We start from the raw sequence: 72089 nt of genomic DNA on the forward strand, positions 1-72089 counted from the left end.
TTCTAACTCTTCTTACATTCTTTGTATGAAATACAACAGGTTTACTCATGCAAAATTTCTAATTATTAATTCTCTAATATCTTTAGTATTCATCCCTCTACATATCCATTTCATTAATATGGTTCTTCAAGTTCCTCTCCTTATCAGTCGAGCCGATGGCGGCCTTGACAGTCGAGTGTGCTTACGCACCCTGTCGGTCCTCTCTTTTGGGGCCCCTCCCCCAAAAGAGAGTTGCTCGTCTTAGTGACTTATTTGAGAGGGGCCACGTTACCTAAAAGAAGCTTCAATTAGTCCAGGGGCAAGCTTCGATTCGAGCTATAGTAATGAGATTTCGTCGATGATGAGAGAAATTTCATAGAAGACAGCAGTAGCTACAGATACTATTATTAATCAAAAGAGTCAAAATGTAATCTGTGTCTATGTAGCAATTCGTCAAAGAGCTTCTTCCGTGGCTCAGGTTGTGGATCATTATCAAGTGAATGAAATTCAGGCAGCGGATAGAACTTTGGAACAGGTAGTTCGATATTATTTGGAGAAATCCCATACATTGGATCAATTCGTAACAGATGCACCTTCTGTAAATATAATTGGGATTCTTACTCTGGGTTTTCATAATCAACATGATTGTCGTGAGTTGAGACGTTTATTAAAAGATCTGGACATCAGAATTAATCAAATAATTCCTGAGAACCCACCACACCAGGAAGTTTACACAGGGAAGCTGCTTATCGTGTTTGGATATACACATATATAATGCCTTCCCTCTGCCCTCCACATAGGCATAGATCCTCATATATCTGTGCCTATAATCTCTACCCTAAAGCATATTTATATGGGTGCTTATGCATCTATCTAATCAATGAAAATGTTACCTTAGGAATCAGGTTCCCAGAATGACTGCTCATTGCATAACATACCATGCCTACAAACAACCTAAATCTTATATCGTGATGCAGTGATGTATGCAGCTGAGGCATCCTAACAGACCGAGAGATTTGAACCTTGTTCCTACATGACCCGATCGATCTGATCGGGTACTATCCATCTATTCTTTTCTTTGTTCAATTGTTTGACAACATGAAACTATGAAACCAAAAGCTCTGCCCTCCCTCTCCGTTGGATAGATAGAAGGGCAGAGAAGGCTCCGGGTCACTATCGTAAGGCTGCTTACTAGACCTCAAAGTACTCTCGGAAGGGGTTAGGCGGAAACACACTATGGAAGCGAACACACATTGGTCGGGACCGTTGGGAAAACGGATAGTGAATCAGTGATCCAATTAGTAATGCCGAAGCCAGACCTAGCTGACCACACCTGGGGTAGGCGGTCACACACCATGTAGGCAAGAACACACATTGGTTGGGAACCCGCCAGGCCACACTCGGGCTAAGCGAACACACCATGTAGGCGAACATACCGAATCAAGATCTGCCGGCTAACACACGGGCTAGGCGAAGAAACCAAGTTTCGAACACACCGGGGCAAGACCTGCCAGACTAGACCCCTATGACCCAAACCCCTTAAAAGGTTTAAGGTAGTGGAGAATAGCCTGCTAAGTTGTGGAGAATAGCTTTGTACCTTCCTCACCTCAGTGGAGCCCTACCCCTATATAAGGTTCCTTACCCCTTATAAGCTAGGTAGAGCTTACCCTTATAAGCTAGGTAGAGCATTTCGGGAATAAAACGAATAAATGAGTTTATTATGATATTCATAACTTTAGAACATATATTGGCTCACATCTCTTTTTCTCTCATTTTGGTTGTCACTCTCATTTATTGGGGAACCTTAGTTTATCGAATTGAAGGACTAAGTAGTTCGGGAGGAAAGGGCATGATAGTTACTTTTCTTTGTACAACGGGATTATTAATTAATCGTTGGCTTTATTCAGGACATTTACCGTTGAGTAATTTGTATGAATCATTCATGTTCCTTTCCTGGAGTTCATCCGTGTTCCATATACTTCTAGAAGTACGGAGTCGAGATGATCGGTGGTTAGGTGCAATCACCGCGCCAAGTGCTATGATTTTAGTTTCTAAGAATGAATATTATTATTTCCTCTCTCAACAATTTTTCCAACTTTCAAAGTTTCCTGTTACATTTGTTACTTTCTTGATTCTTTCATGTCATATTTCATTTTTACATATATTTTTACCCTTGATGATGACTCTTATGAAATTAATGTAATTACTTTTGTAAGAATATTATTTTCATAAATTTACTTTGAAGAGAATGAACGTAAAGGAGATCTTTCTTGAAATATTGAATATGTATCAACGTTAATATTGATACAAATATAACTAGTACCAATGGTGAGGTTATGATCATCAATTCAAGTAGAAATTATTATGGAATGAAGAAAACCAATATCACATGGAAACTTTCTATGTTATCTACATTCTATTTACTCGTGGTGAGAGGCCAGAGGCCATTGGGATTTGAGGATTGCATGTAGTTATAACATGCACCTTAGTTATACCTTGTGAGTTACCTCATATGGCCTACCCTCATGGAAATGTGTAATTTATTTATCATGTATTAACCTCACCTTAAAACAGTTACACATGTATAAGATTAATTAACAATAATAATATATATATTCATACACATTTACATATGCACAACAAATAGCTTAATTTTCCAACAAGTTTTAAATTATATTATCATGTTCACAACATCATATTCAAATGGATGTATTATCCACAAATTAGGTTTTTAATTTAATTCACTTCAAATTACATATTCATATGGTTATCCATATCCACTCGAGAGGTCATTAATAGATATGTATAATTAGATTACCTCAACAATACAAATAGTATATATCCACCATCAAATCATGTCACTTGTTCATACAACTAATCAAGTTATCCAATTACATTAAGTAATTATTAATATGTTAATGATTCATATATATTCATGATGTGTAGAATTATTAGATGACTATATAATTCAAAAGTGTACCAAATATCAATCTAGTCAAAGCACATCAATCAATCTAGAATGCACTGAATTATTATTGTAAATTATAGTGAAAAGAAAGGCCTTACAATACTAAAAAATGTTCATAATTTGATGAAGGAACACTTTTGATACTCTCATAATATGATTATTTAATAAAAAATAGCATGAAAGTATAAAAACATATATATTAGTCATTTTTAAAGAAGATTAAGGTTAAATTATTCCAAATTTAATCAAAATATTATTTATGGAAATAACAATATGAATATCGATAATGAAAATGGGATCATTTATGATATGCACATGATATGAAAAGGTTAAATGCATTTAAAAGAAAACATCAAAATTAGAATTTATATCATTGTTAAGGTATATATCCTTAAAATGATATAATATACTTGGCTTAAACATTTCTTGAATATTTTTCAAATCAATTCTTTTATCAACAACTACAAATAATTATCGCAAGTGGTATTTATCTTTGTGTAAGAGAAATTATCTCTATAAAATGTTATAATTTATAATTGATATTAAATTTTTTGGAAATTGTTAAGTAATGTGGGTGTCTAATAAAATGTGTATATATAGAATGTTAAAAATTTAATATGCTATATTAATGATAACATATTTATTCCCTAAGGCGCTTCCCTCTGGGAAGAACTCTCGTAGTTGCGATTCTACACCATTATTGACCGCCATATCTATTGTTAAGCAAATTAACAATGTTCTACCATTGATCCATTAATGAAAAAGTTATTATAGACTATGTGTAAATTCGCTTATTTTAATGCAACGGATCGAAAAGATTTCAAATAACATAAACAATTAAACCATTGAAAACATATTAAAACACATCAACACAACATAATTTAATAAAGGAGTTCACCAGACTTCCTGGCTATGTCTCTTGGTCCTTTCACTTCCAGCGTTGACCTCTTTATTTTTTCTTCAAAATATTGTTATAGGCATGAGCTCAAAAACAGGGTCTCAAATGAGAAAATAGACATGACCACTGCGTCCAGCTCAAAATTTTGAGTCAATTAAGTATAAACTCAACCATATTTGGCCACAGTGAACTCCAGACCCCCTGGAAAGTCAAAAAGCACCTTTGCTAGTAGAAAATCCAACTTTCTGTTGCATAAAACCACCTCTACCTATGAAATAATGCCTTTGCAACTGAATTCTACCTTGGAATCCGCACTGATGGTTTCGTCCTTGTTTGGTTCGGCACCTGCATATAAAAATTTTGGTGGCTTGGTTAACAAGCTCCACCATATGGCAAGTTGGCTAGTAGACTTATGTGAAAGCCCTGTTATATAATGGTTTTGGGAACGTTAGCAGTTCAAACCTCAGCTCGACACTTCCGCCGTAACCTTTGCTTTACATTAATATCTATATGATATATATTCTGCAGTGCATGTGGGATTTTTGATATAGTTTGTTGTGTGATATGGTTCGGACATGCGATGAAAACCCGCGGTTTATTCAACATTAAACGCCAAGGGACCAATGGTCATGGGATTGACCTTGACCTTCCGGCCCTTTTTCTAGCGAATCCAACCCGAAACCTTAAATATATTATCTTTTCCATAATGAACAAGCGACTCCATAGCTCATCTAATGAGTGGAATCCAGAAAAAAATTAGGAATTTGGGAGGTCAGGGGTTTGATCCTCCCTAACCCCAAATTTGAGATTCGCATGCCAATACTGGGTAGATCCGGGCTGCCACATGTCAGCAATGGATTGGCCCATTTCAACCAATCAAAAACTACCACGTCACATTCCTTGCTGATGTCATCAAAACCATGTGGTACATTCATGGGACGACACGTGTCCTACTGACGTACGCATTGAATTGTTGACTGTTGACCAGTTTGACTTTGACTTTTTGACTTTTTCTCCTAGTTTTCCTGGAGCTTTGATTGGCCTTATTTTCTTCATCCAAAATTGGATTTTCACACCATTGGAATAGTCTCATCGAGTACTTTGACTTGGTACAACTTTCAACTGAGTTTGAAGACTCTGATTTGGAGGCAAAACTGGATCCATTTTGGATCACTCCTCCCCATTAGAAGCTTTTGGACCACCAAAAGTTGGTTTTAGTTATCGAGTAGATGAGGATAAAGTTCCTTCACCTTTCCAATCTCTATCCATCATGCTTTAATTGGATTTGTACGTTTGAGTCCAACTCAAAGATACTCGACATTTCCCCATCGCAAAGCTCTTATCCTCCTGTCAAGAACTGTGTCCTCCTGTAGCTCATTGAGATACTCGGGCAAAAGGTCTTCGATGGAAGGTAGCTGACCTTGCTCTTCAGGATCTTCAATCAATGAAGGTTGCTACAATCTCATGTTTTCAACATTTACGACAGAATAGATCTGCATATAAGCTGGTAGATATATGCAGAAAGCATTTTCATGAATTTTATCAAGTATTTTGAAAGGACCATATCTATTTGGTTTCAAATTTTTACCTTCCCCTTGCAGTCTTTCTTTGCTGATGTACAACCATACTTTATCACCAACTTGAAAAATATGATCAACTCGATGCTTGTCATGCCACACTTTATACTTTGCTTGGATTCTTTCCAGTCGTTCCTGTATTGCCTGGTGAATTTCCTAGATTTGTTCAATGAACTTGGTTTCTTTGTCCACATCACTGTGTCCATAAACTGCTATGTCTTTAACAAAGACAAAATCCAAGGGAGACTTTGGTGTAAAACCAAAATGAGTCTCAAAAGGAGATCTCTGAGTAGAAAAATGTTTTGCATGGTTGTAAGCATGTTTCACATAACACAAATGATCATCCCAAATTTTGGGATGCTTGCTGCAATATCCTCGAAGCAACTATATCACTGTCATGTTGACCACTTATGTCTTACCATCTATTTATGGATGAAATTTCGTGCTCTTCTTTAACTTTGTGTCCATTAAATCCCATATACTTGACCAAAATTTTCCGACAAATCGAGAATATCGATCTGATACAATAGAGGTGGGTAACCCAAAATGAACCCATACATTTTGAAAGAAAAACTTTGCAGTTTGTTCAGCTGTGACCTGTTTATTACATGGCGTAAAAATACACATTTTTCTAAACCTATCCACAACTATATACAAATAATCATGACTCTTTCTAGACTTTGGCAATCCCCCAACAAAATCCATGGGAACACTTTCCCAACAACGAGAAGGAATTGGCAATGGAGTATACAAGCTTAATTTTCTATTACTTGGCTTGCTTGTAGCACACATAGTACATCCTTTAATATATCTAGAAACTATGTCATTCATCCGTGGCTAATAGAAAAATCTTTGTAATTGCAACTATTTTACTTACACCAAAATGACCTGATATGAGAGAAGTATGTGCTTCTCGAATTATGTTAACTCTTTCAGTTTGTGGAATGCATAATTTTCCCAAATGATATAAGAGTTTGTCCTTTATGTAATAATCCAATTCTTCTACCTGCTTGCCATGACTTAAAGTTGCATATACATCCTTAAAATCTATGTCTTGAGCATATTGTTTTATGTAACTCTCATGAATTACTGAATTATGCTTAAGTATTTTGGATGCATTTATGATTGGTATTTATAACATATATGCAATCTTATTATGTATGCCCTTCTTATATCCGATAACAAGATGAAATTGCTGTAAGAGACCCATCCACCTGTAATGTCGTGATTGTTGCAATTTAGTTTGTGAGGTAAATATTGAAGTGATTGATGATCTATGTGAATGATTGTTTCTTTACCCATTATGTAATGTTTCCACTTTTTAACACTTTGAACTAATGCATATAGTTCTTTATAATATGTATGATAGTTAACTACTGCTGATGTGAATGTCTCGGAATGAATTCATATAGGCTTTCCGTGCTGCATCGACATTGCCCCCATGGCATATTCACTTGCATCTGTCTCGATCTCAAATGGATGCTAAAGATCTGGTAGTGCTAGTACTGACACTGTACTGATCCTTTCTTTCAATGTGTCAAAGGATTTTTTCTATTTTCCTCTCCACTGAAACACTTGTTTCACAATTATCAAAGCATGTAAAGGAGATGCAATCAAATAAAAGTTAGCAATAAACTTTCTCCAATATTGCTCTGCCCCTAAGAAACTTCTAACTTCTATAGCGGTATTGGGCATAGGCCAATTTACAATGAATTTGACCTTAAAGGGGTCTATTTTCAATTCACCACCCTCTACAATATAACCCAAATAATTCAAATATGTTCTGCCAAATTCACATTTTGACAGTTTTTCATAGAGATTTTCTCTTTTCAAAACATCTAAAATCTGCTTTACATGCTTAACATGTTCATCCCATGTTCTACTGAAAACAAGAATATCATCTGAATAGACTATTATGAAATCATCAATGAATGGTCTAAATACATCATTCATGACTCACATGAATGTGGCTGGAGTGTTAGTTAAGCCAAAAGGAATAACCATCCATTCATAGAGTCATTGCTTCATTTTGAAAGCAATCTTCCACACATCCTATTCTGCAACTCTGATATGATGGTAGCCGTTTCGCAAGTCCAATTTAGAGAAGTAAACGACATATTTTCGCTGATCTAACAAATCATCAATACGAGGAAGAGGATAATAATTCTTTATTGTGATTTTATTCAATTCTCTAAAATCAATGCACATTCACCACGAACCGTCTTTCTTTTGCACTAACACAATAGGTGATCTGAACGGTGATGTGTTTGGTTGAATAAACCCTTGATCGAGCAACTCTTGTACCTACTTCCTGATTTCTGCATTCTCTAGAGCTGATAAGATGTACATTCCAATGCTGGGTAGTGGAGCATCTTGCTGCAAATAATTCTCATGTTCTATCTCTCGCTTGGGTGGAAGCCTTTTGCGATCTTGAAATAGAATATCATAATTGGAAACAACTTTAACTAGATCTACTTTATGTTTAGGATTACAGCCTTAGAATGCATCAGATTTATCAATATCCTTTGCATTTATAATCATAAGTAAAAATAGTTTACATTCATTTACATTTCTTTTCATTTATCCATAATTTATTAGAGAGAAGTTATCTTTGAGTTTATGAGCCCTTACAATATATTCAATTCCATCCTTAGTGAGTTGATACTTATTTTTCAGTTCAATAGAAGGTAGCATTTATATCGTACAAGTATGGACTTCCTAACACAATTCCACATATGTCCAATGGGACTATGTCTAACTCAACCTCATCTACAAACTTTGACCCAATAACAAAATGAAATTTACATTGTTTCGTAACTTGTAGCTTAGTTTTATCACACACCCAACCAAATGGATATGGATTTTTATGAAATTTTGTTTCTAGACCCAACCTCTTTATAATTTCTTCAGAAATCAAATTAACTTGTGACCCACTATCAAATAAAGTATCAAATTTAGTATGCTTGGAAATGACTCTTATGTGAAATATCTCATCTCTTTTCCTCTCATCATTATCATTATCAACAGAATTTGAAGAAGTAGTTGTATATGCTTTAGAATCTTTACCTTTTATACCTGTACTTGTAACCGTTCTCTCGTTACTTGAATATGATCGCAAGTCCTTTTGAATAACAACAACATTCTTTCACTCTTTATCTCCAAACTTCCTAGGATCCAATTCCGGATGCAGTGACTAGCAATGTGCCTCATCGTGTCCTTACCTCTTACAATGAGTTTGTAAAGGTTTGTCCTTCTTCATGGTGTTTTCTTTCTTCTCTTTCCACTTTAGTTTCTTCTTGCCTTTATTCTTGCCTTCAATAGGTTTGGATGATTTCCCAACATCTTGGGTTACATTTTTACCTCTAGCTTCTATATGATTTGCTTGAAAAGATACATCATCTAAGCTAGTTAGATTAAACATAAGCATGGTATGCCTGAAATAACTATTAAGACCACCTATGTATTTTGACAATGTTTTTGGTGAGTCCAATGAAATGCCTAGTTTTAATGATCTCTTACAGAATTCTTGAGGATAACTTTGAAAACTTTGACCTTTTAATTGACATAGTGTTTGCCAACTTATCATTGCTTGTGGCATATAAGCCAATGGATAAAATTTATTTCTAATGGCAGAAAGAAATTCATTCCAAGTTGAAATAATTTTACCATGCTTTTGGAGATCTGCTTGTGTCTTGCCTTCCCACCATACAAGTGTGGTTCCTCCAAGTTGAAGGCTAGCAAGCTAAATCTTCTTTCTTTCTAAATCAACTTTTTGCACCCCACAATATACATCAATTTGTCTTATCCAATTATCAAGCTTTTTAGCATTAAGTTCTCCATCATAAATTGGAAAATCAAAGTTTACATCTAATTTGATCAAAGAGGACTTCTTTTTCTTCTTCTTAGAAGGACTAGACTTATGAGAAGAAGAGGATGATGATGAAGATGTTGATGATGGAGGAGATGGAGGAGGATTTTATCCCTTTCCCTTATCTTCTTTATCTGGAGGAATAAAAAGAAAAGGTTCCTCTGCTCCTTTGTCTGGTTTAGCTGATGAAGTGCCTTCACCTTTACCCTTTTTAAACTCATTATACATCTCTTCCACCACGGCACGTATTGTCATGAAACTATCAAAGAATTGGGATTCTGACCTAAGTAGAGTTTCGTCTGCCATCCTTCTTTGTGAAAAAACTCTTCCAATCTCCGAATTCCCCTCAACAAGCTCTCCTTCACCTCGTTTGAGCCTCAACCTAGTAAGCATTCAAATCCTCACACAAACTTGTCAAACCTTAGAAACCTTACTTCTCTGATACCACTTTATACATTAATGAAAAAGGTATCATAGACTATGTGTGATTTCTCTTATGTTACTTAATGTAATGGATTGAAAATATTGCGAATAACATAAACAATTAAACCACTGAAAACATATTCAAACACATCAACACAAAAAAATTTAATAAAGGAGTTCACCAAACTTCTTGGCTATGTCTCCTGGTCCTTTCACTTCTAGTGTTCACCTCTTTATTTTGTATTCAAAATTTTGTTATAGGCATGAGCTCAAGAATAGTCTCAGATGAGAAAATGGATGTGACCACTGCATCCAGCTCGAAGTTTCAAGTTAATTGAGTATAAACTTGACCTTTTTTTACCACAGTGACCTCCAGACCCCCTCGAAAATCAAAAATCACCTCTGCCTGTAGCAAAACCACCTTTCTGCTGCACAAAACCACCTCTACCTATGAAATACCACCTTTGCAACTGAAGTCCGCCATGGAATCCGCGTCGGTGGTTTCGTCCTAGTTTGGTTGGGCACCTGCATATAAAAATTTAGGTGTCCTAGTTAACAAGCTCCACTGTATGGCAAGTTGACTAGTGGACTTATGTGAAAGCGTTGTTATATAATTGTTTCGGGCAGGTCGATGGTTAAAACCTCCACCCAACCCTTCTACCTTAACCATTGCTTTACATTAATATCTATATGATATATATTCTGCGTCACATGTGGGGTTTGTGATATTGTCTGTTGTATGAAATGGTTCAGACTTGTGGTGAAATCCCGCGGTTTATTCAACATTAAATGCCAAGGGACTGGCGGTCATGCAGTTGACCCTGACCGTTCGTCCCTTTTCCTGCGGATCCAACCCGAAACCTTAAATACAATATGTTTTTCATAATGAACAAGCGACTCCATAGCTCATCTGCTTAGAAGAGTCCGGTGAGAACTTAGGAATTCGGGAGGTCAGGGGTTCGATCCTCCTTGAGCCCCAAATTTTGGGATTCGCATGCCAATATTGGGAAAATCCAAGCTACCATGTGTCAGCACCGGATTGGCCTATTGCAACTAATAAAAAATTGCCATGTCACCTTCCTTGCTGATGTCATCAAAACCATTTGGCGCATTCCCGGGATGACACGTGTCTTGATAACGTAAGCGTTGACTTGTTGACCATTGACTTTGACTTTTGACTTTTTGTCCTAGTTTGCCTGAAAATTTGACTGGGCTTAAATTCTTCATCAGAACTCGTATTTTCACGTCGTTCACATCATTGGAATCATCTTGTCGCGCACCTCGACTTGATCCCACTTTCAACTGAGTTTGAAGAATTTTATCCAAAGGCAAAACTGGATCCATTTTGGATCAACCATTAGAATAAAACTGTTAATAGTTATAGTTAAAAAATTAAATTAAATTAAACATAAAAAATAAATAAAATAGATTTTAATTAATAAATCATAAAACAATTATAATAGTTAAATAATAAACAATTATATTAGTTACACTTTAAGGCATATCTCCTCCCCGGCATCCTTGATGAATATCTCGCTTTGTAGCAAGAAGTGCGACTGTGGATTAGCTTAATTAAGTGTACGTATTACCTACCATTACTGAATGTATTCTAAGGATTAGTTTTATGATGTTTTTTTTATTTTGTTGTTGAGGGTATGGTGATTGGCGAGTTCCTGACAGGTTATTAGTTCAGGGTAGAGAATATCAATAGTACTTAGCATTATTATAATGTGGAATCATCTCTTATGAACTTTCTTGAGTGCCTGCAAGTCATTCTAATTATGAAATAAATATTATGGCCTACTGCAGAAATAAATGGTCTTGTCAAAATGGTTTAAATTTTATTTTCGTTTAACACCTTGATCGAAATAGTTCCTTTCAAACAACATGGTGGCATAAATAGATATCAACTTCTGGTATCCTTGTTTCGGAAACATGGACTTTCATCTTTTAACTTCTCAATTTATTAACTTCACAAAACATATATCCAATTCCATTTAAGGTTTTTTTTTTGCAACTAATGAAATGTTTCCCTAAAGGTTTTTTTTCCATAATTAATGAAATGGTCCCCTAAAGGATCTACAACTAGTTTTTTTTTGTAAGCTGAGGTATGATTCTATTAATATAAAAATAAGAAAACTATGTACATATAAATGCTGCCACCCGCCCCGAAGGGAAACCAGGTGGCCTTCAAAAATAGCTCATGTCCATCCAAAAGGAAGTAAATGTTCAGGTTGTCTAACTCAAAAGAAAAACCTGCTATTCGACCCTAACATACTATGCAAAGCTGTAAAGACTTAACTTGATTCGAAGCCCTCTAGGATAGCAAAACTACAAAAAAGAGTGTTATAAGAACCTCTATAAGCTACTGCTTCATGGCCTCTGGCTGGATATCAGGTTCTACCTTAACGATGCCACCATCTTTGATCAGCTGGACCAGCTTGTCGATCTTCCTGTCCTGCAACAACTAGTTATTTAGTTTCTCCTAAATAATCAATTGATTCTTATTTTATGGAAGTTTCAATCTGTTGTGTTGCAAATTTAAAATCTCAATTCATATATAACTGAATGATTTCAAAAGTTTAAAATGTATGTCACGACCTTTCCTCGAAATTTGGTAGTGATTTTTGGAATTACAAATTTGAGTTTTAAAATTAGCCTAGGGATTTGTTGGAATTACAAATTTGTGAGCTACAAATTTGAGTAGTAAAATTAGACTAGAATTTGGTATGCGTTTGTTGGAATTATGAATTGAGTGTTGAATGATTTTTTCAATAGTTTGAATCTAAATATGTAGTTGAAAACTGATTTTAAATAACAAAAAAAAATCAAGATTTGATTTTAAATAACAAAAATCAATATTTTTTTCAGGATCACCTCTATGGTAGATATTATAGTGATGTTGATGATTTTTCAACAGTCAATGGAAGAGGGTATCCTCACAAGATTATTTTTGAAGGTGGATTTTCAACTGAGATTGAAAAGGCTGTAGCAAGTTGCATTTCACATCCCTTGCCAGGAGTGGTTCAATCTCTAAGGTTACGAACTCCAATTTTATCTTTGGAGCAAGCTTTCATATGACCAAGATTTTTGAACAACCTCAACCCATTATTAGATAAATTGAATCCCTATTAACAATATTTCCTTCCTAAATTCCGGTTATGAATCTGAAGCTAATCTATTATTTTTCTTTAACATGTTGGCTGCAAAAATTATTGTAATATTTTTTTGTATCATAACATGAAATCTTTCTCTAATATATAGAAGTATCAAGTGTTTATTTTTTTGAGAATGTGTTATATTGGAACATAAGATATTATCAGGATTCAGCCATAAAATATCTACAAATGCTATAGAAAAACATTATAAAAGGTCATACACTTTTTTCTTCTAATCAAGACCCAAATGTTTCTAACAAAATTATGTTACAAAAATTTCAATGATATTTATTGTTACTACTACTATGTTGATGAGAGAGTGAGCTTGGTGAGTGTTCTTGTAATGGGGATAGCGCCAGAGGAAAAAGAAACAACAAAGAGTGTTTATAATGTTGCTTTAGCGTAGGAAATTACAAATGAGATTAACCAATATACTGGGAGAACTTGGAGAAGAGTAAGAACGAAGCACTGGATTTAAATTTATATATTTTGTTTACTATTTTCCAACATGTTGAAGACAAACTAGTTTATGAAAATGTGCCAAGAAAAAATATCTGGATTGAGAGTGGTTTTCGTATATGCAAAATTTATTGATTCTTTTTCAGGTTCTTGGTTCATTTTTTGTTCTTGGTTTTCTGAAGGCTACTTTACCATGAAGATGAGTCCTATTATTTGGGTTTCACAACCTAAAGTTTATACCTTACAAATATCCCTCTTTTCAATGCTTCTCCTTCTTGTACCTGAATCTTTCAATAATTTTATTTTATTTAGCATTGTATTATGTCCTGGCCACAAGAACTGAAGAGAAAACTTGGACCCTTTACCTGCCTGCATGGCTCAATTTTTTTCCATTTTAAATGTATTTGAAGGGAGAATATCATTCTTATTACGAAATCAATATTCTGGTCTATTGCATAAATAAATCTTGTCGTCAAAATGGTTTATATTTTATTTTCGTTTAACACGTTCATTGAAATAGTGTCTTACTTGGAAATATTTGTTACATTACATTAGTAAATTGATATATTAGGTTGGTTGGTTGTTGTAATTTGTTTGGAGATTTTCTTAATACGAAATTCCTTGTTTGCAATTTTTTGGATCTTATGAGCATTATTTATGTGGCTTGTAATTTGGATTTGATTGCAAGACACGAATCATTTTTGTATAATATGTACACCATGTATTCTCTACCAATTTATTTGTTGGTATCAGAGCCTACACTAGCATAATTCCCTTATAGGAAAGCCAGGAAAATGATAAAGGCATGAGAGTTAAATCTTTGTACGTAGGTTAGTTGTAGAGTGTGTGAAAAATTATTTTTGTTGTGAATTTTATTTGCCCGTGTAGATCTATGTGCTTGTGTGGCTGGTGCATGTGAGAAAGACCACTTGGAGAATGAGAAATTCATTGTATGCTGAATTTGTTGTATGCACTAGAGAAAAGAGCCAGTAGTGATTGCTCCTTGATCTCTTGTGTGATGGAACTACTGATAAGTCACAATCATTTCCATTGGAAAAAATCACACTGATACACAGAGGACGATGTGACGGGAAGGGTCATATACAGTGATCTGCATAATCGTGCTCCTCTGCCATCAAATATACTGTTATGGTTGATATTTCATTTTCTTTGTGTTGCTCGGAGAAAGTGCGGTGGCACCATCAATTGCACCCTCTCCTCTCTGTATAGATGCTCCACAAATTAAATGGTGGAAATGGTAGCGAGATAATATGGGTGATGAAGCTACAAATTTGCATCTCTGAATCACCTGACTTTGGGCTTCATAGAGATCTGGGATGGCCATCGAATGCCTTATATCACACACAATAGGTAGCATTGTTGTGACCATAAACAATCATTTGTGTTTGTTCTATTCGATGAAATTTGTATGTCAGCTAAAGACATGGTAGACTTGGTGCTAGAAAAGAAGTGTGGTAGTCGTGAAGAAATGATAAATTCCCCCAGTTTTTCATCTATTTTTCTCTCCATCGACATCTGTGTTTCACGAAAGAGTGATTTTTTGTCTGCTAATTGTGTTGCATGGAGCATTGATAGTGCTTTTCTCTCATTACTTGGCATCCAATAAAAAAGATTGATTCTTTGGCAACATTGTGAGTTTATAATGATTCACAGCATCAATATTTTATGAATCATAAAAATTATTATAAAAATTATCAAACTATTATGTTTCTTGAATGAGTATAGTCATTATTTGTTGTGTGTAACTTGTTTCACAGTAAAGGAAAAATATTGTTGGAAACTTTACAGATTGATATTATGTCAACTCATAAGTTGAAGTATCTAAAAGCTGAAATCGTTCAAAGTAGAGCTGCTGAGACTGTCCACGCCATTGAAAGTGGAGTTGCTAACACTGCCAAGGCCACTGAAGTGGTTGTGAGTTTTGCCGCCATCGAAGGTATTTATGTTTCTTTAAGGCTCAACATTGTAATGATCATTAAAGAAGTGGGTGAAAAGGTGGAATCGAAAAAAATGGAAATTGGTTTTGTGGTCATTGTATTCGTTAGTTTTGTTTTTGTGAAATGTAAAAGGCGTAGAACCAATTATTGAAAATTGAAATATAATTAAATTAGTGGTTCTCGATGCTCTTCTGTGACAAGAGAACATATGCCTAATTTAATTGTGTGAATCTATTATATGTTGATGGAACTTATTGTGCTTCATCTTTCAAGAGCATCAGTTACAAGTTATGCTATGAGATCCTTGTATGTATAAAGCTTGGTTGCATAACTGACTGCTGAATATGCCCATTAATCAAACAACTCACTTATATAACTATCAAGCAGTGTAGCTAGTTACACTTTAATAGATGGGAGATTTTCCATAGGGTGGTCCGGTATCAATATTTTCCTTTGTAAAATTGAGAAACATCTATTATAGAAAGTTCATCAAAGATGGTCAAAGGGGTTATGTCTTAAAGAGTCGAATGGGAAGCTCTAATATTGTGGAGGTTAAAAGTGCATTGTCCGAGAGACTTCAGAGTTGGTATAAGTGTCGGGGAAGACGAGTCATACTGATGTGGCATGTGAATGGTAATTTTTGATTTTTTCTATTAATTTTTGTGATGATGTAAATGTAAGCATTAAATGGGGATCTTTGAAATAATTTTTACAATAGTAAATTGATAGATTAGGTTGGTTGGTTTGTTGGAATTTGTTGAGGTATTTTCTCAACAAGCAATTCCTTGTTTGGAGTCTGTTGGATCTAATGAGCACTATTTATGTGGCTTGTAATTTGGATTTGATTGCAATATACCAAAAAAAATTGTGTGTAATATGTCCACCATGTATGGTCTACGAATTTCTTTGTATCTTGCAATCGACACAGGGGTATATTATGAAAATTTGGTTGCAACAATAAACATGTAGAGCCTAACCATGTGTCCCATGTTTTAGATTTTGTTTGAAATCCAAGGCAAACAATAGTTTCCTAGATAGTTACCAAAATCAACAACCAAGTCATCACGATAGTCACCCATTTAAATGCATTGCAAGAATATTTATCAATACGAGTCAACCAGAGAGGATGTCACTCGAAGTAATTTATCTCTTTTTTTTTTTTATCAAGTGAGAGTAGGATCTTCTATTAATCTAGAAAAATTACATAATTTACATATAGTAGCACTAAAAACTGTCGAGCCAGAAAAAACTTGCCGTGCAACAAATGACTACTATGCAACAAAAAAGCTGGGTTGCCTTAGTTTACAGGGCCCAACATACTGAGGGCCCATTAAAATATTCCAAGTGATCCATCATAACCTCTGGAAGTCTCGAAGACCCAAATACCCTGTGATCCAGCCTTCAAAGAATCAACGGTCAAGAGGTCATTTTAGGCCGCCTACGTGCATTCCCTTTAACTCCACAACTGGACCTGAAAAGATACATAGGCCATCCCACTAAACAATTTTGGGTCCAAACGAGGCAATAACTAGCAAGTGATTTATCCACCCGAAATCCACAAGATCATAAATATCCAAAAATTCCTCGACAACAAGTCCGTGCTTTAACATCCATTACGGACCCGAAGCAGAAATAAGTCACTACTTTAAAGGATTTCAGGTTCGTTTGGAGAATTAACGGTCATGCATATTACCACCCGAAATCCATAGTATTACTGCGATATCATCAACGTGCCCATACATTAACTGTGCCTACGGACCCAAAGAGATAATGAGCCATCATTCTATGAATTTCGAGTGCATTCATAGAGTTGGCCTTAATGTAGTTTCCAACCCGAAACCATAGTATTATTGAGTTTAGTTCACATTTTAGGCAGGTGCCTATCATCCTGCTCACTATTACCATTTGTTTCTTCCATTTGTTACCTTCCATCAGTCTTCCCTTTGCTTATTTCTCATGCTCAGATTGTACACTCTGTCTATGGTAGCCTGTCTGTGACCGTCTTCTCGCAATCTTCCTAGGGGAGTCGACATCCAGTCATATATTTTATTAATTTTGGTACAGAGAACAACTTAATTTGCCAAAATATCCACTACCCTGTTGACTGCTCAGCGCACATGAACAAAACTAAGGGTTCTTAGGGCTCTTAGGTGGGATTGGATACGTTGATAGAATTGCAATAACCACCAGTGTTTTGACACCTTTTCTAATGTTGAGCCATTGCATATTTTCTTGACCGAATTAATTATCAACTTAGAGTTAGCTTCAATGATGGTATTATGTAAATTTGGATCAATCAAGATTTCTAGGCATTACTTAAGGGCCACGAGTTCTGCGATATTATTAGTAGCCTTCCCTAAATGACTATGAAAGATGACTTTTATATATCCTTTCTCATCTCTTGTCACTCCACCGTATCCACCGATCCCAGGGTTTCGTTTAGACGCTTCATCTATATTGCATTTCATAAAACCATATGGAGGAGGTTTCCAAATGTCCTTATCTGTTGTTTTACGACTTACAACCTTGCTTATGCCTTGGGTGATAGGCACCTATAGGCCCAACTGTAAAAGGATTTGTGCATCCTGGTTTTAAGGTTGGATCTTAGGGGGGTTCTTTAGAAGTGTTCCTACAGTCTCCTAGAGATTTCTAATGATTTGAGCTATGATGCTCTGGGATGAGCCAATTTTGTTCTTGAATATCCTATTGTTGCGTTCTTTCTAGACATCCCAGATTAGAAAGCCTTTAACCAAAGCCCACACTTTGTTGACTATTTCATTTTCAGAGAAGTTTCTCATCCAATTCTTCAAAGTGCCAGTAATCCTGCAATTATCTTTATCCGTTTGTCTGAAGATTGAAGCCACCCAATTCCACAAGGTGGAGGTGAATGGGCGGAGGTGGAGAATGTGTTCCATTATTTCTTCTTGTATTTCACATTACTAGCATCTAGATGGACCAGCAAAACCTCTTTCCCGAATGTTTTCCCAAGTCGGATTTTTTTTTTGGTGCACCAACCACATGAATAGTTTGATTTTCATCCAGCTCTGGTTTTGCCAAAGGTCCTTGCATACCTTATCTAGGTTTGGAAAGTCAAGCCCTAGGGATATTCTCTTGGCTTCTTTGAGGTTGAAGTTGCCTTCGTTATTTTTTCCCCATCTCAGTTGGTCTGATGATGTTGAAGTCAAAATCCTTCTTTGTTCTAAGATAACTATAAGAGCTTCTGCCTGGGATTTCAAAGGGGTATCTTCACTATATACTAGGTTCTTCCATATTGTACATTTTCCTTTGCTCCTCTCCTGATCCAAGAAATCATTTACCCTGAGTAAGCCTTTGTTGTCAGTGTCATTCTTAAGGTTGGCTAGTTCTCCTCTTAACATGTTAGGTTCCTGTTGCTAGTTGTCCTCCTAGAACCAAGCTAGGTCTCCATCTTCGATCTCCTAGAAACTATGTTTCTGAACAATGGCTCTATTCTCCCAAGCTTTGATCCAAATGTGGGAGCCTTTGATAAGCCCAAACATTCGAATGTGATCCCTTTCTTGCCAAGTATTTTCATACTTCTATTTCCAAACCTTGGTCTAAGGGGATACCGATTCCTTAAGCCATCTCCACCATAGTTTTGCCCCCAAAAATTTTCTTAGAGTTTCAAGGTCATCAAGTCCCAAGCCTCCATGTGTCTTAGGTTTACAAATCTTATCCCAAGCTACCAAAGCCCATTTCTTTTTCTCTTCCCCTTTGCCCCAAAGAAAGTCTCTTTGTATATTTCTAATTTGTTGCACAACCCCTTTAGGAGGAGGAAGGGAAGAAAGCATGAAGATCATAATAGTTTGTAGGACTACTTTTGTTAAAGCTAGCCATCCTACTAAATTCAAAGACCTGATTGTCCATTTCCGAATTTTGTCCAGGAGTTTATTAGTAACTGGCTCCCAAACTACCTTGCTTAGAGGTTTCTCCATTAGAGGAATTCTCAAATATTTGGAGGGTAGTTGTTCTCTTTGAAAGCCAAGAATTCTAGTGAGGTTTCTCTGAATAGCGATGTCAGTATTAAAAAAGAAAATCTTTGATTTGGTAAGGCTTACCTCTGTACCCACAACCATAGCAAAGTCATTCAGGATTTGCTTGAAAGCTTTAGCTTCCTTGACCGTGGATGTACCCTGCAACATGGTATCGTCTACAAATTTTTTATGAGTCAAGGCATCCCCACTCTGGGTGAGTTTAAGACCCTAGATTTGTACTTCTACTTTGGCAGATTTGATCGCATTACCTAAACCTTCCATCATGAGAATGAAGAGGAAAGGGGAGAGCGGATCTCCTTGTCTGAGGCCTCTCGAAGGCCTAAAGGTTCTGGATGGTGAGCCATTAAGTAGGATGGAAAAACTAGAGGTGGTTACAAGGGCCATTACCCATCTTATCCAATTATGGTCAAAGCCATATGCTGATAGTACTTCCCTGATGTATGCCAAGCTTAGCTTATCATAAGCCTTCGCTAGATCAAGTTGTATGATCATACTTTCCTGCTTATTGATCTTGAGAGAGTGTACCACCTCGTGAGCTTGAATGATGTTATTCAAAATTTTCCTTCCTTCCACATATCGAGTTTGCTTCTCAGACAAAACAATTGGAAAAAGAGGCTTACCCCTATTTACAATGATTTTGGAAATAATTTTGTACACCACATTGCATAATGTTGTGGGTCTAAATCTATTTGGTGTCATAGCTTTTTCCTGCTTTGGAATCAACATTATGAAAGAGGCATTAAGCGCCCTCAAAACAATTTTATTGTGCCTAGAGTCCTCCACCACATCAAGGATGTCTTGCTTCACTATTTCCAAAAATGCTTTAAAGAAGTCTACCTTGAACCCATCCAGGCCTAGAGCTTTCCCATTTTGCATCTCTTTTATGACTTCACTGACTTCCTCTTCAGTCACTCGCCTATTAAGATTGTAATTGTCTTCTCTTGTCACAAGCTTAGGAATGTGCTTTGTGAAGTCATTGATGAATTGTGATATGTCTATGAGAGGCTCCTCTACTATTATTTGGAAATGTTTTACCAGAGCTGATTCTATTTCTTTGTTGGTGGTGAGTTTTTTTCCTTGAGTGTCTCTAAGTTTTGAGATCCTGTTATGAGACCTATGATCCATGGTAGACTTATGAAAAAAATTTGTGTTTCTTTCTCCTTCTGTTATCGATTGTACCCTTGATTTTTGTCTCTAGAATATCTCCTCTTACTTGCATACGTCTTCCCATTCCTGTTGTAGAGATTCAGTTTGTATGCTCCTTTCCTTGTTAAAGCCATCCAAGATGAGGACCTAGTTAATACCCTATAGTTTCTGTTCAACTGCATTTTTGGCTTTGAAGATATTGCGAAACTCATTTTTGTTCCAATCTTTAAGCATAAGTTTAATATGTTTCAATCTCTGATACAAAAGGAATATCTTAGTACCTTGAACATGCATATCTTTTGTCCACCATTTTCCAATACTATTGATGATGTCAAGATTGGTTAGCCAAATGTTTTCAAACCTAAAAGGTCTGTTTCTCGGAGTGCCTATAAAGGAGGATTCAAGTTGGATAGGCTAGTGATTTGAGCCTCCAAAAGGGAGGCTTATAGTTGACAAGTCAAGGCCTGTGAGGATGAGGTCCTCAAAGATTATGAATCTATCTAGTTTAGAGGCCACTTGAGAAGCCCCTCCCCTCTTATTATTCCAAGTGAAGGTACCATTTCCTGTCTCCATATCCACCAGCCTCATGTCATTTAAGAAGCTCTGAAAGGCTATGGGCTCTCTGCTTAGTGTTCTGGTCCCACCTTTTCCTTCAAGAAGAGATCTGATCATACTAAAGTCCCCTCCCATAATCCATGGGATAACCAGATATCTTTCTCTGAGCTCCTTCAGTGAGGTAGGAAACATGAGTTTGTCTTAAAGTTTTTGAGGACCATAGACATTTGTGATCAAATATACTTCCTTATCACCCAAAGGTTGGATCACCATCAACAGGTAGTTCCTGGAAGCTTCAGCATCTAGGATTCCAAATTTCTTGGGGTTCCAAAGTGTGAGAATCCCTCCTGCTGTGTTATCTGCTTTAAATTCTAGATATTCATACTTGATCAACCATTTTCTATGCATCTATCGTATTTTATCTATTGAACATTTTGTTTCCTGGATAAACACCATATCTGGTTTTTCCTCTTTTATTCTGTTGCTAAGAATTCTTTGTTTCCTTTTACTTCCTAGACCCCTAATGTTCCATGTTGTAAGCTTCATTAAGAAATGTTTGTAAATGAGTAACTAGTAACGTCTTTCATATTACCTGAGTTGATCATGAGTTTTCCACACTCTATCAGCAGCTCATTCTGTCTTTTTCTTCCTCTTTTCCTGCTTGGATTCTTGGGACCGTGTCCCAATGTTGCCTCCATTTTATTTAACCCTTTGCTTTCCTAACTATCATGGTTTCTTTTGACCCCAGAACCCTTTGCTTGATATCTCCAAATCAACCCCTTTGTCTTTTCCCTGCTCCAGGAACTTTTCTAGATCGAGATTCTCCCTTTCAAGAATTTCCTGAAGATCATGGTCCTCTGTTCCAACTTTGCATGGGGTCATCTTATGGTCCTTGTCAAGTTCCATAGTTCTTGTAAGATCCTCCTTTTACTTGCTATTTTCTAGTCTATCCTCCATGCTTTCATCCTTTTCCTTCTCTACAAGATTATCCTCCAATACCTGGTTCGTTCCATTGTTCCCCTCCTACTCTTCTAATATCTTGAACCTGTTATGACCTGGTTGCTTCTCCTCACTGATTATCTTCTGGTTCTTTTTCCCTCCTTTCCCTCTGCCACTGACCTTGGTATAGCCTTTCGCATCTTCGGTTGTGGTGGCTTTAATATTGCTCTCCATTTTGTTTAAAGGGCAGTCTCTGAAGAGGTGCCCATGTTCATGACATTTGCAACATTGAAATGGGACATTTTCGTAGTCCACCGCCTGCACCCATTCTTCATCATATACTTCTAGAATGATTTCATCCGAAAGTGCTCTAGAAAGGTCCATTTATACACATCTAAAAAATGACCTAATTTATTGCCTATAGCTTTTAAGGATTTTGGTAGGCAATAATCTAAAGGTAGGGAGTAGAGTCTTATCCATACCAGCACTGATGTAAATTTTTCTTGTTCCGGGACAAAGTTCATCACCCATGGTCGCATCTATAGGCCTGTAGCAGCATAGAAGTATGGTCGTCCTTCGAACACTCTATGTTTATCCTCTAAATTTGTGAATACTACTGCGAAGAAAACCTTGGACCCAAGGTCAAGAGTTATTTCTCCTTTGGGTTTCCAATGGTTTTTTATCCATGCATGCAAATCCCTTTCCGTTGGCCATATCTCCATAAATTTGCATATTACTGCATAAGTCATCATATGGTCCCTGTGCACCTGTAGCGTTGGATCAATTAACACCACCTGGGGTGTAATGGTTGACCTAGGTTTGCAGCTTCCTGTTAGATTCTTATGGTCAGGTCTCTAACTACCTCCTCCCATTCTCTTCTCTCCTCTGACTCCCTCCTGATTTTCTTCTTGCCCCCGTGGTTGCATGTTTTTCTGTTTTTCCATAATGATGCTCCCAGTTTCTACTTCCATTGGCTTCTTGGAGTGGTTCGAGACTGCATGACTGTAGGAGGGAGTGGAACTCCCCCACTCTCACCCCTCCATGTTGCCCAACACTGATATGCTGCTTGAAACCCTAGATCTACGCGTTTCCACCGCATTCGCGTTTCCCCCACAGTTTTTCCAGAGTCGGTTCCTAATTTCAATTGATAGAGCAAAACACATGTAATCATTCAGTCACAATGAACACAATTCTTTTACTAGGAACCCTGAAGTAATTTATCTCTCATTATTATTTATTTATTATTATTTTTTTTAATTGTAGCTCTCAAAATGATCCAATTGCTCTCATCAAATTTTGTTAATGTAGGAAAATATATTCTTCAATGTCAATGGAAATTGTGAAAATTATCAACTCCTCTCGGTGAGTTCGTGGTTGCAGTTTAAGATTTTATCATTAAAAAAAATAAAATCTTGTTTTCCAAAAAAATAAAATTTCAAGATATTAATATTTAGTGAAAAAGAATAATATTATAAAAATAATAAAAAAAAAGCAAATTATTTATAGCAATAGTATTATTTTTTAATCTCTCTCTCTCTCTCTCTCTCTCTCTCTCTCTCTCTTGTATCTCTGTCTCTCTCTCTTGTATCTTTGTCTCTCTCTCTCTAACACACACACACACACACACACATATGCTTAATCTAATTGATAAACAAAATGACTCTTTCCCAACCTCTTTTCTTTGTTAGTTAGACCCAAAATTCTGTAGAAATTTTTAAGGATCATAAGTTTGAGTTGTTTAATATGCAAATTTCTAGTTCCAAGGGGGTTTTTAGGGTGTTGAATCCATTCATGTGTTCAAAAGTGAATTTTAAATAACAATAAATCATGTTATGCATGTCTTTTTTGGAATAGGGCTTCCAAAATTTTAATTTAATTATCAATTATTATTAGGTAGATGGTAGTAATTTAAGCTCCACTGAATATTTTAAGATATTATTAATTATAGTTACATATCAAAGGTTGAGATTTATTTCAAAAGTAGTTTAAATGTTATGGCCCAATTATTAATTATTGATAATTAAATTAAAATTATGGAGACTCTATTCGAAAATAGACACCCTTGTGGGCACAATTAATTAGCTACAAGTTATGGCTTGGTTATTGTTGGGGTAGTTTTGGTAAACTTGACTTAGTCATACAATCAATTTACCGTTGGAAATTTTGGGTGGATTTGAGTTATAATAACCATGGTTTTTCCCATCACAAACTTATGTAATATAGCCTATTTAAAGGCATGAAGAATCCATTGATGATAATTCAATTAGCTCCTATATTTAAAATATTGTGCTCATGCTTTATTGTTTATGTATTTATGATGTATTTGTTTATTTCTCTAGCTTACTTTTACTATTAACAATTATTTATCGACCTAGATTCATTTAGCTTTAGATTTATCAAGCATCTAGGAAGAGATTTGATCCTCTTTGCACTTCATAGATCCAATGTTAATATGGATCTAAACTTCATACATTATTTTTGAAATTCCATTTTCTACTTTTAGTAGTAATAAATAAAATCCCCATAGGTGTAAAAGAGGTTTTTTTTTATCTACTTAAATTTAAATTCTGAAATTACCCACATTAATTTTTGAAGGCATATTTTTTTGTTTTGTAATTATAAGGTGAAAACACTACTCTCATAATGATATCTCTCTAGATTCTATAAATTGTAATGATATCTATCAGTATTCTATAATATTTAATTTCCTAATACTTAATTATCCTCCACCCAAAAAAACATAAGCTTGAAAGAAATATAAGATAATTTACATATGTATTGTATATGTAGGATAAGTACATGGATAGACAAGGTTATTTAACCACATTCCTAGTTGCAAAGATGACAAAAATTCATAACCTAGAAGAAACCCAAAGAGGCTTAATGTGTGTAATGTAGATGTAAGATACCTTTCCATTTCCTGAACTCACTTCAGTTATCCCAAGGTTCTTTCCAAATGCCTTATGCATCAACAAACATAGAAAATCTTCGTACCAATGGAATCGAGTTAAGATATGTGCACATCAAGCTACAAGTATATTTTTTTTTAATTAAGCCAACTATTCTTTTTTTAATATAGCATTATGTAAAAAAAATCTTAATGCTATCACTATTTTGCTTTCTCTATACTCAAATATGGGGAAGATGTTGTCACTTTAGCTTTATATAATGTTACATTAAAAATAATTAAAAAATGAAGTCATCTTAATTAAAAATAATAGTAATATAAGTCAATTCATGTGCACATATACTATCAATTGCAACACATGTTGCAAAGGAAATGTCGTAAGGAAATAGCATAAGAAATAACATCATAGAAGAAAGAAGTCAAAATTTTATGCAATATTTTTTCTTTACTAGCGTTTCCTTTTTATCATATGTTATGTTTCAGGGAGATTCCAACTAGGCTAATATTCCAGAATATGTTCAAACTGAAGGTAATTCACAACACTTCACTCCAAAGGATTTATTAAAATTCTCCTCATTAAGATTCTGGAAGCTTTATAAGTAAATGATTTAAATCAAACATTTCATAACAAAGTAATCCCATATCATCTTAATTCATAGTGCAGTGGATGATAGTTTTTTTTTTTTCATTAGATATTGGTCTAATTTTATTAGGAAAAATTAATAGAAATACTTTAGTAGTAATGGGAACATTAATAATCTCCTTCATCATTTGTTATATGATGTTCCTGATTTAGGTACTTGTTGCTTCTTATCCTTATTTCACTCATCTAAAAGTCCAAACTATAGAAAATTGTATTAGTTTGTTGTTTTTTTGGACCATTGCATTTTATCTAACTCAATAATTTCCATAGCCTCAACTGGGTGTCCATCATTATCTTTCCATAGCGACTCAATGCCTTCAAATGCATTTCATAAATTTGGTTTAATAAATGTTGGTGGAAAACCAATATATTTCACTTTGTAGAAAGGAGTTTACATTTGTTGGCATAAAATTGTATTACTCTTACCATGTGATGATGTCATCTAAATCTTGAATATTTCTCACCACTTATGAAATTCCACATTATAATTGTTATTTGACCATGATTATATTGGAATCATAATCCTTGTCCGTGAGAATATCCTTTAAGAAGTCGATGATAAGTGGCATAATTTGTTCCTCACAATTGTGAAAGTAAAGGACAAATTCATTCACATTATGTTTGAAAAAGTTATACTAAGAGTCTTGATTCATGAAATTTTTTATCCTCTCATTTTGTTGTTTTAATTTGTGTCATCTCAAAAAAATATTTCTCCAATAACCTATGTTATTGTTATCTTAACAGCGACATTTCCAAATTTGTAGTTTCAATCGTAAATTTCATGTCTCCGTTCCACTTTTTCTATAAAAGGCAAAGATTCCTAAAAACAATATATGAATCTTCGTTATGAAAGATATGAGGTTAAAGATGAAATTAAAAAAAATTGTCGAAGTTCTCTGAGATGGGCAACATTGTCCCTAGCAAGAGTCCATTTTTATCACCTATGGTGTTAATTAGGAAGGGTGGTTCATTCACATTGATGATTGAGTTTTGAGAGCTTAGCTAAAGGACTATCAAGAACATATATCCTATTCCAAGGATTGGTGAGTTTTTACAGTTGCGTGATGCCATTATATTCACCAAGATAACTCCAACACAAAACTAACGAAATTATGTTTTGAAGTAAATAATGTTATAAATTAATTATTCAAACAGAAAAGTAGTATTTTATGGGAAAATTTCCTTTGTGATTAATTGCTCATCATTTTTGAAAATAAAATTGTTGAAAAGTGTTGGTATGTTCACTTTCAGCAAGTACACTATTGCGCATGTCGATTGTGTTGCCAAAATTAATCCCAAGGAACCTCTTCAAAATGTTTGTGTTTTAAGTTATGGATTCTCTACAACTAATTTACTTCCAGATTTTTTTTTCTAATCATCTCTTTTCCATTTTAAATTATTTCCATGTACATATCCACGATGAGAAATATTAAGGACTATAACTGTCCATATTTACTAAGAAGCTACATATATCGTCTAGAAAACGCCAAAGTAAATTTTATGCCATCATTGCATCAAGAAATCCCCCCGACCAGCCAATGCAAATATGGAAAGAACATGCTAAACTATCATTTCATCAAAACAACCTTCCTTCAGCCCAAACAATGTACTTCAAGTACATGAGACATAAATCCTACATGCAGCTTTTCATAATATTTTCTAGGTCAATCAGTTGATGTAAGCATTAAATAACTATGTGCATTACCCCAAAGCTCCCTCCATTTGAATAATTTTGCCTTTTTGAAACAACCTCCACTATGTAATTCTCATGGGAAAGAAGTCAATAAATCTCTCTGCATCATTTGGTCTTCCTCTCCTTTGGAAATGGCTCAAGCCTCCACACTCCCCAAAAAATAGAAGTTCTCAAAGAAATTTTTTAATCCAAACTATAATATCACTAGGTGATCCATTATGATGTAACCTAATTCCCCATTAAAAGAGCTATTTCTAAATTTTTTTTCAATAAATTCAGTTAGGAGCAGAGATTGAACATAGAGTCTGGTGGTTTACATCCATCTTCAATGTTTCTCAAACCCTTAATCTCCCTAATGAAATAATAATAAAAAAATGTTATGAATTGTTCTCAAAAATTATATTAGTCACTACACAAACAAGAAAGCATGGCTTGACAGGCCATGAATTAAGTATTGCATCGCTATCTAGGAAGGTATAGATATCACAATATTGGAGAGGGAGAAATCAAAGGTAACATGTGAGGATGATCTGGCAACTCGTTTTTTATCATCCTCATCCATGTGTGTGCCAAGCTATGCTTCTTGGGCTTCACGAGCAGACATAGACGGTTTCCATGTGAGGAAGGATAAATTTGAGGTGAGAGGTATGGAATGTGCTTCTTTTAGACGATCCATTGAAAAAACTCTTAAAGGCCTTCCTGGGATTAAATATGAAATTGTGGTTCTTATTCAAAACGCAATTTTAGTATTCTATAGGCTAGCCTTCATTGATGTAAGACTAATTTTCCTTCTCAACCTAGCAGACAATAACTTACCTTTGCAAATAAATATTCCTTATTTTTTACTATGAGAAGACTACAATACCCATATTTCCAAAGTCAATGGTCTACTCATATTAATTTTGTAGTAATACAGAATCAAGATCTAGTAAGGAACTAGGACCACAATAGATTTCCCCTACCATTTTCACAGAATCATGTATAGGGGCAACCGTTTTACATTGCTTCATAGTTCATATTCCATCTTCATAATTTTCATATGTAGGAAATAAGATGTTTCCATCTGTAGCAAGTAAGATTAAGAAAATAGTTCAATAGTATATGATTCAATGGCCAATCCTGCTAAATTGGGGCCTTGTCATGATCCCATTCCCTTGAGTCTTAAATTTTCATAGAAAAGGTTGTACTCCTAGTTTGAATGTGATGCAATAAAATTCCATTAAAGAAGCAACAGAAGATGCTGAGTTTGAGGTAAAACTAATTGAGGATGGCACAAAGGATATTATCATGGAAGTATGTCGTATAAGAATCAAGGGAGCAGTATTGATGCAACATAGTAAGCCCATTTGTTACCATTCTGAAACTTTTAATTGTGCAGTAGTTAAATATCCTACACATGACAAAGAATTGTATGCTTTGGTGAAAAGTGTGAAAAAATTGAAACACTAGTTGATGGGAAAGTAAACCATAATTCACACAGATCATAAACCATTACAATACTTGCAATCACAAACCAAGCTACAATAAGTGAGGCATTTAATATGGATGGGTTTCTTGAAGCAATTCCACTTAGTAATAAGGTATAAGAAATGAATCTATACCAAAGTTTTTGATATGCTATCTAGACCAATTTTTAGTGCATCGGTTATTCTTAAGCATAATTATATCATGCATGAGAGCTGTGTTGAACAATATGATTTAGATGACTATTTTAAATATGTATATGCAAATTTTTGTCAAGGCAACTAAGTAGAGGAATTAGATTACCATGTTCATGATCAATTGTTGTATCATCCTCGCAGGATATGCATTCCACAAGGTGAAATGTTCAACATCATAATGGAAGCGCACACATCTGTTATTGCTAGCCATTTTGGTGTAGGCAAGACAGTGGCACAATTATAAAGGTATTGTTATTGTCCTCGTATGAATGAAAGTTTGTCACAATATGTAAGAGGATGTTTTCTATGTGCTACTAGTAAGCCTCGAAATAGAAAGTTAGCACTATATACTCCAGTTCTAGTTCCTTCCCATCCTTGGGAAAGAATTTCTATGGACTTTGTAGGAGGGTTACCTATGTTTAAAAAAATCATAATTACCTTTATGTTGTGGTGGATCATTTCAGCAATATGTGTAATTTGATGCCTTGTAAGAAGCGAGTTATAGCTTAACAGACTACACAAATGTTGTTTCAAAATTTATGGGTGCATTTTGGATTGCCCAAATCTATTATTTCTGATCGAGATTCTCAATTTTTCTGGAAATTTTGGTCAATCTAATGGGGACTCATGGACACAAAGTTGAAAAAGCTCACAACATTTCATCCACAAATCGATGGTCAGATAGAAGTGATGAACATAACAGTAGTACATCTTCTTTGTGGTTATTGTAGCAAACATCCTAAGCTTTGGGATGAACACTTACACTACATTCAACATGCTTACAATCGGGCAAAGAATTCATCGACTCAAACATCTCCATTTGAGGCATGCTTTGGATACTTACCAAAATCACCTTTAGATTTTATGTTTGGGAAAGATGTTCCTATTTATGGACATAGTCACATTGATAAGGCCAAGATATTCATTGAACAAGTTCAATTGGTGCATAAGATGTTTCAAGGACACTTAGAAAAGAGTCAAGCCATGTATAAGATGAGGCATGATAAGCATCACGTTGACCACATTTTTAGGTTGGAGATGAAATTTGGATTTATATTAGCAAGGAGGGCTTCAAGGAGAAGGTAAAAAATTGAAACCAATAAGATATGGAGCTTTTAAGAGTTTAGAAAAGATTAGTAATAATGTATTCTGGTTGGATTTCCTCCACATATGCAAATGTATGCAGTTGTTAATGTTGAGAGTTTTATATTATATGAGACTCCTTTTATTGAAGATCAAGGAGAGAATACTCAAATTCCTTCAATAGAAGATTTCTCTCTCGAATTTCTTAAACAATTGTAGCAGGATAGTATCCTTGATAGAAAAAAAGAACTTCAAGAGGAGGGAATGTGGAGAACCTTTGTGTGGGGATCAAAGGTAAAAGTCTAAGCAAAACCAAATGGATTGAGATTGGAAGGGTGATAGAATTGTACCCTCATATTTTTTTGACTGAAAATAGTTTTTTGGAGGTCCAAAAGCTTCTAGTGGGGAGTGATCTAAGGGATCAATAAAGTGCTCAAAATTCAAAGTGCTCGAAACTGGTGTCAAAGCGTAGATATCATCGACCTGAATCCAATGCAACTTGAATCACTCAAATCAATATTGTATGCTCCAAATATCGTGTTCTGATTAGTTTCCAAAACATGCAAATTTTTTGCAGGTTGGATGCAAGACTACTGATTGGGTAGTTTTTATAATGACTCAGTAGGCTTACTGTGTAGGTTGATAGGTATTCCCAGACCATTGGCAGGCTGCTAAGTGACCTCATGTGATTAGTTCAAATTAGAAAGTTCTAATTAGTGGTTGGAGTTTTTAAGTGGACCAATAGTGGGATGCCATGCGGCCCAACCATGGGCTAATCTGTGGCACCCCGACATAGTATAAAAATTTGGTATCAGTTGGTCGGAGGCCCAACTGGGTTTGAACACGGGACCCCTAACAAGCAATAAAATTCTCTACTGCAATGCCAAGGGTGTTACTTAATAGACTATAACATCAAAATCCTATTTAAAATTTAAGTAGTTTGAACTTCGGGGAGGGGGGCAGGGTAGAGCGACCAAGGGCTTGGGCTTAGCCCCAACCGACAGTCTAAACGTTTGTACCATACGAACGAAGGTAATCGTAGTGGAGAACTTGGCAGGATGGGTGCGGAGAATATGGGGGCCAACCGCCGATTATATGCAACATGGAACCGAATGCCAATGGACCGAGGTGTTATGCTGACAGGGGCAGGTGGTCAACCCCAGCACCCAAGTGCATGGCTCCATGTCGCTGAAATATTTTGTCGATAGGCCTTATCACACATTTAAAAGAAGTAACAAATTACATCTGAACTGATGGGAATCTCACCGGTGCTGGGAGAAATTGGTGCTCAATGGGCGCTAGAATGATGGACTTCATAGAACAATTAGTAGAGCAGTCTAGTTTGTAGAGGAGTTAGCAGAAAAACTTATCTAAAGCATAATGTCTTTAGTTTTTGGCCAAATTGAGCCCAACAAGAGCTGATCTTGAGTTTTTTTACTGTTCTAGAGCATTGTAAATCCAGATAAACACAAATTTCAACACTTAATGAAAGGGACCCAACATTGGAAGCTGGACCAAAAGATATAGCCCACGAGAGGGGTGAACTCCTTTATCATTGTGTTGTTTTGTGCTTCTGATGTGGTATATTTGTCTATATTTTTATATTGTTAACTGTGTTTTAAAACCATTATTTTATGTGTTTTTGCAAAGTGATTCATCGCCTAAAAGACATAAAAATTTACTTGAAATTTTCCTATCATCTTCAAGTTTGTATAAAAGATAAATGACACCTTGGTAGAGAACTTGCTAACACAACGAAGAAAGTTGTTTTGAGATTATCGTAGAGGTTTTCAATGTTATCCTTATAAGTTAGTTTTCAAAACTATCTTGATAAGCTAAGAGATGAAAATCCCAATTTAAATCCTTTAAGAAGAAAACAATTTTTACTCTAATGCTTTGACTTTCTCTCAATTGTCATGAATGAAAAAGTTTAGAGTTAATGTTAAAGGTATATTATGAAATTCAAGATCAACATCATTTAATAGGTCTTGATATACCAATTAAGTAAAAATAAAAATATAAATAGTAATTTCAACCCAATAAATACAAATCATTAAGTTGTAGTTTCACCACTTAATTATACAATTGCAAATTATGAAATATTGAAAACTATAAAAATTAAATAACTTTATTACAACTCATTTTTTTAATTAAATCTACTAACTATATAAATTTTATATATAATTTAAAATATCACAACACAATGAGAAAATATACTCGCATCTATATATATAAAAACTTAAACCTTCATTGCTAAAAGTAAATCTTTATATTCACATATGCGTCTTTATATTCAAATAAAAAATTGATTAAATGTGTTCAAGAAAAGTTTGTGTTGTTCAGTCGCATACACGAGATCTAGTTTTTACCTATTTATATGTGCTTGTGCTAGGGTGAGGTAGTGTTTGTGTTAGGGGAAGTGATGCTATGGTATTTTTTATCGTTTAAAAGATAGATAAAAGTAAGATTAAATATAAGAAAGCCGCTAGTTGAATGTTTGCAATATTTCATATGTGGAAGTGGCTATCGATGTCTGACGGTTAAGCCCCACACGAACATAAAAATATCTCGTGGACCGTGGTTCTTAGCATGCAAGTTCGACTTCCAACCCTGTCCGATGTTTAAAATTAGCAGCTTACGTTAACATTGGCCATCTCCCTCCAATCAACGTACTTTCATACTGTAATTTATCAAGTTTGATGAAATGACAGTAAGCACAAAAGCCCCGACATTTGGAGCAGAGGCGAGCAGCACCATTGTTGTTGTTTACTTGAGAAGACAAACGTGAGTAGTACTCCGCTGCGTTCAGGGCGGGGCGCCCAAGCCATCTGTATCAAAGTATGGAGAAAAGTTTATGTGATAGGGGCACCGGGTAATATAACTAGATCCAATTTCACGTGGAGAGAGAGAGTTCTGAGCAATGTAGAAAAAATTACTACATAAACCAATGCAATGGGATAAACTCATTAATAATTGAGTGAAAAATTTTAAGACCATATATTTTAAATAACTCATTAATTATGAAAATAGTTTCAAACACTATAAAGGTAAACAAATATAGAAAATAGTAAAATATTTTTATTTTTTTATTATATAATTATTTTAGAAATAAAAATTATTTATATATATTAATTTTTAATTAAAAAATTTGCTTCAAATTCATAAATGATTTTTAATCAATATTATATAATTTTATCTAATATTAATAAAAAATAGTAAAAAAATATTAATAGTAAATTAAAATGATTATCAAATTATTAAGTACAAAAATAAAGTTATTTTTATATTTATATTTTTTTAAGGAATATATTAATTTTTCTTTTAAGAACAATTATGTTGAATTGAGGCTTCTGTGATGCATAATATTTAGAAGTAGAACTTAGGCGTAAATCACATAAAGAGAGACATTTGTTGACGCGTTTCGAACCAACGAGTGTGGCTCATCGTCAACCAACGAGTGTGGCTCATCTTCACGACAAGTTGAAAAAACAGATCTACCCTATGAATGTTAAATAGTGTGAGCAGAGCTTCCAACCGCTATCTTGGTCAATGGCTAACTTTGACTTAGGTATAGTAGTTAAAAAGTCAAAATGATAATTTAAAGGGAGTTAGTTAAATTATAGATGTTGATTAAATTAATTAATAAAATCTTGACTTGTATTGGAATTAGTTAGATTAAATACCTCACTTTTATATATATATATATATAGTGTGATGAAATGATAGTAACGACAAAACGGTGGAAGCTATAAGAAGGCCCCGGCGTTTGAAAGGGTGGCTCAGAGCAGAAGCAACGACCACCAGTGTTCTTAGTGTTCGTGTTTCTTTGAGAAGACAAAGGTGAGTCGTGGCTGTCAAAATGAGGAATCAAATTAGTATTTTGAGCTGCATGCTGCTGATTGGAATACTCAGTTGCGTTCATGGCGGCGCGCCAAAGCCATTTGAATCAAAATATGGAGAGAAGTTTATGGGACGGAAGATAGTCGAGGCACCGGGCAATATAACTAGATCCACGTTTCCTGGGGAGAAGGATCAGAGGAACGGAGCGAAAATAGTTCAACAGTAAGTAAATCGCTCACTGCGACATTACGTTCCGTTTTGTTAATCTCTCTGTTGTTGTTTTTTTTAATTATTTGATGTTGGAGGCTGAATTGACACGAGAATGCTTCACATGTGTGTTCAAACGGAAGCGGAAGCATTATTAACAGTACAAGAGAAGAAGAGGAGCTGACCGTGTTGTCATGTGCAACGGGTAATCCCATCGACGACTGTTGGCGGTGCGACCCCAATTGGCAGCGCAACAGAAAACGGCTGTCAGATTGCGGCATTGGATTTGGCAAGGATGCCATCGGAGGCAAGAACGGCAAGTTTTATGTCGTTACGGATGCCGGTGATGATGCCGTGAATCCATCCCATGGCACACTGCGTCATGCCGTGATTCAGACGGAGCCGTTGTGGATCATCTTAGAGAATGTCATGCTCATCCAGCTCAAGGAAGAGCTGGTTATTAACAGCTTCAAAACAATCGATGGACGAGGCGCCAACGTTCACCATAAAAGATGTGACAAATGTGACAAACATCATCATTCATGGCATCAACATTCATGAGTGTAAGCGTCTACGAAACGCTATGGTAAACACATTTCCTCTGAATAGAAAAATAAATCATGGCGATGGGATTTCCATCTCGACAGCGAGGCACATATGGGTGGACCATTGCTCTATGTCTAACTGCGAAGATGGCCTCGTTGACGCAGTCAAGTCATCCACCTATATCACCATTTCCAACAATTACTTCACTCGCCACAACAAGGTAAGCGACCTCACATAGTCATTCGTTCATTAATTGCAATTCACTCTATTTTATTCCTTCTCTTCTACCTTCACAATGGCCTGCTTCTCTCCAATGGTAGGTGATTTTATTGGGTCACAGTGACGACCACCATCATGACAAAGTTATGCAGGCAACGGTTGCACTCAACCATTTTGGCAAACGTCTCGTGCAACGAATGCCAAGGTGAGTAATTATTTGCTATTTCATTCATTTCCCGTCTTGTTTTGCATTTTGAGATTAAATGATGAATTAAATGGATGTAGGTGCCGATTTGGATACTTCCATGTGTTTAACAATGATTAGACTGAGTGGGGAATGTATGCCATCGGTGGAAGTTCAAACCCTAACATTTTGAGTCAGCGCAATAAATTCATGGCATCTGCAAATCCCTTGGCTAAAGAAGTAACCAAGAGGCAAAACGCCACAGAAAGTGAATGGAAAAAGTGGAACTGGATATCAGAAGATGATATGCTACTAAATGGTGCAAATTTCACGCCGTCAGGATCTCAGGTGCTTTCGACCTATGCAACCGCATACAGCGGCAGACCAAAGAGTTCAGCCGTTGTAGAAGAGATCACCAGGAACGCAGGCGTGCTCTCGTGCAAGAAAGGAACTTGCTGCTAACTGCAACTTCTTACCGACAATTATCACACCTGAACTTGAGTAGCCGCAAACATTGCTTTTAGTTTTGTAAACTGGGTCTTCTTCAATGTCGCCCTTCTTACACTTCATATTATCTTTTATAATAATAAGTTATCCGGCATATTGATATTGATCTGCAATTTATTACTTTGTCAATTTCGCAAGTCTTTTTAAACTTTGTCCGCAACGAAGGACTTAATCGGAAGAATTATATGCCGAAGTGTCTCGAGTTTCTGGTTAATTTATTACTTTGTCAATTTCGCAAGTCTTTTTAAACTTTGTCCGCAACGAAGGACTTAATCGGAAGAATTATATGCCGAAGTGTCTCGAGTTTCTGGTTAGATTTTAGAGTAAAAGTATTTGTATTAGGGTTGAAATAGATTTAGCCTCATCAAAAATTTTTAGGATATCCAAAATCTTGAAATTTGACAGCAGTAAAAAGAAACAAATTCTATTATTAATATATATTTGTAAATATTATTTATTCAAAATTTTTAATATAATAATACTCATCAAGCTATCTTTTTTATAATAATAATAATAATTTACTAATAATTTGATTTTTATTTGTTCAAATTTAAATCTTAAAAATATCTATGATTAAATAGGAATTTTATATATACATATATATATATATATATATATATATATATATATATATATAGATAACAAATAGCTCATTTTCCAACCAGCTTTAAATCATATTAACATATTCACAACATCATGTAAAAATTGATGGATAATGCCCTATCCACAATATAGGTGTGTAACTTACCTCATTTTGATTACATATCCATGTGGTTCTTCATATCTACTTGAGGTCATTAATAGATTTGTAGAAGTAGGTTACCTTAATAGTACAAATCATATATATACAATGTCAAATCAACTCACTCATTCAAACACCCATTAAAACTATCCAACAACCTTATATAACTGTTCATATGTTCAAGATTCATATATATTCAAGCCACATTCATGTATTATTGAGTTAAGTTGACTTCCTAGAAAAATGTGGTAATAAAGGAAAAGTTGATTCCTAATGTCCCTTAGCTAGGTGATAGTGGGGTGTCAGAAGGTGTGATTCAAATGGAGCCACTCTAGGCCATCTTCTATAATGACATTGTTGTCTAACTAAAGTAAGAGTTGATAATTTATAGTTTCAAAACAATCTATGAATGAGAAACCATCATCCGTATTTCTAAGAGCTTGTTTATAATGATAACAAAAATCTTATAGACATAATCATTCTTTCCATGCGCATTCATACCTATAAGCATGTAAGAAACATTATAGTAAACATATCTCTTCAATCTCCATAGGGAGGAAAATATGGGTGGACCATCGCTCCATGTATAACTGTGAAGAGGGTCTCATTGAAATTATTAATTAACCCATGTTTATTCCCATTTTTAACAATTATTTAACTCACTACAACAAGGTGAACTTCAATATTCAATCATAGACCATGTGTTAACTAATAAATTCGTGCTGCAATTCACACTATTTTATTCATTCTCTTATAGATTGACAATGATAAGATATTTAGGTTGGTATGTTTTCTTCCTATTGTAGTTGTTAATGTTGGGTACACTGACAATTGCCATGATGATAGAATTATGTGGGTATAAGAAACCATTTTGGTGAAGGTACTGAGCATGAAAAGACAAGCTGAATATTAATTATTTTTTCTTCCTACCACTTGCTATATAATTTTGCATTTTTTTGAAAGAACAACATTGTTAATATTATTATTTGTAGATTAAATTGTGAATTACATGAATGTAAGTGTTCGTTTGGACACATATATGTAATTAAAAATAAATAGAATTCATGACAAGTGTATGTCATCCATGGAAGTTCAAAACCCACTATTTTCATTTAAGCCCATTTAAAACAATAATGAAATTAAATAGAATTTAAAGTAGAAACCAAAACTTGGTGTGGTGCTTAGCTATGCATACCACATGAGCTTTTGGGATATGGAATTGCATATAGTTTCACGCTAAAGATGTCGGCTCTTATGAAATAAATCACTAGGAATAAAAGCATTCTCTCATCAAATAAAAAACTCACAGTTAACTAAGCTTCTTGCCCACTATCATGATTGAATTCAAGCACCCTCAAACATTTTTATTATTTTCAAAATAGTATCCCTCTCCTGTTAGTTCTCATTTCCACTTTTTTTTTTTTGGTAAATTTAATTACTTATATTTCATATGAAAAAAAATGATTATAGATCTTGACATTTAGATCCATCCAGTAAAACATAACAACCCAAAAATGTGAGTACAGTAAAGCCAGAGAGAAAAATGCTCACTCCATTACATCTAGCATAGTTATCGTTTCCACAATGGATACAAACAATAAAAAATGAGACCAAGTCTATATGTACTTATCTACATTGTTTTCATAGTTGAAATACATTAGGAGGAGAGAAAATGAGGTTCAAAAATGAAACAAAGTTCCTCTTTGCTCCAACAAACCAAAAACAATTTCTAGCATGCCAAAGCAAAGTGTGTCTCCATGAAATCCATAATTCACCTAAAATTGATTTCCACAAAAGAAAATATAATTCCATGAGAACTCTTAGATCACCATCATTTTACTAAGTTAAAAAGGTTTATATAATTACAAATATTTTGAAAATTAGAACTAATATGACTATAAGATGTAAAATCTAATAGAAAGTGATTTCCCTCTTCAACCCTCTGAGGATAGCAGAGGTGACAAACTCTTTCATCTTATAGAATTTTGGAAATCAATCAATACGTAGTTTCACTCTTAACCTCATGATAATTAGTTCTAATATTGACAATGTTCATTTTCGTTTTAGCACCAGTCGAGGCACAGAGATAATTTTTGTTTTTGAGATTAGGGTTAGTCACCTCCTTATAATCTCGTATTTTTCTTTTTCCCTCCTCCTCTTTATTTTCACAGAATTTCTCCTTGAATTTGGAAGTAATAATATTTTGATTATTATCCAAATTGTCCAATATGATCTCCTTCTTTAATTTCTCATTAAATTTGGAAGTAATAATATTTTTAGTATTATCCAAATTGTGAAACATGATCTCCTCCTTTATTCCTCAATGATATAGTCAATACTCGTGATCCTTATGCCACCCTTTCTTGACTTGAAGGAGGGAATTTTGAGTAGAATTGGAAGGAATATTGGGAATCCTCTTGCCCTCCATGTTATATGACTTCTTATCCATATGAAAGCTAGTCATAACCAATTTTTTTATGTGGGAATGCCTTTCATGAATTAGGAGGATAGGGTAGAGAGTCTTGTATTCTTGAGGTTTTACGTAATAAACTACTTTTCGATTGTTTCAATCTTCTTCCATGAATCTCTAGATATATTTCAACCCCAAACCCCACACCAATATAAAACAACATGAGTGACAAGAGACTCAAAGAGGATACTTTTTATACCAAATCTAAAAATATACCAACTTACAATCATTTTCAACCCATAATAAACTTTCTAGCCTCCATTTATCCTTTTCTCAATGCTATAATTCCAATTGTGCTTATGATGGATGCCATTTCCCAGATATTTGTATGAATGAACTTCTTGCAAGGAGTTGTTTTCATGAATGAAAGTATCATAGGTGATATTTTTGGATATTATGACTTTGGTTTTGTTGGTATTTGTAGTCATATCCATTTGAAGTAGAAATATTGGAGGCTTTTGAGTTTCTTCCCAATAGCATAATAGTTCCTAGGAAAAATAACAATATAATCAATGTAAGGGAGAAGTGTTATGATCATACAAGTGACTTTGGGGCCAACCCAACCTACATATTCCAAAATCTCTTATAATTTATACATGTATATGCCAAAAATGATAAGAAATATGGGACAAATGTACTTGACTCCAATATTTCATATAATTTCCTCCGAATAACCTTGAGTGGCCATAAACTTTGCAATAAGATTCTCATATAGCCTTTTCATAAAATATTTGAGCTCGATAGGAACCATTACCTCTTCTAGCTTCTTCCATGATTATTTTCTAGGAATAGTGCCAAAAGCTTTTCTATAGTCAACAAAACCACAAAAGAGATCAATTTTGTTATTGAAGCATTCCTGTCCAATTATCCTAAGACTAACGAGATGGTCCATGGTTGAATGATATCTCTTACACCCAAATTGGCGTTTAGCTCTTTTACCATGGTTTTCAATCCAAAGGCTAATCTTCTTTTTCAAAACTAAGCCCATATATTTTGGCTACATTATGGCTAAATATCACAGTCTTGTAATTAGACGGCATTATTTTATCCTCACTTTTAAATATAGAATCAATAAGGCTCTATATCCAATTGATAGGGAAGAATTGGTTCACTATGAAATTAAAGTGGTTGTGTATTTGCAAGATGAGGAAATATTCTCCCATTTCAAAAATTTCAACTTTGTATCCTTCAACGTTCTTAGCTTTCTCTCTAGCAAGTTTCTTAACCCCAAACTCGATATCCTCCAATGAAAATATATGATCCTCTATAAGGAATTCAAAATCGTGACCATGGTGTTAGGGGATTCATAGAATTTTTTAAGGTAAATATTCTAGTTCTTCAAAGGAATCAAAAATTTTTCTTTAGACTTATGAATGACAAATTTCCTCTAAAACTTTTATGGATCAAACTCAAAGAGGTGTAGTAGTTTCTCTTTCTTTTTATTTGTAAGATATATTTTCTTTCTTTTAATACACGATTTCTAGGTATTTATATTATCAAGCTTTAAGGTTTCGTTAGGAGAATCTCTAATAGTTTTTCTAAAAAATTTGTAATCATTATCATAACAAAGATTCGTAGTTCTATTATTCTTTCTATATGACACCTTGCTAGAGAACTTGTTAATGTTCATTGTGAAATTATCATAGAGGTTTTCTAGGTATTTCTATTATCAAGCTTTAAGGTTTTTCTAGGAACATATCTAATAGTTTTTCTAGAAATTTTGCATCATTATCATACTAAATATTGGTAGTTCTATTATTCTTTCTATATGACACCTTGCTAGAGAACTTGTTAATGGTCATTGTGAACTTATCATAGAGGTTTTTCAATGTTATCGTTATAAGTTAAGAGGTGTAAATTCCTGTGTAAATACTTTAAGAAGCTAACAATTTTTGCTCTTGTCCAAAAGTAGGTTCCTTTGACTCTCTCAATTGTCATGCATGTGCTTGTTTTGCATGGAAAAGTTTGGAGTTAAGGTTAAAGGTCTATTATGAGAGTCAATATCATGGTCGAGTCAAGATCATGGTCATTTAATAGGTCAAGATTTACATTTTGGCTCGAAATATGGTTATCTAATATTACATAATCTACAAAACTAAGTTCAAGTCCATAAATACAAATCAAAAAGCTCAAGTCCATGAATACAAATCATTTAGTTGTAATTTGGCCACTTAATTACACTATTACAAATTATAAAACCTTGAAAAATATAAATTTTAACTAACTCTATTTCAAATAAAATTTGAGATAAATCTATTAACTATATAAAATTATACATAATTTAAAATATCAAAACACAAATATTACAATCATAATGAAAAAAATAATATCATTTATATATATAAACTTAAACCTTCATTTCTAAAAATATATCTTTATATTCACATGTGCATCTTCCAATAAAAATTGATTACGTGTTTTGAAGAAAAGTTTGTGTGGTTCACTTGCATACACAAGCTCTTGTTTTTGCCTATTTTTATGTGTGCTTGTGTTGGGCTAAAGTAGTGTTTGTCTAAGGGTGAAGTGTTAATATAGTTTTCTTAATGTTGTTGACGTAGTGTTTGCGTCTAGGTGAAGTGATGATATGTTTTTCTTATGTTTAAAAGAGAAATGAAAATAAGATTAAATATATTAAATTAGTAAAAAATAATTAAAAATTAATAAATATATTTACATAAAATTAATTAATTATATTTATTTAATTATTTGTAAAAATATATTATTAACAATTATTATAATGTTTAAAAAATGAAAAATAAAAATTAAAAATGTTATAAAATTAAAAACATATTTAAAAATATAACATAATAATCATACAATCATAAATAACCTCAAAAGATATAAGTTTCCAATCATAAATCTTGTCTAATGATTATGGTAAATAATTGTGAAAAGTAATATTAATATATTATGATATTTATATAAAACTTATATATAGTTTATGCTTTTATTTTAATTAATTTCAGATTTATTTTGATTAAATTAATAAATATTTCATTTTTATTATTTTGGTTGAATTTAAATTTATAGTTTAAGCTTAATCTTTATTGACATTTTTGTACTGTTTACATATTAAACATGATCTTTTTAATGATTTAGGTGTTACACTTATGTCATGTGAAAATACTGTTGTAGAGATTTGACGGCAATGAGGATTCGGAAAACCAATGGATTTCCACATGTCAGTTAAATTTCCATCTGCATACAACAAACTTCGATCTTTTGACTTTTAAGCCTCCAACGTTTTTCAAAAGATAATTGAATATTGCAAACTTTTAGGGATCGTTCGCTTTCGTCGGTTTCTCATGTAATGCTTAAAGTTAGCATCCAGATACAATCACAGGGGGTGAGGATTGGCCATCCTAAAGTGACAAAGATTATGGGAATGTGTACAAGTGATTATAGCAATGTGTACAAGTTAGTAATAAGTTAGAATAAAGCTTCAAAAGATATTAAAATGAGTTTATGTATATAGATGTCTTATATAGCCGTTCTTTATGCTCTTCTTATATTACATTTACAAACTAAGATAGGTTGACTCTTCCAAAATTTTTAGTTATGTATTCACTAATATATTCATTATTTATCCATCCACATGTCTCTTCCATAAATAATTTTAGCTTCTAAAAACGTATATTATTATTTCCTCTCTCAACAATTGTTCCAATTTTCAATGTTCCTTATTATCCTTTCTAACTTGATTTTTCACCTAATATTTCATTTAAAAAAATTCTAATTTCTGAAAATGTATATTATTATTTCCTCTCTCAACAATTGTTCCAATTTTCAATGTTTTTTATTATCTTTTATAACTTTCTTTATTTTTTCATGTGTTATTTCATTTTATATATATATATATATATATATATATATATATATATATATATTATTAAATTTATACTAATACATATAATACATATTGTTAATTTCTAACTTCCATTTCAAATTCCACGTAGAAATAAAATCTATTTTTACCTTGAATGTGTACTCTTATGAATGCATGTAATTATCCTCGTATAAATATTATTTTCACGAATTTACTTATTCATGATGTAATTTTCAATTCTATTCACATAAAGGATATATTTCTTAAAATATTTAATTTATATCAACATTATGATTGATTCCAATATAATCAGTATATTAACATTACTATTGATTCCAATATAATCAGTACCAATGGCCACGTTATGACCATCCATTCAATTATATATTTTTATGGTAGGAAGGAAATTAATATAACATCCAAAATTTCCATGTTATCTATGTTTCATTTACTCATATAGTTTAATTAGACATTTTTATTGTAAGAAGGAAATTAATTTAACAGAATTTCTACGTTATCTATATTCCATTTACTCATAGTGAGAGGCTCGTGGTCATTGAGGTGTGATTTCTCTATCATGTATTAACATCTCTTTACAACATTTTACACATGTCTAGTAATAATTAGTAGCGTTTATTTATATATTCACACGAATTTACATATACAGATCAAATAGCTCATTTTTCCAACAAGTTTAAATCATATTAGAATGTTCACAACTTCATATTCAAATTGATAGATAATGTCCTATGCACAACTTAGGTGTGTAATTTAACTCAGTTTTTATTACATATCTATGTGGTTCTTCATATCCACTTGAAAGGTTATTAATATATTTGTATAAGTAGATTACTGCAATAGTACAAATCATATAAATCCAATCATATATATTTACCATAAAATCAAGTCACTTGTTCATACACCCAATGAAAGTATCCAACAACATTAAGTAACTCTTAATATGTTCATGATTCATATGTATTCATGACATGAAGAATTATTAAATTATTGTATAATCCAAAAGAGTTCAAACATCAATCTAGTCAAAACACATCAATCAAGAAAGTTAGGTAATTAACAAATCTAGAATGCACTCAATTATTAGTGTAAATTACAATGAAACTAAAGGCATTACAATACTAAAAAATTATATTTACTTTATCAACATACAATATTGACACTCTCATAATATGATTATTTTATAAAAAATAACATCACATTATTAAAATAATATATTAACTATTTTTAATGAATCTTAAATTATTTCAAATTTAATAAAAAATAATAAATTTGGGGATAACAATATGAATATAAATATGAATAATGAACATGGGATCAATTATAATATGCGCATGATATACAAAGGTTACATGAAATCATGTTAACCTAAAACATCTATCTAAATGATAAATATATAAAACATAAAGTAAATACAATGTCATTAAATCAAAATATTTAACACTTATTATAAAATCACATATTTTAGACAAAAGAAAAGTGTTATAACTTTTTTATAGCTACAATTAAATACAACTTAAAAAGAAGTTATAGAAGATCAAAGTTCAAATTTACATTATTGTTAAAGTATATATTGTTAAAATGATAATACAATTGGTTTCAACAATTCTTAAATATTGTTCAAATCAAGTCTTTTAACAATAACTACAATTATTTATTGCTAGTTATATTTATCCTTGTGCAAGAGAAACTATCTCTATAAAATATTGTAACTTGTAGTGCATGCTCAAATTCTAGAAAATTGTGAAGTAATATTGGTATTTAATAAAAATGTGTATATATTGAATGTTGAAATATTGTATGATATATAAATGATGACATATTTATAAATATGTGAGTTTAGGATGGTTTGTCATTTGTTATTTCTCTCTGTAAAAGGGGAAGTGTTTTTCATAAAGAATTAGATTACCTTCCTACAACTTAAAGAATGTAATACATGTTTGGCTATAAACGTTTACCTAGTGAGAAATTAATAAGTATGAATAGACAATGGCTACAGTGTATTTTTCATATTTAGAGTCAATACAGAATATAAAATACAACATTTACCAGAAATATATATGTTTATTATTATAGTGATTGAAGTGTAAAAATTAATAATGTGAATATATATATATATCTTTTGAACTCGGCGGTCTGAAACCATTCTAAACTATATACTCGCTTCGGTTCTATGTCTACATATTCACTCTGGTTCATAGCATTATGAGGCTCACAGATCGCATAAATTTTGCACATAAATTTTGAAGTGTTATATAATCTGTGGTTGCGGTGGTGTATTCGTAGAACTTTTCACAATTTCTCAGTATGTATAAATTCGCAGCTTACGTTTGGCATATCCCTCCAGTAGATGCATGTCCCTACATTCATAGTGCAATTTACCAAGTGTGATGAAATCATGATAGTAACGACAAAACGGTAGATACTATAAGAAGGCCCTGGCATTTGCAAGAGTGGCTTAGAGCAGAAGCAACCACTACTAGTGTTCTTAGTGTTGTTGTTCTCTTGAGAAGACAAAGTTGAGTCCTGGTTGTCAAAATGACCAATCCAATTAGTATTTTGAGCTACATGTTAATGATAGGAATACTCCACTACGTTCATGGTGGGGTGCCAAAGCCATTTGGATCAAAATATGGAGATAAGTTTATAGGATGCAAGATGGTAGAGCCACTGGGAAATATAAGTAGGTCCACGTTTCCTGTGGAGAAACTTGAGATCAACAGAACGAAAATAGTTCAAGAGTAAGTAAATCACTCAATGGATTATTACATTTCATTTTGTCAATCTTTCTAAATTTTTTTTTTTAATTATTTGTTGTTGGAGGTTGAATTGACATTGAATGCTTCAATGTATGCGTATTCAAATAGAAGCAGAAGCATTATTAGCAAGAGCACAAGAGGATGAGAAGAGCTGAGCATGTTGTCACGTGAAACAGGCAATCCTATTGATGATTGTTGGCATTGCGACTACAATTAGGAGTGCAACAGAAAATGACTGGAAAATTGCAGCATTGGATTTGGCAAGCATGCCATCAGAGGCAAAAATGACAAGTTTTATGTGGTTACAAATTCTAGTGATGATGTCATGAATCCATCCCATGGCACACTGCGTCATGCCGTGATTCAGACGGAGCTGCTGTGGATCATCTTCCACAATGACATGCTCTTCCAACTTAAGGAAGAGCTTGTTATTCATAGCTTCAAAACAATCGATGGATGAGGCGCCAAAGTCCACATTCGTAAGGGTCTGTGTATCACCACAAAAGATGTGACAAGAATCATCATTCATGGCATCCATATTCATGACTGTAAAAGTATAGGAAACGTTGTGGTAAATATGTATCCTCTAAAGAGTGGGTCAAGAAAAATAAATCATGGAGATCGGATTTCCATCTTGACAGCGAGGCACATATGGGTGGACCATTTCTCTATTTCTAACTATGAAGATGGCCTCACTGACGTAGTCAAGTCATCCACCTATATTAACATTTACAACAGTTATTTCACTTGCCACAATGAGGTGACCTCACATACTCTTTCATCCATTAATTGAAATTCACTCTATTTTATTCCTCATCTTCTACCTTCACAATGCTCTAATTTTCTCCAATGGTAGGTGATGCTATTGGGTCACAGTGATGACCACCATCATGACAAAGTTATGTAGGAAATAGTTGCACTCAACCATTTTGGCCAAAGTCTCATCCAAAAAATGCCAAGGTGAATAATTTAATTGTTATTTCATTCATTTCCCATCTTATTTTGAATTTTGTTATGAAGGAAAAGTATGAAATAGCTATTATATTATTTAGAAATTAAATTATGAATCAACTAGAGTATGTGCTGATTTGGATACTTCCATGTGTTTAACAATGATTACAATAAGTGGGGAATGTATGCCATTGGTTGAAGTTCAAACCCCACCATACTAAGTTAGGGAAATAGATTCATGGCATCAGCAAATCCCTTAGCTAAAGAAGTAACCAAGAGGAAAAACACCACAGAAAGTGAATGGAAAAAGATGAACTGGATATCAGAAGATGATGTACTGCTAAATGGTGCATATTTCTCGCCATTAGGATCACAGGTGCTTTTGACCTATGGAACCGTATATTGTGCCAAACCAAAGAGTTCAGCCCTTGTGGAAATGCTCACTAGGAATGCAGGTGTGCTCTTGTGTAAGAAAGGAATTGCCTGCTAATTCCAGCATCTTGCTAGCCATTATCATGAATGGATTTGACTGCTCTCAAACATTGTGATTGCTTTTCAAAATTGTGTCTTCTTGCATTTGAGTGCCTACAAACATTGTCATTAATTTCCAAAACTATGTCTTCTTGAATGCTCCCCTTCTCACAGTTTTCAATTCCAAAAATTATCGGCCCTCCTATGCATGGTTTGCAACTTTAGCTAATAATGAGGAGTAATTACTTGACATTATCTTTTATCCTAAGTTATCCAACATATGGATTTTGATCTGCTATTTATTACCTTTTAAATTTCGCAAATATAAAATGTTTGTGTTTATAAATATAAGTGATTCATGTTTATATCAAAACGTTTAAGAAATTGTCAACCACATTCTCATTGTGAGTTACATGATCAACAAAGTCATTAAGCATATAACGTGTAGAAGTTCCATGTGCTTCAGTTATTAGAACAAACTTCATGTTATTGTCAATTGGTTCATGATTATACCATGTTTATGTTACTTGTTCAGCATCATCAACATAGAAGTGTCCTTGAGGGAGGGAAATAATATTATCAGGAAGAACTACATCTTCTTGTTCATCCACTTCTTCTTGTGCTTCAACATGTGCTTGGACATGCCCTTCTTATTGACCATCAACATGAAACACATGGCTACAATAAGTATCGTGCATAAGACAATCATAATTCAGAGGCCAAATTCCAGTTGTCCTCAAGCCAGCCATAATATTTGATGGTGTGAGAGCCCTTTTAATAGGCTTTACTTGCAAGCTCTGGTAGCTCAAACCCTTGGATTCTTTGTCATGCATGAAGCTCGCTTGAACTTGAAATAGTTCTAGAAAGGGCCAAACACACTAAGATCAAGGGGCTACAATCTGTTGGTGGTATAAGATGGTAGTGTTAAAATTTTGATGCCCAAATTAGTTTCCTCCTCAATTGTTTCCAAAACAACAAGGCTTCCATGGCCATCTTTTAACAATAGGTGGATGTTCTTAGGCAAGACACCACTTGGTATAGATGCAAAAGAGTGACAAAGCCAATTCAAAAAAAATTCTTTAGTTATCCATGCATAGGGATGTGTAGCCATGCATGCACATAGTTCACAATTTTGTATATAGATGTTCAGTTGATTTTTACTTTTGAATAGATAAAATCATGGGATTGAAGCACCAATTGCATTGACACAACATAGAATAGTTATCCACTCCCTGATTTTAGGAAAAATATTTGGCACATTTTGGCTCCCTCTGTTGGAAATTACCTGCATACCACAATTCCTTCTTGTGTGTAAACTTGTTTCATATTAGCTCCATATATGTTCTGGAGCATAATAATGCTTATCGTATGCACTAGAAATAGTATTATAGAAACTAGAAACAATTACAGGGTGTAGATTTAAAACTCCCTGTATGTCAAGGACCTTAGTTGTACACAACACAACGTTTGGATGCCTTTATTTAAACCCAAACCACCATGGCTACAAGGAGACCCATCTTTGAATGGGCTTCACCTACCCTGATTGATTTGAGAAGCTATGGATTTGAGTTTTATCAACTCTAGCCCATGTCCCAATCGGTCCATCTCCTTACATGACTCAAGCACCTCAACCTCCTCCTCTTCAGTTATAACTATAACAGGCCCTCTATGTTTTATATGAGAGAGCTCATTTATCCAATAATGAATTGATGAGCGAGAAATACCATGATTTTTTGCAGATTCCCAAAGTGAATACCATTAAATTATATATCGTCCATTACAACTAACATTTCGTCTTTTTTTCAACCTCTTATACCACTGATCTTGTTAGTTGAGCTTGCACCTTAGAATATGGTTGATGGTGGTAAAGCATTGTCTTCTGCCTCATGGTTATGCTCAAAAAATATTACTTGGAGCATTTTTCACATTCTCATGATCTGTCCTATCATAATTTGATGAAGTGCATCACAACTGGACACCCCTAGTCTCTCGCCTACCACTTCTCCTGTACAAGCAACATAACTAACTCTTGCAATAAATAAAAATACTTGCAGATTTATTGCATGCATTTAGTTAACAATAATATATTATATAGGCTAAAAGAAATGTTGAAATTCAACATTCGTATAGGCTATTAGTATTTTTTCTTTCCTACAATCAATTAACAACATGTTAATTGATTAAAATATTCTATGAGATTTCAATAGAGAATTTGCAATAAGATGGGTGATAATAGAGACGCAATTCACAATTAAAAATAGTACCATCTTAACAAATTTTCATACATATTCCTTATTCATAGTATCCTTGAAAAACAAATCTACAGAAGGAATTTTTTATACGTATTCAAATATATCACTATTTGTTTTTTGATAACTTGCTTTTCCACTTAAAATAATATGACTATATTTGCACTTGGAAAATGACTATGAGCATGTTAAAATTGACCTAGAATTGGTTGTATGTTTTCAATTATATCAATAAATGTTTTTGAGATAAAAAGTTATGACTTATAATAAAATGAGGTAGACATTGGAGGAATTTCAAATAAAACAAGTGACACTGTTGGGTTGTGTTATATTCTTTCCATGACTAGCCCACGTAGTTAACCGAGGGGTTAAAGGGGGGTGGAGCCCCCACTTCGTTGTGCTGACTATGTAGCAGGGGGGTCACAGGGGGTTTGGGGGTGTAGGTAACCCCACTCTATGTTAGGTTGGGCAGACCCACCTATGGTTTTGTGCATGATTTTCGCACTTGTTTTTGGAAGCGATGGTTTTCAGTCCATGGTATTGGATGCTTCGACATGTATAAATATGTATTATAACATTGAAAGGAAAATAATGAAAAATCAAGCTAGTAGTCCCGGTTTTGGGATCCAAGGAAAGTCTCTGTGTATATGTGTTTTATGCGTTATACTCTCGCATTGTTTATTTTCTATGTTTTAGAAGTCAAATGCAGGTGATTTCTGTACAGGGTTAAACATACATTTGGTATCATAGTTGTTTTTGCTTCAAGGGGATGCCTTTATTGCTGAGGGGTTTCGCTCGGGCCTGTGATAGACCCTGTCCAGTGGGAGTTCCGCGAGAATGATTCTGGTGGTGAAAGAAGATGGTGAGTAGTGGAAATATAGAGATCGATAAATTTAATGGTCAGAGTTTTGAGTTGTGCAAACTCAAGATGGAGGACCTATTGGTGGATAAAGATCAGTGGATCATGGTAGATCCGGGTACTAAACCAATGGGAGTGTTCGATGAAGAATGGAAGAAGTTGGATCAGAAGACAAAGAGCACAATATGATTGTGTGTCTCAGATTCAGTATTGCTGAATGTATTAGGGGAAGCTACGGTGAAGGCTTTGTGGGACAAGTTAGGGACTTTATACCAATCTAAGTCTCTGATGAATAAACTGTTCCTGCGAAAAAATTTGTATAACCCGAGGATGAAAGATGGAGACTCGGTGAGAGAGCATCTGCATGCATTTAATACTGTGGTAAGTCAGTTAGCATCTGTTGATAGTAAAATTTCAGATGAAGATAAGTGTTCATCAATTTGTTTTATTCTCTAACAGATTCGTGGGATAGTCTAGTTATTGCAATAGGTAGCAATGCAATTGCCTTGCAGTTTGATGAAATAGTCTCATCCTTGCTGATGGAGGAGATGAGACAGAAAAATATGGAGAGCCATAATGGTGATGCCTTGTCTGTACAAGGATGGTCCCATAACAGAAACAAAAATAAGTCATCGAGTGGGAGATCTAAATCTACAAGGAGATCCGAATCAACATGAAAACCTGTAAAGGTGGTGTGTTGGAAATACGGAAAGGAAGGGCACTACAGAAAAGACTATAAATCTAAAGCTCCTGATAAAGGAAAGGGATCTGATGATGCTCCTTCTGTAGAGGTGAAAACCACCTCAGATGAAGGTGGGGATGTGTACTTGGCTTCTTCAAGTACACATGTAGATCATGAGGGATGGTTGATTGACTCAGGTCCATCCCTTCACTTCACTCCCTGTTAGTGTCAGTGTTTCACACTGCCATCAGTGATCAAAATCTGCTCTTTTGCATTTCATAGTAGGAGTCCCATATTAATGAGTTTGCATTCCATTAGGTCATGGATTCACTGATGGTAGGGTTTACTTCAATTTTCCCTCATGATTTGTACTTGTTGATCCTCTTTCATATATTTCAGTCATGGCTCATGTTCCCTTTACAATTCATTTCATTAGGTCTTAGGGTTTGGTCTCATTATGTTTTAGGGTCCCACCATGGTCAAATCCGATAATTACATGCCGATAATGACTGACAAGGACATGAGGAGGCAAATAATGATTAGCAAAGCCATAATTTATCATTTTGAAAGCCTAATGTAGTTCTCACCTCAAAAATTGTTTTGGGGTTAAAATAGGGTATTTTGTTTTTATCTCCATTTATGATGTAATTTTATCTTTTCATATGTAATATTGGTTCTCAGCTACTCCTAAGAATCTTGTGATGTTGCCAAAGCACCTACCACTACAAAAATTAAGTCATCTTGAGCACCAATTCACCTGCAAAAGCAAAAGAGAAACAAGCACTAAAACCCTAAATTCCTCTCCCATTGAGCTAGGGTTGGCTATGGGATCAGAGATATCTGAGCAGAGGAGGCATAAGGGATATCAGAAGGTATGAGGCCATTTCATATCATCAAACATCAGGTCTCCATCATTTTTCGAGAAGTCATTCCAAGGAACAAGCCATTCACCACACATAAGGGATGGTTTTTCTTCAAACTATTTTTCTGAGAAAGAAATGATGCATTTGAAAAAAGTGAGAGAGGTTTTTGTCCATGATTCACCCATGAAGAAAAAAATCTTTCATTTTTTACATAGGTTTCATGGTTTGGGAGAAATGTCGAAAACATCATTTGTCTGAGAAGGGTTCATGCACCTGTGGAGCAACCTTGGTAAAATCATTTTTTCTCCTAGATGAAATGACCAAATGACTTGCTTGATGAGTCAATTGATAATTAGAAACAAGGAGATTTCCAATGAGCTCTCATGAGCTTAATTTGGAGTTGAGGAAGACCTTCAAACGTTGACTGCAACATCACTATACATTTTGGCAGCCTCATTCTGCACATTTTGACAAGTCTTGGTAGATTGAGCTTTTGATAGGGAAACTAAACTCCAAATTGAGAAACTCAAGATTTTCTGCAAAGCAGACTCGACAAGCTTTCCAACGAGCTATCACATGCCCAATTTTTACATCAGGAAGGAAGTCAAAAGTCATGCTGAAGTGGAATTGTGCTCCTAGCCTGGCACTGCGCTCCTAGAAAAATTTCACAATGTAAATTATAACTGGCGTTGTGCTTACAGATCGGCGTTGCGCTCCTAGGTGGTGATACTGTGCTTAGGCCAGCGAAGCCAAAAAATGCTCCTAGCTTCCAATTTCTGCCAAATTTCCTCCTCTTCACTACTTGGCAAGAAAGTATCATTGCCTCCCTTGCTTTTTTAGTTAGAATTTGTGAAGAATTTCATGGTTTTCACTCTCAAATAGGAAACCCTAGTCTCCACTACAAAACCCTAGTTCCCACTATAAAACCCTAGTTCTTTGATTCTCCCTACCACTCATCTTATAAACTAAACCCTTAATCCTCATCACTATTATCACCTTCTACCATCCATTCATCACTCACCTTTTACCCATTACTTCACTCGCATCCATTACTCCACATCCATTGCACATACACCCTTCCCATACATTGTCAAAATTGCAAACTAGGAGAGTCAGCTAAATCATGGACAGAGGAAGTGATCTTGAGCATGATGATGAGCCCAAGCAGCATGACACTAAGATCGTTGATCTAGAGGCTCAAGAGAGGGAAAATGTCAAAGATGTCATTATTCAGGAGAAAGAAGCCCAAATAAAAGCTTTGACGGACAACTTAGAGAGAGCTAAGTTTGTAATCACTTACTTGGAGTAAGAAAGCAAACAACTAAGTCATAAACAGGTCCTCATGGAACTTGAGCTACTAAAGACAAAGAGGTAAACCGACAAAGAGGCTCATGTCACTTTGTCTCCTATTGAGCAAGAAATTGAACAAGATAGGGAAAATTGGCTTGAAAGAGTCAACCTACATCTTTAGGGGCTCATTGGCAAGGCCAACAGGGATAAGAAAATGCTTCGACACATGGCCTACCATTACATGACTCGTAACACAATTTGTAACATGAGGATTAGGATGCTAAAAGATAGGTTAAGGAGAGCTTTAGAGGGCAAGAAAGAGCAATATATGTTGAAGATGTTGGCTGAAGACTCCTTCAACAACCAAAGTACTTGATGGTGGTGCTCAATGCCAAATTTGGGAAAATTTTGAGGAGTTTTTGCATTTTTGAAATTTTGAAATTTTAACACAGGAAATTTGCCCGATGGCACTGTACTTTTTCCTAGGGCATCCATTGGAGAAAAAGTTGACATTTTTGGATTTTTAATGATGAGAACATGCATCCTGGAAATTTTTAGATGTTTTGGAGCAGATCTAGTTCGCCAAATAGTCAAAAAACTACTGAAAAATGACCTTTCTACCTCCTTTTGGACACACAGAAGCAGTCTTGGGCGATTCAAGTTTTGAGAGGTAAAATGACCTCCAAATTCAAAAATTCTAGGTGTTCTAAAAGCTAGACTTGAATACCTTTCCAATGAGATATCATGGGCTCAATTTGGCTAAGGGGAAGGCCTCCAAAATTAGGTGGAAAGTGGCATTGTGCTTAGGACCAGTGGCACCGTGCTTAGGGCCATTTTGCTCAGGAAGCCAAAATTTGTCTGTTTTGACTATGAATTTGATTTCTCTATCCTCATTGATGATTTCAATGATGTAATTGATGACATGGCATGTAAATTTAATGGTAAAATAGTGTTAGAGGGTAGATTCATTAGTTAGAAGTGGTTTTGAGGCAAATGAATCAGTTTCCCCTCTTTTAGAGGCAAGTTGTTTGACTACCTATATTCCAGTTCTTTGTTGGGAAATGGTTGAAACAACAACTCTTCTTATGGATTTGACCTCTGAAGGTTAGGATTAGTAGTTTAGATGTCTGTATTATGTATTTTATTGGTCATTTTGCATGGTTGGACTCACTTGGATGCTCTGAACTATATTGTACATCATTGTAAGCAGTTTGGCAAGGAAATTAATAGGAGTTGCAACAATTTTTATGGGATACCTATGGTATGGTGTTTCTGCATAGTTTCTTCATTTTTATCAGTTATTTACATGTTTTATTTATGCCACCATCTATTTCACTGCTTCTAACAGAATTATATGAAGATAGATAGTTAGAATCCATTGTTTGCAGTTCTCTACCTTGGGAAATCATTCAGTATTCTATGTTTTCTACTATTTGATAAGGATCCATGATTGCCACATGCCCTGCTCAGCTCCTCACCGATATTAGACACCTCACCTCACTTAATTTCAAGTGCTAAAGTCTATACCTACCTTGCCCCATAGAACATCCTGCATTCTGACCTAATTTCCTAGCTCCATCTGTTATAGCAAACACCAACAAATTCAATCGAAACCTTTCAAGCTACTATACTGTTGAGGGCTCGAAGATCGGGTCAACAACAAGGGGGATACCCACCCAGTCCGGAACCTGGTTGGCGTCTCCTTGCCCGTTTGGTGTAGCGGGTCCGACTGGGGGTAATGGGACCAGCTTCCCAATCTAAAGGTTATGTGTGTGTGTGTGTAGATTTTGATTATGCTGATTCTGAAAGTATTTTAGAGCTAATTCAAATTTAACTAGTAAACAGATTTTATGCTATTATAATCTAATGAAAACAACACATCTAATCTACGCTAACCCGGGATATGTCTCTTATATTATGCGATCTAAAAAGATTTCGAACAATAACTGATAATAAAGATCATTCAGCTATCATAAGAATATGAACCATTTAAGATAAACCATTCTACATAAGAAGTTAGGCAAAACAGTTGTGAACAGCATATCGCATAACAAGTCATTCATATGTCAAGCACAAACAAATGATTCCACCATACAGAAGTGCCAAATGGTAACCCAAACATCCATACGTTAACATATAAACAACTTAAAAACTACATATCACTTTAAGAATATAAGCAGAAATTCGTCAAGAGATAGAAGTACCATTTATGACTGATTTTCGCTCACAAACTTCAAGCAATAATGATTTACCTCTACTTACTTCTAACATCTACTAAGAGTACAGAAGTGCAACATCAGTAGCAAACATTAAAATGTAAACATAGATAAGTCTCGATCCTTCCATTCATCAAAACCTCCTCTGAGGGTGCGGAAGTGCATGTTCCTTGGACAAGTTTTTGACAAATTTCTGGACCCTTCTCCAATGCAATGAGAAGGGTTAAAATACTACTTCCTAATTCTAATAATAGTATCATTACAAAATTTTAGGATACGGTTTTCAAATGACCATCCTTTTTCTAATCTAGTTAAAAGAGAAAAAACAACATTCTAAATGAAATCATTTGTGAACTTGGTCTTTGAAGTTGCAAGTGTCCAGCATAGGCTTGAGAAGAGTCGGCTGGCTGATTTCTGCGCTGAGCTGGGCTACGAAAACGACATCTATGAGAGTTGGCGCTACCTTCTCGGCTACGTTCGTAATGCACTTCACCATCATCCATTGGCTGTGTGGTTTAACCAAGTACGTCTAGTAACCCTCCCAATTCAGCCTAGCCAATGCTTGGATTGCTTTCCCTTTTGCTTGCGCTTTCTGCCTCCATTCCGTCTCCAGTTGCAACTTGCTTGGTAGGTACCCCGGGGTAGTCTCTGTAATTAAATTGGCCCTGTGTAAATTTTCATTTACACAGTCGATAAGAATGCTCGCTTGTGTCGCCGCTGTCTCTGCTGTTTGCTCCGCCTGCGTGATTTGTTTGTCCCATTTATTAAAGAGCATCTCCTTATGATTTTCATTAATCCTGGGTGCCCCTGCTCCTTTCCCTTCCTCATCATCTTGCCAATTTAGATATTCTATCACCTTCTTGTCGTTCAGATCATAGTCGCTCCAGAATTCCACCACCTGACTGGTGATTTTGTCGCTCAGCTCACAAAAGAGCATCCGCTATGATATTTTACGTCCCAACTCTTCCTGTTGCTGCAGTAGTTGCTCGTTCAAGCCGATGGAATCTGAAATAAACTCTGCCAGCTTAGGCTCATCTTTATGCATTTCTTGCATCGTCTGCAGTTGTTTTTCTTTTTCTTCAAGACTTTTCTGATAGCCTATCTGCATCTGTTGAAAGTCTTCCTGTAGCTTTTCTAGCTGTCTGGAGGCTTCAGTGTTCGCGTTGGCTTGTTGCAACTGTTGTTGTAGCAGTTGTATATGATTTTCTTGTTCCTTTAGGAGTTGCTGAACTTCAGAGGCCTTGTCAATAGTTGCAGAAGCATATGCTCCTGCAATCTGAGACAGCTTCATGAGATTTTCGGTCGGATTATTATTTGGGTCTTTCCACAAGATGTCCAGATGTTAAGCACTTTGAGACAGTGTATTCTCAAGCTTTCTCTTCTTTCTTTGTCTCCTTACGACTGCTTTGTGCTGGGGACTATAGAATACATCAAGTGGGGGAATTTCTTCTACATTAAGTAGAAGTTCTAAGGTTGGAGCGATAGGAAGGTGTTCAACATCGGTGGCGCTACTGACCATGGTCGAAACGACTTCTTGCACCACCTGTGTATTGCTCACAGGTGTCTTAGGGACTTGCCCTTCAATATTAATTAATTCATTGAAGGTTTCCCACTCTTTATCTAGCTCTGTTGTGACAAGGGGTGCTTCGACGACAGGAGGGGGGACATCTCTTGGTGGTGAGGCGATAACTTGCAGCTGAGACATTGCACTCGACTGAGCTGTGTCTTTGGTCGTTTCTTCATTTTTTCCTTGTTCGTGACCAGACTCTTCAGGATGCTCAGATACTTCTTGTGCGTCGTTGGACTTAGACCTGGAAGTGTTGGTGTTTTCACTGAGGCTGATGCTCAGAGTCGGTTCTCTAGTAGGTATTCGCAGCCTCTCTAGTGGAACACTAGCCAGCCTTCTTTCTCTATATAACGTGAATTTCTGGAGGTCACCTGAAGACAAACTCGACTGAGCTTCCTGCAAAATTTCTTTGAGCGAGCTCTTACTCTGAAAGAGATCATCAAACAGATCTTTCTTTCCAGAGAACACTCTTATCTTGACGTTCGTTGTGAATTCTTGCGCCACATTATTTGGGTTGAATGGCCTCGCTAGGAACTTAAATAATTGAAGACACGTCACATTCTCCACCTCGCCAAAAGCGTGTCCTACATCGAACAAAGAGAAGGCCCCACAAGTGACATGAAATTGAGGCCAAATGGCTTTCTTCTTATCCTTTAGGTCCTTGGTTAAGCCGCCTTCAGAGCAGGTTTGATAAGTGATTTCCCGGGCCAAAAGTTTATCAGGGATATATAGGGGTAAGACATGTGGAGGTACAGTGCTTCCAAAAACTCTAATGTAAGTAAACCATTCTTCCCCAAACCATCTTGCGACAGGGATGATGTCAATTTGGGCCTCGGGGGAGCACCTTGGGGGGTCTTTGTCGTATATCATTCTATATAGGGGCAAAAAAACCCCATGGAAAATCTGGTAAAAATGAGGGGCAAACTGGGAATCCCATAAGATCTTGTGATAAACATGGATGGGAAATGGGTCTTGGGTAGTCCATTTCCAACCCATAACAGGAAAATTAGATACAAGACACACAGAATCCATAATATAGGCAGACAGATAAAAAGGAGGATAGACCCTTTGAGAAAAGGATCTCTTAGACCGGTAATTGACAACGGCCGTGTATAGAGTATCAGAAAGGATTTTGGCCCAATCTAGGATTTCGGCATTAGTGGCAGCATCAATTAATGGCAGCCATTTAGATGAAAACTTGTTGATATCAGGCATACCAAATAACCTACAGAGCATAGCCGCAGCAAAACAATATGGAGAGGTGAGGGAACCAGTGCTGTACATACCGTTTTTATCCTTTTTTAGTGGCTCGTCTCTTCTAGACCATTCTTTAGTGGTGTCTGATAGATCTGGATTCTCCGCCGCGAACTTCCTAACGAATTCTGCATTATATGTTGCTTGCAGTTCAGGAAAATGATACATAAGTTTCAAATCTTGTGCAGCAAACGATCCTACAAGCCCATGTCCATGAACTTTTAATTGTCTGCCCTTCAATTCTGCATCATCCAATATCCATTTGATCATATCTGTGTATGGTAGAATTTTGGGTCTTGCCACTATTCTGTGGATGAATTAACATGCTAGGTCCTCCAAGGTCAACTCAGAAGAGCGTGGTGCGCCCGCAACAACAGTCACCTTCATTATTCTAGGCTTTTCTTCTTCTAGCAGCCTGTACATACCGTCCCATGTTGATATCCTTGCGTCTTTGTTGCAGGCTGTGTCTGTGTACAGGGGTGCCATCTCCTTGGTCTTCTCTCTTGCTTCGGAGTTTTGAGCTTTGTTCTTCTTTCCCATTTCGCTTTGCGTTTCTGTCTGAGTCATCTTCGCTTTTTGTTCCTACAGATTACGAGTGAAATGGAAATGACTGATCCAAAAAGGTGATGGGAGAGTTTTAAATGCAAGAGATAAATCAAATATGCCACCTTACGTGAAGCAAATCTCTACCAAGGCACGCGTCTTTAATCCATTTAATAACTGACAACTAATTCATTTACTATCATTAAAAGCACATGATTTCGGGTCAGATTATAGTAAGTGGCTTTTTCTTTGGATGGTGCGCCTGAAGGATTCGTACCGAAGTGATTTATGATTTGCTGACGTAGCCTCGCATGTCGCGTGATCGCTAATCGCATCATTGCAAATCGCATGGATGTGGCATCGCAGCGATCGCAATATCGCAGATCGCAGGAATTTGATATTCACAAAATCTTGCCTGACTCATTTCTGCGATATGCGATCTAGCGATCGACGTTATCGCAGATCGGGGGATCTTTAAATTTTCTTCATGAGCGTTACCAACTTGCGATGCGATGTCATTATTAAAACGAGGATGATGCGCATAAAAAGGGGAATGAAGGTTTTTTCTATCTTTTGCAATGCGACCTTAAGGTTTTCTATTTTATCATAGACTGAGGCTTTGAAATATCTAAGAGGCTTTTTCCAAGCGTATGATTGTGACTTCAAAAAGAAACTTTTGCTTTTCCTAAAAATTAACTAAGGGTCCCCATTCATCCAGTATCATGGCTGATACTTAATTGAATAAGGGGGGTTGTTGATGGCTACAACAATTGGCGATTCACTTTGGAGAACCAGTTATCTCTGCTTTTACATTTATTTTTTCAAACTTCCTGAGAAAAATGTCTTAAAGAAAAACTTGAACTTTATTATAAAAAGATAAAGAAAATAATACTTTAAACTGTCAATGATGTTTCGTTTCAACCTGTTTCTATTTCAATTACTTGCATCTTCAGTTTGTCTTTGCATTTAAACCAGTCATTACTTGGTCTTGTAAAACATAAAATAAAGTCTTCTCTATGTATCAGCTCTTTTTTTTTTTTTAAACATGCTCCTTTGTCGCAGGTAGAGCCTCTGCTGCCAGCAGGCGTCCATAGACTCGACAGGGTTACCTATTACCCAGCAATGATCCTTTATCCTGCTTAAGGTTATTTACAACTTTTTCAGAGAAAAATCCTTTTTTGATACTTTTTCCTTTTCTTATTCTCTAAAGAACAATGTCTTGGTTTGGTGGCCAAATTATGACACAATCATTCACTTGATTTACACTTTTGCTGAACAAGCTCGCTCGTGATGAGACCCCTTGCCTTTTGATTGCAACAATCTTGAGTCATTGCCCTGTTTTGGTAGACAGTTTTGGCAAAGTCAGCAAGTTATAATATCTGTGATCATGATAAGTCGGCTCGTGATGAGACCTCTCATTCTTTGAGATATAGCGTCTTTTTTAGATTATTCCTCTGAATGCTGCATTTTCCTTTAGCAGGGAGGAAGTCAAATTTTCTTTCCTTAAGAAAGTTCTGGACGACAATGATAGGGATGTTCTTGGTAATGGCTGCTTTCACAGAGATTTTTTATTTTAGTATTGATACCTTTCATTGTGCTGACCTAAAAAAAATTTTTCCACTGAGATAGCTTTCTTTAAATTTTTTTGCAGTTTGAAACTATCATCATATCTGGGTTAAAGTTCTATTGATAATAAAGATCAAATTCCTAAAAGAATTGTTGTTCATAGAAGCAGAAGTTTCAAAAAAAATTTCAATAGAGAAAAAAGGTGCCTTTAGTAAATGCCAAATGCTGTTAACCAAAGCAAACATTATTTATGAGAGGCAAACATTCCCTAGGGTTATGTGGAGGATATGAATAACTTTGCCTATCGATTTATTAAAAGCAAACCTAATAACCTAGCTAAATTACTCCTACTCCTATTCTAACTATATACAGGAAATAACTATGTGAAGTGATATTTCCAATGGAACCATGTATTCATTTTTATTCCTAACCGTGTGAATCTTCCAAGCATGAGTAAAAAGAACCAAACTTTCCTTGGATCATAAATATTGGCTGTGGAACAAAAACATACAACCCCAATTGGAATTCTGTCTGATTTTCCTTTCTCATGAGAGCTCTTTTCCAACTGGATACCTATTGGATCATAAAAATTAGGATGAATTTCTGTTATGAATTAATGATCTCTCAATAGGAAGGATAACAAGTCATATTGCGAAAATGATTTTTTAGTTTTAATCACTTGTAACCTATTTTTTGTTAACGCTGAGTTTTTAGTGATTTCATTTGAAATGAAAGTTCTCATATATAAATCACTAAAACATAGTCTATCAAAAGTTTGAAAATTTAAAAAGAAATCTGATTTTGTACAAAATGAGTGCAAGTGAGAAAGAAATGATTGGGTATTTACAGAAATAGTGTTACAGCACAACTGGGATTTACTTGTAACATCTTGCTCCTCACAAGAACTGGCCAGGTTTTTTGAATCGGGAACTAAGTTATGATTGCGAACAGGGATGAAGCTTTCCTCATGATATGAATCATAAATAGGGGTATTGTCTTGGATAGTAAAATTATTCAATTGAGCTTTTACTTTGGGATGAGGGTCGGATGATATAATTTCTGATTTGAGATGTTCCTTATTATCTGACCCTAGTTGAGTTACTTGAGATAACTCAACAACATCATCGTTGTCAAAGTAACTATCGCAAAAGACTCTACAGATTTCCCTAGGTTCCTCTTTTTCATTATATATTTTCAGACAAGGGAGGTCAGGAAGCTCTTGTTTGACATTGATCAAAGCTTGTGCTAAAGTGGTCTCTTTATCTTGAAAACCCCATGATGAGTCGTTTGAATAACCCTCTGTGTTTTTTGAGATATACTTGATATTGAGAGGGGAAAAAGTGTCATCACTAAAAACATCGGGATAAAGAGAAAAATGTGAATCTGGAATAATGCATTTAAAAACATCATGAAGAAAATTTTGTTCATCAGATTCATCATAAACATCGGGCTTTAGATCATATCTTTGTGCGCTGATACTTTCTGAAAGAGAAATAGTTGGTTGATCTAACCTTGGCATAGGCGTTCGTTGATTTGAAATGATATTGTCTGACTTTATGTCAGAGTCATCTTCTGGTTCCAAGGTAGTTTCCCTCTCAGCATTTTCGTCTTTATTTTCTGGTATTAGAGCATGCATGACTCCTATGTTTTGCAGATTTTCTTCATTATGGATGATCTGTGTATTTGAATTGAAATGCTCATCTATATTAGACGAAAACGAAACAACAGTCGAGCTAATTTCTTCTTGTTCAGATAAAGGAGGTAGGGAATACTCATCGTAATCTGAAGATTCTTCATCTGTGAGCTCATCCTCGAGATCATACTGTAGACATTTAAGATGAAATCGCATATGGAAATCCCTTACAGGTTCATATTGTTTCCATAGATAATCAATTTCATCATATACCTGGTCGTAGTCATAACAATCAAATTCCAAGATGAAAGTCCTAACGAATTGGTCCCAGCTATGGATTGATGCAACTGGGAGGGTTCCGCACCATTTTCTAGCTTCCGCTGTGAATGTAAGAGTAAAAATCCTGCACAAAATGCCTTCATCAATTCTCTGAATATCAGAACTCGAAACTTTTTGAATGAATTGAAGGGCATGATTAAATGCAGAAGAAGTATTCTTACCGTTGAATTTTACCTGAGACAAGAGCCTTACCACATCTGGTGGAGTGTTGGAAGAGGTAGGAACATGGATGCAACTCCAAATAGGAATTCTATGAGCAACCATCTTGTTTCAAGATTTATAATTTGGAAAACATTCCAACAGACACTATGCTCAGGCCCTCCTTCTAGCGCCAAATATGTTGAGGACCCAAAGATCGGGTCAACAACAAGGGGGATACCCACCCAGTCCGGAACCTGGTTGGCGGCTCCTTGGCTCTTTGGTGTAGTGGGTCCGACTGGGGGTAATGGGACCAGCTTCCCAATCTAAAGGTTATGTGTGTGTGTGTAGATTTTGATTATGCTGATTCTGAAAGCATTTTAGAGCTAATTCAAATTTAACTAGTAAACATATTTTATGCTATTATAATCTAATGAAAACAACACATCTAATCTATGCTAACCCGGGATATGTCTCTTATATTATGCGACCTAAAAAGATTTCGAACAATAACTGGTAATAAAGATCATTCAGCTATCATAAGAATATGAACCATTTAAGATAAACCATTCTACATAAGAAGTTAGGCAAAACAGTTTTGAACAACATATCGCATAACAAGTCATTCATATGTAAAGCACAAACAAATGATTCCACCGTACAGAAGTGCCAAATGGTAACCCAAACATCCATACGTTAACATATAAACAACTTAAAAACTGCATATCACTTTAAGAATATAAGCAGAAATTCGTCAAGAGATAGAAGTACCATTTATGACTGATTTTCGCTCACAAACTTCAAGCAATAACGATTTACCTCTACTTACTTCTAACATCTACTAAGAGTATAGAACTGCAACATCAGTAGCAAACATTAAAATGTAAACATAGATAAATCTCGATCCTTCCATTCATCAAAACCTCCTCTGAGGGTGCAGAAGTGCATGTTCCGAGGACAAGTTTTTGACAAATTTCTGGACCCTTCTCCAATGCAATGAGAAGGATTAAAATACTACTTCCTAATTCTAATAATAGTATCATTACAAAATTTTAGGATACGGTTTTCAAATGACCGTCCTTTTTCTAATCTAGTTAAAAGAGAAAAAACAACATTCTAAATGAAATCATTTGTGAACTTGGTCTTTGAAGTTGCAAGTGTCCAGCATAGGCTTGAGAAGAGTCGGCTGGCTGATTTCTGCACTGAGCTGGGCTACGAAAACGGCATCTATGAGAGCTGGCGCTACCTTCTCGGCTGCGTTCGTAATGCACTTCACTGTCATCCATTAGCTGTGTGGTTTAACCAAGTACGTCCAGTAACCTTCCCAATTCAGCCTAGCCAATGCTTGGATTGCTTTCCCTTTTGCCTGCGCTTTCTGCCTCCATTCTGTCTCCAGTTGCAACTTGCTTGGTAGGTACCCTAGGGTAGTCTCTGTAATTAAATTGGCCTTGTGTAAATTTTCATTTACACAGTCGATAAGAATTCTTGCTTGTGTCGTCGCTGTCTTTGCTGCTTGCTCCGCCTGCGTGATTTGTTCGTCCCATTTATTGAAGAGCAGCTCCTTATGATTTTCATTAATCCTGGGTGCCCCTGCTCCTTTCCCTTCCTCATCATCTTGCCAATTTAGATATTTTATCACCTTCTTGTCGTTCTGATCATAGTCGCTCCGCAATTCCACCACCTGACTGGTGATTTTGTCGCTCAGCTCACAAAAGTGCCTCCACTGTGATATTTTACGTCCCAACTCTTCCTGTTGTTGCAGTAGTTGCTCGTTCAAGCCGATGGACTCTGAAATAAACTCTGCCAGCTTAGGCTCATCTTTATGCATTTCTTGCACCGTCTGCAGTTGTTTTTCTTTTTCTTCAAGACTTTTCTGATAGCCTATCCGCATCTATTGAAAGTCTTCCTGTAGCTTTTCTAGCTGTCTGGAGGCTTCAGTGTTCGCGTTGGCTTGTTGCAACTGTTGTTGTAGCAGTTGTATATGATTTTCTTGTTCCTTTAGGAGTTGCTGAACTTTAGAGGCCTTGTCAATAGTTGCAGAAGCATATGCTCCTGCAATCTGAGACAGCTTCATGAGATTTTTTGTCGGATTATTATTTGGGTCTTTCCACAAGACGTCCAGATGTTCAGCACTTTGAGACAGTGTATTCTCAAGCTTTCTCTTCTTTCTTTGTCTCCTTACGACTACTTTGTGCTGGGGATTATAGAATACATCAAGTGGGGGAATTTCTTCTACGCTAAGTAGAAGTTCTGAGGCTGGAGTGATAGGAAGGTGTTCAGCTTCGGTGGTGCTACTGACCATGGTCGAAACGACTTCTTGCACAACCTGTGTATTGCTCACAGGTTTCTTAGGGACTTGCCCTTCAAGATTAATTAATTCATTGAAAGTTTCTCACTCTTTATCTAGCTCTGTTGCGACAAGGGGTGCTTCGATGACAGGAGGGCGGACATCTCTTGGTTGTGAGGTGATAACTTGCTGCTGAGAGATTGCACTCGACTGAGCTATGTCTTTGGTCGTTTCTTTGTTCTTTCCTTGTTCATGACCAGACTCTTCAGGATGCTCAGATACTTCTTGTGCGGCGTTGGACTTATACCTGGAAGTGCTGGTGTTTTCACTGAGGCTGATGCTCGGAGTCGGTTCTCTAGTAGGTATTCGCAGCATCTCTAGTGGAATACTAGCCAGCCTTCTTTCTCTGTATAACGTGAATTTCTGGAGGTCACCTGAAGACAACCTCGACTGAGATTCCTGCAAAATTTCTTTGAGTGAGCTCTTACTCTGAAAGAGATCATCAAAAGGATCTTTCTTTCCAGAGAACACTCTTATCTTGACGTTCGTTGTGAATTCTTGGGCCACATTATTTGGGTCGAATGGCCTTGCTGGGAACTTAAATAATTGAAGACACGTCACATTTTCCACCTCGCCAAAAGCGTGTCCTACATCGAACAAAGAGAAGGCCCCACAAGTGACGGGAAATTGAGGCCAAATGGCCTTCTTCTTTTCCTTTAGGTCCTTGGTTAAGCCGCCTTCAGAACAGGTTTGATAAGCGATTTCCCGGGCCAAAAGTTTATCAGGGATATATAGGGGTAGGACATGTGGAGGTACAGTGCTTCCAAAAACTCTAATGTAAGTAAACTATTCTTCCCCAAACCATCTTGCGACGGGGATGATGTCAATTTGGGCCTCGAGGGAGCACCTTCTGGGGTCTTTGTCGTATATCATTCTATATAGGGGAAAAATAACCCCATGGAAAATCTGGTAAAAATTAGGGGCAAACTGGGAATCCCATAAGATCTTGTGATAAACATGGATGGGCAATGGGTCTTGGGTAGTCCATTTCCAACCCATAATAGGAAAATTAGATACAAGACACACAGAATCCATAATATAGGCAGACAAATAAAAAGGAGGATAGACCCTTTGAGAAAAGGATCTCTTAGACTGGTAATTGACAACGGCCGTGTATAGAGTATCAGAAAGGATTTTGGCCCAATCTAGGATTTCAGCATTAGTGGCAGCATCAATTAATGGCAGCCATTCAAATGAAAACTTGTTGATATCGGGCATACCAAATAACCTACAGAGCATAGCCGCAACAAAACAATATGGAGAGGTGAGGGAACCAGTGCTGTACATACTGTTTTTATCCTTTTTTAGCGGCTCGTCTCTTCTAGACCATTATTTAGTGGTGTCTGATAGATCTGGATTCTCCGCCACGAACTTCCTAACGAATTCTGCATTATATGTTGCTTGCGGTTTAGGAAGATGATACATAAGTTTCAAATCTTGCGCGGCAAACGATCCTACAAGCCCATGTCCATGAACTTTGAATTGTCTGCCCTTCAATTCTGCATCATCCAATATCCATTTGATCATATCTGTGTATGGTAGAATTTTGGGTCTTGCCGCTATTCTGTGGAGGAATGAACATGCTAGGTCCTCCAAGGTCAGCTCAGAAGAGCGTGGTGCGCCCGCGACAGCAATCACCTTCATTATTCTAGGCTTTTCTTCTTCTAGCAGCCTGTACATACCGTCCCATGTTGATATCCCTGCGTCTTTGTTGCAGGCTGTGTTTGTGTACAGGGGTGCCATCTCCTTGGTCTTCTCTCTTGCTTCGGAGTTTTGAGCTTTGTTCTTCTTCCCCATTTCGCTTTGCGTTTCTGTCTGAGTCGTGTTCGCGTTTTGTTCCTGCAGATTACGAGTGAAATGGAAATGACTGATCCAAAAAGGTGATGGGAGAGTTTTAAATGCAAGAGATAAATCAAATATGCCACCTTACGTGAAGCAAATCTCTACCAAGGCACGCGTCTTTAATCCATTTAATAACTGACAACTAATTCATTTACTATCATTAAAAGCGCATGATTTTAGGTCAGATTATAGTAAGTGGCTTTTTCTTTGGATGGCGCGCCTGAAGGATTCGTACCGAAGTGATTTATGATTTCCTGACGTAACCTCGCATGTCGCACGATCGCTAATCGCATCATCGCAAATCACATGGATGTGGCATCGCAGCGATCGCAATATCGCAGATCGAAGGAATTTGATATTCACAAAATCTTGCCTGACTCATTTCTGCGATATGCGATCTAGCGATCGGCGTTATCGCAGATCGGGGGATCTTTAAATTTTCTTCATGAGCTTTACCAACTTGTGATGCGATGTCATTATTAACATGAGGATGATGCGCATAAAAAGGGGAATGAAGGTTTTTTCTATCTTTTGCAATGCGACCTTAAGGTTTTCTCTTTTATCATAGACTGAGGCTTTGAAATATCTAAGAGGCTTTTTCCAAGCGTATGATTGTGACTTCAAAAAGAAACTTTTGCTTTTCCTAAAAATAAACTAAGGGTCCCCATTCATCCAGTATCATGGCTGATACTTAATTGAATAAGGGGGGGTGTTGCTGGCTACAACATATACCTAGCATAAAATCCCTATCTAATCTAGTCACTTTGACTGAGATCCTAAAGGAGAGAGCCCTCTCCCAACCTTGTAGGGCTAACTATGAGGTTAAGTGGTTTGTGGTTACCTTAGAAGCTTGCCTTCTTCAGCCTGAGGTAAATCTAGGTGATAACATAGTGGTGACCATATTGGGGACGTAATTTTATGTTCCTCAGCAAAATGTATCAAGTTCAGATCTGATTGTTGATTATGGACAACGATCAGACACCGGAAGGCTGAAATCATTCACCAGCTACTCCAAATCAGTTTTGAGAGCAGATCCAAGGACTCCACTGGAGGATGAACTTGACCAACAGAAACATGAAAGGACAATATGAAAAGATCAGGTATTCAAGTTGGAATTTCATCCAAGACATTATGTTCTTTGTTATAAATTATTTCTTCTCCTTTCCTGAGAATGTCAAGATGGCTTTACAAAGTATATTGTATTTGAGAAAAGATCCTAGACCTGCATTTGATTCTTTCCCTTTGAAGAGTGTGAATACAAAGTATTTGCATGCCTTTGATCTTGATCAAGACCCTTTTTCTAAATCTTATGATCACCGTCTTCAAACTGACGAGCCTCAAGAGACCAAGACTGATTCTACACCTTCTGTACATATTCCTAGACGTTGTAAAATTCCAGATAGATACAAGCCTCTGATTCTACCTCCTATATCCCATGCTTTCCCTAAAATCATTACCTATATCCACCAAGATTTGATGGTGAATGTGCAACATCACTGCTGAGAGACATGTACTAAATTTTGAGTCTTTTCTTGACCTTTTTGAAGTTGATGAAGAGGATGTCAGTATTAGGATTTTTGCTCTTTCTTTGCAAGGAAAAGTCAAAAGTTGGTTCAAAACCCTGCCTGATGCGAGCATCTTAGATTGCCAATAGTTCGTTAAAGTTTTCCTCGGCAAGTGGGTGGTTAGACAGAACCCTTTTTTGATTCTAGAAGAGTATAACTAGCTGAAAAGACAGCCAGGGGAGACGGTACAACAATTTTCTACCAGGTTTAACCAAGTCTATTTTTCGATGCCTATTAATATAATACCTCCTCTTGGATCCGCTCTCTTGCACTACCCGGACGCCATTGATCTGGAAATGGAGTTTCAGCTAAGGGAAAGGAACCTTGCAACACTTGAAGAGATGCAAAATAGTGCAATAGATGTAGTGGCTAATCTGCTGATCAGAAGGGCAAAGTTGAAGGGAGAAGAGACGAAGAACATAGATCCAAAGGAATTGACATACTTAGAGGTAAAGATCGACATTTTGGTAAGTGCAGTGGAAGAGATGATGCAAAAAATCACCACAAGGACTGAGTATGATGTTCAAGACCATGGCTCGCTGATTGAAGAAGAACAAGTGCCTGATCCAAAACATTTCCTTTCTTGTCCTAGTTGTCATAGATCTGATAATGATTGTTTTATAGATCATCTTGGAGAAGAGAGATCTGTTGATCTGACATGTATGCTTGATGATGTGTTTTATACTGATGATTTCCCTAAGTTTGATCAGTATGATGATGATTATGTTCTCCAAATAGAAGCTAGTCTTGCAGACAAATCAATAGCTGGTTTGTGGAAGGAGGAAGTTCACTTTTAGCTCAAATACGGTGATCAACCATTACATATAAGCTATGGAAGTGAGGAGGAAAGTGCATAAAATTTTGAAGTAAGTGAAGGATCTATGCCTTTTTGTTTTACTTCGTTTCAGTTCGTTAGAGACAACTTTCGTGCAGTAAGAAATCAACCGTCGATAAGTTTTGATCTAAACCATCTCGAGGGCAATGAAATCCTTGTTCAAGGCTTCTCATATCTAGATTTGCAGCTCCCGAACGCCATTAAAAGTCAGGTTGCATATGAAGACTTGGAAGTTGGAACATATGATCAAATGATGCAAGATGAATCTATACCATTCTGTTTTGAATCATTTCAGTTTTTGAAGGGAAATTTGCATAGTATATCTTCAATAAAGGATGAGAAGCCTGTAGAAAATCATTCAATCTCATTGGAGCCAATAGAAAATGGGTTGCAATAGTCTTTTCAAGTTTTTCACGATCCAATAGCTGACGTGTTGGATGATGTCTACAGTCAAAGTCCTTCTCCATTAGCTAACTGTGTGATTGAAAAAAGTATTAATACAAACTTGATCCGGCAGCTGGTTTCTTCATCATTTTCAGCAGGAGTCTCGTCTCAAAGCTCATAAGAAAGTTTGCATTCATGGTATGAGGAGAAGAAAATTAATCCATTGGATGGGCTAGGTCCTAGTGCACATGAATTTCAAGATCCTTATGCATTAATTTTGGAGTCAGATAGAGCATCCATATTATTCAATCTGGGAAAATTTGGATCTGTTTACATGTTTTCATGGGAGTTCCCTTTCAGTAGTTCTCTATTGTTGTTCATAAGAAAGCACTTGTAGATAATTCAAACAACAATTAGAATGCTTACATGGTTGCATTGGTTGTTTCATTTCACTTGACCACATGATGAATGAAACAGTTAGAGTAGGTTTTATTGAATAAGCTCCACTTTTAGCATCTTTTCCAGTTTGTTAGTTGTGTTTTAGTATTGAGTCAGTTTCAAGTCAATTGGTGTCTTTGAGTCATTATTATTCAGTCATGTATTTTAGATTGAGATTTTTTTACTCCATGCCCAATGGATAAGGCTACGAGGTCTATGGTGTTCTTGGAACCTCCAAGGACCTACCATCCCCATTGGAGCTAATGTTAGTGTTAGTGTTTCACACTGCCATTAGTGATCAAAATCTGCTCTTTTGCACTTCAGAGTAGGAGTCCCATATCGATGAGTTTGCATTCCATTAGGTCATGGATTCACTGTTGGTAGGGTTTACTTCAATTTTCCCTCATGATCTGTACTTGTTGATCCTCTTTCATATATTTCATTTACGGCTTATGTTCCCTTTGCAATTCATTTCATTAGGTGTTATGGTTTGGTCTCATTAGGTTTTAGGGTCCCACCATAGTTAAATGCAATAATTACATGCCAATAATGATCAACAAGGACATGAGGAGGCCAATAATGATTAGCAAAGCCATAATTTATCATTTTGAAAGCCTAATGTAGTTCTCACCTCAAAATTTGTTTTCAGGTGAAAACAGGGTATTTTGTTTTTATCTCCATTATGATGTAATTTTATCTTTTCATATGTGATATTGGTTCTCATTTTCTCCTAAGCTTCTTGTGATGTTGCCAAAGCACCTGCCACTGCAAAAATTAAGTCATCTTGAGCACCAATTCACCTACAAAAGCAAAAACGAAATAAGCACTAAAACCCTAAATTCCTCTCCCATTGAGCTAGGGTTGGTTATGGAATCAAAGCTATATGAGAAAAGGAGGCATAGGTGATATCAGAAGGTATGAGGCCATTTCATATCATCAAACATTAGGTCTCCATCATTTGTCGAGAAATCATTCCAAGGAACAAGCCATTCACCACACATAAGGGATGGTTTTTCTTCAAACTGTGTTTCTGAGCAAGAAAAGATGAATTTGACAATAGTGAGAGAGGTTTTGTCCATCATTTACCTAATAAGAAAAACCTCTTTCAATTTTTACACAGGTTTCATGGTTCTAGAGAAACGTCGAAAACATGATTTGCCACAGGAGGGTTGATGCACTTCTGGAGTGACCTTGGTAAGATCAATTTTTCTCCTAGATGGAATGACCAAATGACTTACTTGATGCGTCCACTAATAAGTAGATATAAATATATTTCCAAAGAGCTATCATGACCTCAATTGGGAGTTGAGGAAGACCTTCAAAAGTTGACTACAACATCAATATGCATTTTGGCAACCTCATTCTGCACATTTTGACCAGTCTTAGTAGATTGAGCTTTTGACAGGGAAAATGAACTCCACATTGAAAAGTTCAAGATCTTCTAGAAAGGAGACTTGACAGGCTTTCCAACGAGCTATCACAAGCCCAATTTTTACATTGGTAAGGTAGTTAAAAGTAGTCCTGAAGTGGCGCTGCGCTTGTGGGAAGTGGCACTGCGCTCTTGGAAAAATTTCACAGTGTAAATTATAACTGGCACTGTGCTCCTGGGTGGTGGCACTGCGCTCCTGGGTGGTGGAACTGCGCTTAGGAAAGCCAAGCCAAAAAATCCTCCTAGCTTCCGATTTGTGCCAAATTTCCTCCTCTTCACTACTTGGCAAGTAAGTGTCATTTTCTCCCTTATTTTTTTAGTTTGCATTTGTGAATAATTTCATGGTTTTCACTCTCAAATATGAAACCCTAATCTCCACTACAAAACCCTAGTTCCCACTATGAAACCCTAGTTCTTTGATTCTCCCTACCACTCACCTTATAAACTAAATCCTTATTCCTCATCACTATTATCACCTTCTACCATCCATTCATTACTCCCTAAACCATCTCCCTCTCATGTTTTGCCCATAGCTTCACTCACATCCATTCCTCCATAGCCATTACACATAACACCCATCCCATACATTCTCAAAACTGCAAACTAGGAGAGTCAACTAAATCATGAACAGAGGAAGTGATTTTGAGCATGATGATGAGCCTGAGCAGCGTGACACTGAGGTCATTGATCTAGAGGCTCAAGAGAGGGAAAATGTCAAATATGTCATTATTCAGGAGATAGAAGCCAAGATACAAGTTTTGATGAACAACTTAGAGAGAGCTAAGTTTGTCATCACTTACCTGGAGTAAGAAAGCAAAAAACTAAGTCATAAACAGGTCCTCATGGAACTTGAGCTACTGAAGACAAAGAGGCAAAGTGACAAAGACGCTCATGTCACTTTAACTCCTATTGATCAAGAAATTGAACAAGATAGGGAAAATTGGTTTGAAAGAGTCAACATACATCTTGAAGGGCCCATTGATAAGGCCAACATGGATAAGAAAAATGATTCGATACATGGCCTACCATTGCATGACTCGTAACAAAATTTGTAATGTGAGGATAAGGAAGCTACAAGCTAGGTTAAGGAGAGCTTTAGAGGGAAAGAAGGAGCAAGATAGGTTGAATATGTTGGCTAAAGTGTCCTTGGCAAACCAAATTACTTTATGGTGTTGCTTCATGCCAAATTTTGGCAAATTTTGAGGAGTTTTTGCATTTTTGAAATTTTGAAAATTTTAACACAGGAAATTTTCCTGGCCCTGCGCTTTTTCCTAGGGCATCCATTGGAGAAAAAGTTGACATTTTTGGGTTTAGAATGAGGAGAACATGCATCCTGGAAATTTTTAGAAGTTTTGGAGCAGATCTGGTTTGCCAAAAGGTC

General features: G+C 35.7%; 2 pseudogenes; both read left to right on the top strand.

The window, feature by feature from the left end:
* Positions 1-15148: 15148 nt before the first annotated feature.
* On the top strand, positions 15149-35387 carry LOC149159457 (putative pectate lyase 5; annotated as a pseudogene).
* A 10017-nt stretch (positions 35388-45404) lies between these two features.
* LOC149159458 (putative pectate lyase 8 pseudogene) lies at positions 45405-46688 on the top strand (annotated as a pseudogene).
* Positions 46689-72089: the final 25401 nt, after the last annotated feature.

This window comes from Pinus tabuliformis, chromosome 5_2, assembly GCF_031772625.1.
Source record: "Pinus tabuliformis cultivar Carrire ecotype Pingquan chromosome 5_2, CPIR1, whole genome shotgun sequence".
NCBI classification, from domain to species: Eukaryota; Viridiplantae; Streptophyta; class Pinopsida; order Pinales; family Pinaceae; genus Pinus; species Pinus tabuliformis.